Source organism: Eubalaena glacialis, chromosome 16 (genome assembly GCF_028564815.1).
Source record: "Eubalaena glacialis isolate mEubGla1 chromosome 16, mEubGla1.1.hap2.+ XY, whole genome shotgun sequence".
In the NCBI taxonomy this organism is placed as follows: Eukaryota; Metazoa; Chordata; class Mammalia; order Artiodactyla; family Balaenidae; genus Eubalaena; species Eubalaena glacialis.
Genome location: NC_083731.1, coordinates 61,740,504 through 61,812,592, shown reverse-complemented (window position 1 = coordinate 61,812,592; position 72,089 = coordinate 61,740,504).

Genomic DNA, 72,089 nt, shown 5'->3' with positions numbered 1-72,089 from the left:
AAATTTTGCTGATATGCTCAACTGAGGATACAAAATTGAGCTACATTTTTAGTATATTTGTGATTCACTTATCATCAGTATGTCACAAGATGATTTAATCTATTGATTTAGTGTAAAAAGATACTCCATACATTTGGTATGAGAAAACAAGGATTCTCTTTGGAAAAGAAATTTCAGGATGATAAAGAGAATATAGTCAAATAAAGCCCAACACATAAAGAAACAAGTTAGCACAGGATGACCCCCCAATGATATAGATTTTGGGATTAACAAAAATAATTTATTTTTAGAATTTTTTGAGAAAATAACTCTTGATGAAATCTATTTGAAAGCGTGGATGACTTTTTCACACATAAACCTACAACAAATATGTTTGATAAAACACTGAAAGTCATCTCTTTGATACCAGGAACTAGGCAAGGACATTAATAGCTATCATTTCTTTTCAACTTCAATTTGATTTCTGTTACTAATCATCCCAGCCAGTGAGGATAGGCAATACAAAATATATTAATTATAAACTTTTAAAAAATATATATACTTACAAATATTAAAAAAAACAAAATCTATTAAATGATATAATTTTATACTTACCAAAATTTCAAAATTTAACTAGAAAAGTTTACTAGAATGAAGAGTTTGACAAGTAGATGGAGGATACAAAGACATTGTTTAAAAAAAGTCATATTTTTATGTGCAAGCAACAAAAATTAGCAAGTGGAATTTTTTAAATGTCATTAATGAAAACAATCCAAAATATGAAGTCTCCAAATGAGAGATATCTCTTATTTACAGATTAAAATAGTCAATAGTATAAAGATACCACTTCTTCCCCAAATGATTTTACAAGTTAAAAAAATTCTAAAATATCATTAAATTTGAAAAGAAAATCAAACATAACAAGTTGATTTTAAAATACATTTGAAAATGAAAAAGACCAAGAACACACAATATATTATTGGGAAAAAAATGCATTTGAAAAATTTTCTCCACCAAATGTCAAGACCTTCTATAAAGTTGTAGTATTTAAGATTATCAGGTACTGGTACAAGGCTAAAGAGAGTAAAGGAACAAAATGAACTCAAAAACAGACCCATGCATTTCTAGAGACAATATTTGAATGAGGCAGGGAAAGGGCAGACTTTCTAATAAAAAATGCTAGGATATTTGGGGCAGTAAATGCATTTTAAAAGTTGGATTCCTACTTCATACCATATGTGAAATTCAATCCCAAAGAGAATCAATACCTATTTATAAAAGAAAATCTAAAAAATATTTTGAAAGTCAGGAAAGAGTGTTATCTCTGTGATTTCAAGGTAAAAATTATAGTAAAACAAAATACAGAAATTATTAACCACTAAGAAAATAATTAATACTTTGCCTTAGAATTAAAATTTTTATCAAATTAACATTAATGAAGTAACAGAAAATATTTTCCACTCTTAGACTCAACAAAGGACAAGTATCAAGTGTATATTAACCACTTGTATAAATAATAGGGAAGAAAGCAGACAAACCAAGAAAAACATTAGCAAAATACTTTGACACTTCAAAAGAGAAATACAAATGGACACTATGTTAAAAGGTACCCAATATTATTAAACATAAACTAAAAATTAGAACCATAAAGATATTCTTGTAGATTTACTTTGGAATGATAGGAAAATAAAAATTGGATAATACTAAATATTGGTGATCAGGAGGAACATAAATAAATTTCATATACTTTTAGGAGTGTTAATGCTACGAGTAATGTGGAAAATACGTTGGCATTATCTAGAAAAGCTGAAATATCTCCCAGAACTTTGACTACTAAATATATACCCTAGAGAAACTCATGTATATGGACACCAAAATCTATGCACAATAATATTTATACAAACTTTACACGTAAAAGCTCCAAACTGGAACCTAGAAGCTCATCAGCTATCAACTATGAAATAAACTAATAGAGTGAGATACATTCTCTATTGATTTACTCTAGAGCAATGTTAAGGATCCCATAAACACTATAGTTTGATCTTACAAACACAGTGAGTGAAAGAAGCAAACTAAGGAGAATATCTACCCTACTATTCCACTCATAGAAAACACAAAGAAAAGCAATATAAAACTATATTACTTGGGGATATAGACTTATGTAATAGAATGAAAAAGAAAAGAAAAGATGAACTTTTAAAAAAGTCAATGTAGTCTTTGTCTCTAGAGGGAAGTTAGAAGTGTAGACCATTAGCGACATTTGGGAGGCTTCTAGAATACAGGTAAGGCTCTATTTCTAGGTTTGACAGTAAACTGCTTATACTTATCTGATAGTACACATATGGTTTATGCACTTTTGTAGTCTACATATTATTTCACAATAAAGAAGGAACAAAAAACCACAAGCCTCATAAGGTTGTTGTGATAATGAGAATTACATGTGCTGACACTCATGATAATTTCCTTAGTTTAGTGACTGACATATTTTCAGAAACAAATTGAAACCACTACTTTGCCATTTTTATCAGTAACAGTATTGGTGGCCGTAGTTATTTACATTATGAGAAACTGAGTTTTGTGCAAGCATTCAAGCACACAGAAGATAAAATGTGATTCAGAAGTTGTGGATTGTGTTTAATAAGTATATAGTTTTTCTACTGATCTATGCTTTCAACAATTATTATTATCTCCTACGTGCAAGGCATCTTCCTTAGTGAGGTAGGTACTAGCAGATAGCAGTGCCATATTCAGCCAGGATCCCTGTTTTTATAAAGCTTACATTTCACTGGAAGAAATGTGATTTTAAACAAGTAAATCAACATTTAGAAAAGATAATATGATGACTACTATGAGGTAAATAAAACTGAAATATGAGATTGAAAGCAACTGAAGTACTGCTATAAATCAATGTATAAGGAACAACCTAACAGATACATGAAATGATAATATTTAAACTGATTCTGAATATGACAGTTATTTTAACAGACTGACATAGGATTAGCTCCACCACATGTCAAAATATTTTATAAACTATGGTATTTAATACTGGTCCAAGGCTAGATAAAGGAATCAATGAAACACTGTAAAGAACTTAGAAAAAATCACTTAATAAATAAATGAGGTTGTTTGTAGATTGCAGTGGAAAAGACACACTTTCCAATAAACTGTACTATGATATTTGGATAATAACTACATAAAAATAGCATAGGCCTCCCATTTCATAAAATACATAGAATCTAATTCACCTGCTTGAAAATTTGCTCTTCAAAGGCAAGTGTATTTCTTGTTTTTTCCAGAGATAGACTTCAAGTGCTAAAACAGTACCAGACTTAAGGTAGGTACTCAATAAATATTTGTTAAGTAAATGAGAGAAACTAAGAAATATCGCAAAATTTGAAATACGTATCCCTTAATTCGACAATTACATTTCTAAAAGTTTATGTTTCAGAAATGGATTTGCCTCAGAGAGATTCAATATATTTACAAACTATATGTAATGCTAAAATTGTAAACACCATATTTGTTCATCACTGAGTAGAACTTAGATAAATTCTGACAAATAAATATTATAAAATATTTTTCAACTATTAAAAGCCATTTAAGTCTATATGCACTTACCTGAAACATCATTTATGATATTATCTGTTAAGAGAAAAGTGACATTGTATAGCATTATATTTCAGAAAAACCTTTCTTAAAATCAAGCTTTTCTTTCTCTCATTTTCTCTAATAATCACATATTCATGCATATGAAAATATCTGAAAAAATACACTAAAATATTCATGATGATAACATGATTTTCAACATAGACTGGGGTTTCTAAATGTTTAAATTAATTGCTTGGTCAACTAGAATACTTTGAAAAACAAGGTGCTAGTTTCATACTTAGTGCCCTAAAGACATTTTAAAGGTCAGCAGTATATGGATATATTTTTTTAGAAAAAAATAAATTAAATAATAGAATTGAATTTCTTATTTGAGATTTAATATTCTTAAAACAATTTAAAACAAGCACAAAATTCTCATTAGAATATATACTTTAAAAAATCTTGTTTTAATTCCCTTTTCTCTTTGGTCAAATTAAACATAAACAAAACCAAAAGACAGAATAGGAGAAAATATTTGCAAATGAATAGGAGAAAATATTTGCAAATGAAGCGACCAACAAGGGATTAATCTCCAAAATATACAAACAGCTCATGCAGCTCTATGTCAAAAAAACCAAAAGCCCAATCAAAAAATGGACCAAAGATCTATATAGACATTTCTCTAAAGAAGACATACAGATGGCCAAAAAGTATATGAAAAGATGCTCAACATAACTAATTATCAGAGAAATGCAAATCAAAACTACAATGAGCTATCAACTCACACCAGTCAGAATGGCCATCAACAAAAAGTCTACAAACAATAAATGCTGGAGAGAGTGTGGATAAAAGAGAACCCTTCTGCACTGTTGGCACGAATGTAAATTGGTGCAGCCGCTATGGAGAACAGTATGGAAGTTCCTTATAAAACTGAAAATAGAGCTACCATATGATCCAGCAATCCCATTCCTGGGCATATATCTGGAGAAAACCACAAGCTAAAAAGATACATGCACCCCAGTGTTCATTGTAGCACTCTTTACAATAGCCAAGACATGGAAGCAACCTAAATATCCATCGACAGAGGAAAAAAGAAGATGTAGTACATATATACAATGGAATATTAGCCATAAAAAAGAATGAAATAATGCCATTTGCAGCAATATGAATGGACCTAGAGATTATCATACTAAGTGAAGTATGTCAAACAGAGAAAGACAAATATCATATGATATTGCTTATATGTGGAATCTAAAAAAATGGTACAACTGAACTTATTTACAAAACAGCAATAGAGTCACAGATGTAGAAAACAATCTTATGGTTACCGGAGGGAAGGAGCGGGAGGAATAAATTGGGAGATTGGGATTGATATATACACACTATTGTATGTAAAATAGATAACAAATAAGGACCTACTGTATAGCACAGGGAACTCTACTCAATACTCTGTAATGACGTATATGGGAAAGGAATCTAAAAAAGAGTGGATATATGTATATGTACAACTGATTCATTTTGCTGTACAGCAGAAACTAACACAACATTGTAAATCAACTATACCACAATAAAAAATTTTAAAAAGTACAAAATTCTCATTAGTATATATATTTTTAAAAAATCTTGTTTTAATTTTTCTCTTTTTTCAAATTAAACATGATCTTTCAAATTAAGAAATAGCAGGACTTGAAACAAATATATTTATTTATATAAAAATTACTGACAGCTTACTATTAGTTCTTTTATAGAGTTATTTTTGTATAAAATTACATTTCACTGTAGCACTTGGCATAAGATAGAATTTAGACATAGGAATTAATAAATAGGTTCTTAGTATAGATTTGGAGCCTAAGATATCTAATAGAAGTTGTACTGTTCAACAGAAGATTATTCACAATCCTGAACTAATTTTACTTTTAAAATATTTCCTTTGGGTCATTCTACATGACCCCCTTGCATAAGAATAGTTCTGCCTGGTATTATAGGATTCCACGTAGTACTAATTTGTCTTTGTTGGAGATCTTTTGCATCCAAAACAAATTAATTCTTAAATTTACTTCTCATAGCTTTCATACATTTTTCTCAAGTTTGTTGAGTGTCTTTTTTATTATTAACTTGAATTCTGTAGTGGGTAAGTTGCTTATCTCCACTTTGTTTAGTTCTTCTGGTGTTTTATCTTGCTCCTTCTTTTAGAAGCTATTTCTGTCACCTCATTTTGCCTAATTTTCTGTTCTTATTTATATATATTAGTTAGGTTGGTTATGTTTCCTGATCTTGGAGAAGTGACCTTATGTAGAAGACATTCTATGGAGCTCAGGAACATGCTCCCTTTGGTCACCAGAGCCGAATGATCTAGGGGTGCTCCCTGTGTGGGCTGTGTAGGCTCTTTTATTGTGGTGGGTCTGGACCCTGGTCTGCTTGGCTGCCAGTTCTTGCCTCATGTGGAGGCTACTCACCCTCTGGTGAGTGGAGCCAGGTACTGTAGCAGCTGCCTGTGGGGGCTGAGATGTTGTGGGGCTTGAGCCAGCCTGCTGGCTGGTAGTTAGGGTCTCATGGAGCTAGCTTGGCCCAGGAGTTCCAGAGATTGATGTCAAATGGCTGGTGGGTGGGCAAGCCCCAGGTACTAATAGGTTAGAGGGAGGTCTCCAAAATAGTGCTTGCTAGTACCATTGTCCTTATAGTACTATGAGCTCCCCAAAATGCCTGTCACCAGTGTCTATGTTCCTGGGGAGTACCAGTTGCCTTCTGCCTTTCCAGGAGGCTCTTCAATATCAGCAAGTGGGTCTGTCCCAGGCTCCTTTCAAATTTCTGCCTCTGCGCTGGGCCCCAGAGCATATAATATATTGTATGCACACGTTAAGAGAGAAGTCTCTCTTTTATACAGCCCTTTAGGTCTCCCACACACAAGCTCCACTAGCATTCAAAACCAGATATTCTGGGAGCTCAACTTTCCCATGCAGGACCATCAGGCTGAGGAGCCCAATGTGGGGTGCAGATCCCTTGCTTCTTGGGGACAACCTCTGAAATTGTGATTATTCTCCTATTTGTGGGTCACCTACCCAGAGGTTTGAGTCTTGACTATACCACGTCCGCCTTTCCTACCTATCTCGCTGTGGTTCCTTCTATACACCTTCAGTTGTGAAAAATCTTTTCCGTTGTCTTCAGGTCATTTTCATTGATTAAATCTCTGTAAATAGCTGTAATTTTGATGTGCCTATTGGAGAAACTGTGCTCAGGATCTTCCTACTCCACCATCTTGACCTCACCCTATATTGTATATTTTAAACAAGCCAATGAAAAAAATACAAATTATACAGTGATAATATACGATATTGGTAAATGAAATTACAAAATACAGTTACATTTTAAATTGAGCCCTGAGGGTGGGGGTGGGGTGAGGAGGGAATGATTATCTTCTTTTTAATGAGGGTTGTTAGCATTTAATAAAAACTGAGACTCTAAAACATTTTCTTGTTTAATTTCCAATTGAAAATATATTTCAATCATTTCATGTAGCTTTAATTCCTATTTTTAACAGATACATTTTCTAAATCCCTGAGAGCACTATCAGTAATACCTTGGAGTCATCTGTCAGGAGTGCAGATGATATAAAAGAGGTAAGATTAATGCACTGATTCACATAGCTATTGAGGGCTAAGTCTTGCCAAACGGAAGACTTGAACAAAAAGATGGATCCCAGCAGCAGCTATAGCAAGCAGGCAAACTGTTTTTCCATACATTCAAAATATCTCCTTAGAATGGATCCGGCATTTCACTTACATAAAAGAATGCATTTGGCCTCTCCCAGTTTGTGTGATAAAAAAACACAAGCAACAACCAGTTACCAGAGGCAAAAGCATGAGGAAATATTATTTGGATTAAATCTCCTGAACAATGCCCATTTATATTTTTTGTTCTTGAAAAGATATAACCTCACAAATATTATAGTTATTCAATATAAGTAGCCTTATACAGTCGATATGGCAGGGGGGTGAGATATTGATTTAAAAATATAATATACAACTTCCAAAGGATAAAAAAAGAATTTTAAATGAAATAAAATTAAGAAAATAAAATCTTCATAAAGGTAGAAAGAATACATAAAAACATCAGTAAAAATCTTGACAAAGATAAAGAATAAAATAACATGATAAAAATCTAAATATAGCAATGAAATAACAAATGTAAATAAATAAATTAACAAGTAAAATGATAGGAATTGACTGTCAAATTGATTTTGGAGTATGAAAAGAAACAGGAAAAGGCAGATAAGGTTTGAAGAACAGAAACCTTTCCTGATTATGCCTTCAATTCTTGTCTAGTTCTGATTTCTTAGTACTCTCTTGGCTACGCTAAAATTTTCTTAACTACTCTGTGCCCACTCCAGCATCTGAATATGTTTAAATAAACACATGGAATGATGCTGACTTTTATAACTTTAAATTGTTAATCACTAGACCCAGGTGGACACTTTATGTCACTTGGAATTCATGATAAGGTCTTCTAGTCCATTCGCTTACCTGTTTCATAGAGAAGTATCAAAAAAATGAGTTCCTTACAAGGTAGCTTTTTCTTGCTGTCCAAAGTAACAGTGTATCTAAATACCAAAAATATGTTCAAGGTCATGTAAATTGTTAGATTTGCCATCAAGTTTGGTGTAACGACATTCATTTCCAGCTCTCTCTCCTCTCTTGTTCTCTGCACTGTAATCTCTAGCTACATCCCTCCCCTGAATAACAGCTCTACTCCTCACCTCATGGCATCTGCCTGGCTCTGCAGAGGTCCTCAACTCCCTGCACTGCATGCTGGAAACTCAAAGTAGTAAACTGACACAAGCAGGACTCAGCTTCTTTGTTTTCCATATTTCAGGGGTCACTGTCTTTCATTCCCTCATGTCCAGTGTCTTGCAAACTGTTTTTGCATAAGTTTTCACTGCTTTGTGATTGCTTCCAGTGGGAAAGTAAATCTAGCTTCTGTTACTCCATCTTGTCCAAAAATGAAAACGGAAGGTACATAGGTTTCTGAGCACAGAATTTTTCTGCCTATGAGAACAATATTGGTGAAATCACTAATGCATTATTTAGAAATGAAGGAAAACTCATAGTTCCATATGATAGACTATAATTCCTAATGAGGTAAAAACAAACACATAAACAAAATATTAATTCACTGGCCAGTCCTTCAAAGCTTTCAAATTTCTGGGAAGTTCCTAGGGAATAGATCAGTATCAGAGGACAGGACCATTACAAGAACCTTCAGGCAATGTGAAATTTATCTTGTGCTAACTGTGCTCTATATTTAAACAAAGTTTCCCAAGTCATGAAGTTCATAATTCTTCCCTCTTTATATATGTGTCATTATATATGTCACACTTTATTATATTCCATCACTTTGTTGTTATTGTTGTTCATATTTTTATTTACTGCAATTGATTGTAAGATTGCTGTCGAGTTGGAGTCTGCCTTCTGTATCTATTTCCAAAGGTTTGAGGAATATTCAAAATATTCCTTTTACTGAATTACATATAATATGTAATTGAACTGAAGCCCGTAGGTATATGTTTTGAGGATTATAAGACAACGCATGCTGCAAGGTATGTAGGATACCTTTGAAATTTTCTTATCTTGGAGTCAATCCCTTTGAACAATTCTGAAAGTATTCAATATTAATGTTTTTTGTTGATAGTTTGAGAGCAACTATTGTGTTTTTGTTGATGTTAATATAGTCTAATATTAAGTAATATGCATTAAATGTTAAGAAAAAAGGCAAAATAACCAGAATCTTTAAGTAATCAAAAGGGAAAATTATGTAAGTAGCTCTGTGTATGTATGCGTGTGTGTGTGTGCATATACATGAATATATGCAATAAATCCTAAGAAAATCAGTTGTAGATGAATTTTAAATTAAATCCAGTTTCTTGAATGTACTATAAATATGTCAATGCCAAATATATTTTATATATAATATACTTTACAAAGATAAGATTCTTTTTACTTTGTGTAGAATGACAGCTTTGAATTTTACAGTATTCACTACTCTTAGAAATGTGGAAATTATCTTTAACGTATATTGAAAATTAGAACAAAGTGAATATTTTTAAAACAATGGTTAAGGCACAGAAGTGTGTTTTGAATAACATAATTTTTCTAGTATTTAAAGGAGAATTCAAATAAATTGAGCCAACATATATGGGTATAAAATAGGATGCAGGTGATGATGTTACTGAAGTGATAAACAATTTGAAAGTTATTCAGAAAGGTAAGACTATATAAACTGTAATAATGAAGTGGGTCTTATATTTGGTCATGAACACTGAATGAGCAATTTAGCATTTTGTGATTTTGTTTTTCTACCTTCCTTTCTTTTTTCCTTCCTTCCTTCTTCTCTTCTCTTTTTCTTTCTTTTCTTCCCTCCTATACTTCCTTTTCTTTTTTTTCTTTTCTTCCTTCATTCCTCCCTCTCTCCCCCCCTCCCTCCCTTCCTTCCTTCCTTCTTTTTGAAATATTCTTTTAACATGCTGAGATGATATTTAACATAGTACAGAATTTTATCTCTAGTGGAAACTTTAAAAATATTAATTCTCTTTTGCAATGCCTTTACTGTTTCTGGACAATCATCAGTTTATAACCAAAATGTATACTATTTATTTTGAAGTAGGACAGAGTTGATTTCCAACCTGAAAAAAATGAATAAATATGCAGTGTTTTAGAATTTTGCTCTAATGAAACTTTTGCTCCTGGTTTAGCCTTTTTCTTTTTCTTTCTGATGAGCAGCTTTTCATGTGTCAGTGATTCTATATTTTCTCATCATTTACAGCTATTTTCAGTACTGAATTCATTTTTAATGATATTTTACTTTGCTCAGTATATTGAAAGGATTACCATACCTTAAATGATTTTTAGCACTTTAGGTGCAATTTTTTTTTTCTAAAAAGCGTCTTCTGAGGAGTTTTTATTTTTATTTTTTTTAATTTTCTGGTAAGATAAATAATACTTTGCAATCAGCTTAGCATAAAGTGCATTTACTGCTAAAATTATTGATGTATATAAACATTATACATAAAACATTATGAATTCCCCAAAGCAATATTCTGCATTCTAGAGATTAAAAAACAAAACAAAATAATGCATCTTTCTATTAAAGCAATACTCCTGACACAAATATCTTCCTTCTACACTATGTAAATAAAATATATATCAGTATATGTTCTAATGTCTTATCACTGTTATTTTAACATGTGGAAATGTATTTTAACCAAGTAAATACTCAAGCTATTTTAGATATTTTTATTAGAAATAATGGTAGTACTATCATCCTTGTTATTTATATTTAGTCATATTTATGTTCTGGTAAATAAAATATTTTAAAGATATTGGCATTAAGGTATTATGTCAAAAGCTAATTTATACCAAAATGGAGTTGTAATTCATATAATCTCTTTAATATCTTTTATCAGAACACAACATTACTGCCTCTTGCAATTCTCTATGATACTGTAGGTGTTAGAATAAGACTATGTATCTTATTCCTAATATTATTAAACATTTTTAGCATTATATTATTTTTCAAAAATATGTATTCATCAATATGCTCAGTGAAACACTTAATCTAAATGAATTCTATTGTAGTTGGTGTCTTAAAATATTATTACACTTATCTAAGTCATTTTTGACAATTAGATAAAAAATGCATGTTAAGTTAGGTGTAAGTTTTGTGGATGATTAATATTTGAATTAATAGGATTACATATTTTAAAAGATTTCAAATGCATATGAGTGTGCACATGCAATAGTATATGAGCTAATATAATTGAATCAAATATGTTCATAACACTTAGAAAATGAGTAAACTTTAGCAGTTTTCAATTATGGCATATTATACTATTTAGAGATTTTCAGGTACAAGGCAATGTTTCAAGAGATTTGCATGTTATAAATCGTGTAACCCTCACCTCATGAGTCGGCACAGTTTGTTTCTTTTTAAAATAAGATAATTAGGGCATGGAGATTTTGCCCAAGGAAATTGTGTTTTCATTGGGTCTCATGTGTTATTTAATGCCAGTGTTTCTTTATTGATTTTTTGTTTGGATGATTTTTCCATTGACGTAAGTCCCCTATTAAAGTCCCCTACTATTACTGTGTTTTTATCAATTTTTCCTTTTTGTTTGTATTTACTTTATGTATTTAGGTGCTCCTATGTTGGGTGCCTATATACTTACAATTGTTATATGTTCTTATTGGATTGACCCCTTTATCATTAGATAATGTCCTTTTTTTGTCTCTGGTCACCAACTTCTGTCTAAGTTTTGCCACCCTGGCTTTCTTTTAATTTCCATTTACATGGAATACCTTTTCCCATCCCCTCACTTTCAGCCTGTATGTGTCTTTAAACATGAATTTAGTCTGTTGTAGGCAGCATAGATATGGGTCTATGGATGTTTTTGTTTTATCCATTCTGCCATTCTAAGTTTTTTGATTAGAGCACTTATTCCATTTACATTTAACATAGTTATTGATAGGTATGTACTTACTGCCATTTTGTTAATTGTTTTCAGATTGTTTTTGTAGTTCTTTCTTGTTCCTTTCTTCTTCTTTTGCTCTCTTCTCTTGTGATTTTATGACTATCTTTAGGGTTGTATGTGGATTCCTTTCTTTATTCCTGTGTGTATCTATTAAGCATTTTTGGTTTGAAGTTGCCATGTGGTTCATATATGACAACATATTAATATATGATATTTTTACATTGATAATATCTTAAGTTTGAATACATTCTAACATCCCTGCTTTTTTACTACGCCTTTCCATGTTTAATGATTTAACATCATATTTTACATCTTTTTAGTTTGTGTATCCCTTAACTACTTATTGTGGATATATAATTTTACTAGTTTTGTCTTTTAACCTTCCTACTACCTTTATAAGTAGTTGATCTATTATCTTTACTGTGTGTTTGCCTTTATCAATGACAGTTTTTCTTTCATAGATTTCATATTTCTAGTTGTGTGTGTGTGTGTTTCTTTTTTCTGTTTCACTTAGAGAAGTTCCTTTAACATTTTTTGTAAAGTCAGTTTAGTGGTGCTGAACTCTTAGCTTTTGCTTGTCTGTAAAACTCTTTATCTCTCCGTCAAGTCTGAATGCTAATCTTGCTGGGTAATGTATTCTTGGTTGTAGGTTTTTGTTTTTTTTGTTTTTTTCTTTTCATCATTTTGAATATATTATGCCACTCCTTCTGACCTGCAAAGTTTTTGCTGAAAAGTCAGCTATAACCTTATGGGAGTTCCCTTGTGTGTAACTATTTGCTTTTCTGTTGCTGCTTTTATGATTCTCTCTTAATCTTATTTTTCCATTTTAATTTTATGTCTTGGTGTTTGACCTCTATGAGTTTATCCTGTTTGGGACTATGTGTGCTTCCTGAAACTAGATGTCTGTTTCCATTTCTAAGTTAAGGAAATGTTCAGCTGTCTCCTCAAATACATCTTCTCCCTTTTTCTTTCTTCTCCTTCTGGGATGCCTATAATGTGAATGATAGTATGGTGATGTTTCCTGGAGATCTCTTAAAATGTCCTCATTTTTTAAAAGTCATTTTCTTTTCTCTTTTCTGTTGTGGTAATTTCCACAACTCTGTCTTCCAATTCACTCATTCATTCTTTTGTATCATCTAATCTACTGTGGATTCCTTCTAGTCTATTTTTTTTCAGTTATTGTATTCTTCAGCTCTCTTCGTTCTTCTTTATATTTTCTAACTCTTTTGTTAATCTCCTCACATTCTTCATCCAATCTTCTCTCGAGTTTGTTGAGCATCTTTATGATCATTAACTTGAACTATTTTTTAGATAGGTTGCTTCTCTCTCCTTCATTTAGTTCTTCTGACATTAAGTATGTCAGTTGCATTTACCAATTTTGGAGATGTGGCTTTATGTAGGAGATGTCCTATGGGGCCCAGAAGCAGACTCCCCTCTGCACCAAAGCTATATGCTCTAGTGGTGCCTTTCTTTTGTTGTGTGGGCAGGCAGGTAGACATCACTGACCCCAGCCTGCTTACTGCCAGGTCCTTCCTTATGTCATGGCTGCCAGCAAGCTGGTGGGCCAGGCTGGGTATTTGCAAAGCTGGCTCTGTAGCCTGGGAGTCCTAGGGAAGGTGTCAGTCCACTAGTGAGTGGGGCCATGTCCTGGGGCATCTGGCTGAGAGGCCCAGAGGGTCCAGGTCTAGTGCTGCCTGCTAGTGCAAGTGGCCAGGACTTAGGGTCATTGGCTGCAAGGCCTGGGAGTTGTGGGCCTCATTCTGGCTCACTGGTGTGTCAGTTAGCCCTTAGAGCTAATAAGTTAGAGGGAGAATTCCAAAATGGTCCTTGCCAGCATCAGTCTCTTTGTGGTAGAATGAGCTCCCCAAAATGGCTGCTGCCAGTGTCTATGTTCCCCAGAGGAGTCCCATTTGCCTGCTACCTCTCAGGAAGGCTCTCTAAGATCAGCAAGTTGGCTGACTCACTCTTCTTTCAAGTTATTGCTGCTGACTTGGGACTTGGAGCATGTGAGGATTTGTGCACGTACTTTAAGAGGGGAGTCTCTGTTTCCCACAGCCTCTGTCTCTCCCATTTGCTAGTCCCACTGGCCTTCAAAGCCAGGTGTTTCTGGAGCTCACCTTCCTGATGCAGGACCCCTGGGCTGGTGAGCCCAATGTGGCCTCAGACCCCTCACTTCTTAGGAAGAACCTCTGCAATTGTGATTATCCTCCTTTTTTAGGGTTTCCTAGCCAGAGTTTTGGGTCTTGACTGGACCACATCTCCACCTCTCCTACTTATCTCATTGTGGTTAATTATTTATATCTTTAGTTGTGGAAAACCTTTTCTGCTAGTCTTCAGGCTGTTCTATAAATACTTGCTCTGTAAATAGCTATAATTTTGGTGCTCTCATAGGAGGAGGTGAGCTCCGGGTCTTCCTACTCTGCCATCTTGGCCAGCCCCCTCAAGTTATCCAAATTCTTATTCTTTATTAACTCATATATTTTAAGGGTACAATAATGTATGTAGTTTTCAAGATGCTTTGAAGATAAATAAATTTTTAAAAATTTCCCCAGCTTTGAGATAAAATTGACATAGGCATATGTAATTATAAGATGTACAATGTAATGATTTAATACACATATATACTACAAAATGATTAAAATAATGTTAGTTAACATATCCTTCACTTCACACATATAATTTACTGGTGTGTGTTGGTAACAATGTTTCAGACTTACTCTCTTATCTCTTTTCAAGTACATAATACATTATTAATAACCATACTCACTTGCTGTGCATTAGATTCCCAGAATTTATTTATCTTAGAACTGGAAGTTTGTATCCTTTGACCAACATCTCACCCCCTGTCCTTTACCTCCTGGCAACCATCATTCTACTCTCTGTTTTGATTTGGCTTTTTAAAAGATTCTACATACAAGTTAAATCATATAGTATTTGTCTTTCTCTCTGACTTGTTTCATTCAGCACAATACCCTCAAGATCCATCCATGTTGTTGAAAATGGCAGGATGTCCTTCTTTCTGGTGGCTGAATAATATTCCTTTGCACATATACTATATATGTCATATTTTCTTTATCCATTCATCTATCAGGGCATGCTTAGGTTATTTCCATGTCTTGGTCATTGTGAATAATGTTGTAGTGAACACATGTATACAGATATCTCCTTGAGATAGTGATTTCATATCCATCAGAATATACCCAGGAGTGGATCATATGGTAGTTTTATTTTTAATTTTTTGTGAAACCTCCATGTTATTTTCCATATTGGTTGTACCATGTACATTCCCACAAAGAGTGCACAAGTGTTTCTTTTCTCTGCATCCTCACCAATACTTGATATCACTTGTCCTTTTGATACTAGCAGTCAAACAGTTGTGAAGTGATAGCTTGTTGTTATTTTAATTTGCATTTCCGTGATGATTAGTGAAGATGTGCAACTTTTCATATACCTGTTGGCCATTTGTATGTCTTCTTTCAAAAAATATCTATTCAGTTACTCTGACTATTTATTAATTGGATTATTTGATTTTTGCTATTGAGTTGTATGTTTATATTTCAGATATTAGCCTCCTATCAGATACATGGTTGCAAATATTTTCCCCCACTCCAGAGGTTTCTTCTTCATTTTGTTGAGTGTTTCTTTTGCTAGTTCGATGTAATCCCACTTGTTTGTTTTTGCTTTTTTTGCTTGTGCTTTGGTGTTATAGCCAAAAAATCATTGCTGAAACTGATGTCAAGGAGGTTTTCCCCTATGTTTTCTCCTAGGAGTTTTATGGTTTCAGGTGATACATTAAATCTAAAGACAAATGAATTCTTAAACTACTGGACCGAGTAAATGCTTAAGAAATGTTGTTATCATCATCATCATCATCATTTATTTCTTAGTCATTTTTCTTCACATTCATTAATCTTTTGTCCATAGTCAAGATTAGTAGGGATTAAAAGATACCTGTCATCTCTATGTAGAATGTCCATATAGTTTTTTACAAGACAGAAGATTTGCTGTTTGTTTGTCAGTTCTTTTTCTAAGTTCATATATAATTGGTATATTCTAGGAAAGAGAATTCTACTGAATATTTCTTCCTAATTTTTTAAAAATTCATAGTCAATCATATTAAATCTCTATAATCAGAATTCAAGGATAACATTAAATTCATGGAGGCTGTTATCTTTACAATTTTTCTTACATATGTTTCATTTTGCTCATATGCTTTAAAACATATTTGCTTCAATAACTATTGTGTTCATTATATAACAAAAATTGTACTGGTCATTGGGAATCTTAAAGTGTTAATTGCATCCTCACCATGAAAATATTGCATAGTCTTAATTTTGTCTGGAGATTGAGAAACCTGACTGCAATAGCCTGGAAAGACTGTGAAATTTCTTTTTGAGTGCAAACATCCTTAAATGCATTAATTGGAACAGTTTCTAAAAGTCAGTATCAAAAAGCTCCTAGTGGATTCAACAAGAAATTTCTTAGTCCACCTCAATAAATGTTGCAGAGTTGAAAATTTGACTGTTTTTCTCTATCTGGTATTGCTTTCATCACTTCTGGAAGGAGGAATGTTTGTACTTTTACTAGAATGATAATGGCAATAAAAATCATTTGTGTCACAAAGAGAAAAAATTACAAAGAAATCCTACCAATGAGTAAAGAATCAACCTGGCACAAATTTAAGCCAAGAGAGTAATTGGGAGTGGCAGGGGGCTTTCAGCATATAATCACATTATGTTTTGCTTACAAACAGCAGGCACAGAAAAGACTCTCTCTTTTGCAGCAGGCACCGTTAGTTGCCTTGTCAGCATCTCTTCTAACTTGATCCTTGTAACATAACCTCAGATTGCGCAACAGACAATCTGCAGAGATGCCTGGGGTGAATCTGAATGTTTATAACTAATTGTCATAATGATATCTCCCTTCACAAGTTACTCAGTTGTTCACCTAAGTATGAGCCTGTGAGTCTTGATCCAATGTTCTACGAAGTCTGCTGTGGGGGAGGGGAAGTGAGGTAAGAATTTTTTTTCTTAAAGAAAGACACGCAATGAGGATATTCTCTGAGGACAAATCACTAACTTCTGTCACATGTGACTTCTCAGAAGCAACCTGTGACCTTGAGGACAGGAGCTAATTATACAGTAAGGTGCCAGAGTGGAAGGGTTGGTTAGTGAGGCCTGGGCCTTTTGAGAATATTATTATGGATAATCAAACCCTGAAGGTTCTTACCTTTGGATTTATCATTAAATAACAATAGATTTCCTTCCAGTTTAACTGCTGGCTTCTCCAACTGAGGTATTTGTATCCCTAGGGCAGGGAAGGGGGTTTGTTGGAAGACAGTCCAAACTACTCCAGCATAAATATTGCTAGGGAATCAGTTTCCAAATGTACTCTATTTTTTAAAAAAATGATGTCTAAATATTTACTTCATTTGGCATTATTCTAGCTCTAGATCTCATTTTACAACAATTCTTCTTCCACTCTAAAATAGAAAAATAACAACAGCATCCAGGGGGCATACAATCTGTAAAGAATACAATGACAATTCACTTGTGGCAATGGTTGACTAAGTTATTTCATACCAGTTGAATAATCTGGAATGTGTGTGTGTGTGTGTGTGTGTGTGTGTGTGTGCTGTTTGAATTTTGTTTCAATGGAATATAGAAAGTCACATGACAATAATAAGTACAAACTAGATAACTTACAATATGGTAATTTTTTAACCCATTGTAGAATTGAGGACTCAAAGAAACACTTGTACTCAAAGCCAGAAGAGCCTGCCAACTTTCTCATCCTTGCTGGAGCAGTAGGAGAAGGAGAAGCTGCAAGAATCACAGGGTAAGAAGAGAATAGCTGAATTTCTAATGAATTTTTAAAGTTTGAGCATATGCCAGCGTGATGGTTTAGAGTCACTAGGAGCCCCAGATGTAAGGAGAGTCTGTACTCACTCGCCAAGTTTTCTATGCAGACATTTACCGAATACTCATAAGAAAGATTAAGGGCAGGGTAAGAGCTGACAGCTATCCCTCACTTGGAGCCTAAGAAGTCTTAGCATTGGTCATGAGTGCCTCCAGGAACTCCAAGTCTTCTACTGTCTCTGATTGTGGGAGGCGCAGGTTATTTGAGGAAGAAATGCCCCAAAGCACAGGCACAAGCAGGAGGGCCCTGGAAGCTGAGCATACCACCCAGGCACTGGAGGTGTTACATGGAGTATGAGGCAAATGCTTCCTGCAGATGAATGAGGTGGAGAAATGCAGAGAAGGGCCTGCATCCCAGGGTGCCAGTGCCAGAGTGCTAAGGGTGAGGGCACTACTGAAGAACTGAGGCAAATGTGTTAGATTCTCAGATCAACGATGAATTGTTAGCCCCAAATTCTATATGAAGCAAAATCTTCATCCAAAAATCAATGCTACATCAAGACTTTTTCAGACAGATTCAATGCTGAAAGATTCATTGTTGCTTAACGAGTACTGTCTTCAAGAAATTTTTAAAGATGATTTTTGAAATGAAAGGAAATTATACTGAGAGAAAGCTATAAGGATGAGGAACACCAGAAAGTGTAATATGTCAGTAAATATAAAGCACTTTTTAATATCCAGATGTTAAATACCTGTAAAAGATTATCCATTTTGCAGAGTAAAAATAATAACAATGCAGTATGGTTTCATAGCATATGTGAATGTAAAATAGTTGACAACAAAAGCACAATGTATGTCAGGAACAATTGGAAACATATTTTTGTAAAATTCTCACATTATGTGAGAGGTAGTAGAATATTTTAGAAGATAACTATACTAAGCTTAAATGTATATTGTGATATTGAGAAAGCACTAAAAACAACACAATTAGGCATAACTAAATCAACAGAGGAAAAAGTGGAACAAATGCTTGACTCATCAAAATGAAGGAAGGAGATGAGAAAAAAAAAAGCAGATGGGAAATATAGAAAACAAACACCAAATTCACGTATTTCAACAGATATATTAAATTAAATTACAGTCAGCTCTCTGTATTTTTGAGTTTCACATCCACTGATTCAATGAACCATGGATAGAATTTCAATCCATTGTTGGTTTAATCCGTGGATGCAAAACCCAAGGATACAGAGGGCTGACTTTATTCTTTTCACTACACCATTTTATATAAGGGACTTGAGCATCCTCAGGTTTGTTATCCACTGGTGTTCCTGGAACCAATCTCCCATAGATAACCTAGGAATTGTAACTGAGCAGGACCTGGGAAGCCTTACCAGAATAGCACTCCCCTGCATGTCCTCCACCTGCCTTTTGTCTGTAGAAAAACTTTAGTCAAGGAATAAATGTAATCAGAGAAGTGAGAAAATGCAGAAAGAAAGGAAAACAGTCAAGCAAGACAAAATAATAATAGTATAGCCATTTGGCAAAGTCAGGACTTTTAGTTGCTTCTCGAGGACTACAGATAATATTCTGAGCCAAGTCCTTTGAGCCATTTTGCAGATACCAAACCCTCACCAGGGGGAAGAAGTTAACTGTATCATGCCCACAAGCAAGTAGACCCTAGACTGGTTGGAACCAGAAGGTTGATGATGTTGACTCCCAATTACCTCGCCACCAACCAATCAGAAGAATGTCCACAAGGTGATCACATACCCCACAACCCCCCTCCCTCACCCTGTCTTTAAAAATCTTTCCCTGAAAGCCTTCAGGGAGTTTGGGTCTTTTAAGCACTAGCTGCCCTGGACTCCTTGCTTAGCGCCCTGCAATAAATGCTTCACTTTCCTTCACCACAATCAGGTGTCAATAGATTGGCTTGGGTCTGTGTGATGGCAAGCAGACCCAAGTTTGTTCAGTAACAGAAAGACTGTATTCTAAATACCTAATGGAAAGACAGAGATTGTTAAAACTCAATGGTCTTCAGAAGAAGCAATCTTTACACCTAAAGACAAAAATATGTTGAAAGTAAAAAGATATGGCTATCAATGCCATTTTGGCATTTTCCTAAAATGGAAAGTTTTAAACAAACTTAAAAAATAACACCTATTCTCAAAGGTTAATGAAATCTACATCTTTAAACCTCTACAGGTAGTTTATATAAAAATCACCTTCCCTTCCTGCTTCTTTTTTATTTTTTTTTCATAAATTTTAAGTTCTAACCACAAAGAAGATATGTTGTTACAGAATTTTTTCTTATTCATCATCTGTACCTTAATTTGAAATCCTCACTTTAATGTTTCTCACACTTTAGTGTGTATTGCAATCTGAGAAACTTGTTAATAAATACTCTGAGAACCACCCTCCTAAATTTCAGATTAATTATGGTTGTGATGGAATCCAGAAGTAGTGTTTTTTATAAAGTTTCCCCTTTTGATTTTGATGCAAGTGAACCAAGAGCTAATATTCAAAGAAATACTGTTTTAGTCTTTTCCATTCTGTTGTTTGCCAGACTGAGTGTCCTTGAGAATTTGAGCTCTACTTCTTTAATTATTACTCCACTAGATAGTAGCTCTGGATATCTGAATAATAATTGCCATTCTTTTTCACTGGTGGAAGGGGCCACTCTATACCCCAAGTGTGAACCACATGGAAGTTATCAGAAGAGAACTCTATACAATTCTGGTAAGGAAAGATAGGATGTAATGATTATATACATACATGTTAATATAGGTCATATAAAGATGTAATTGTTACAGTTGGGCATGATGGAGAATATTTGAATGTGATGTTAGAAAAAAGCATGAGCTGTTAAATTATGTGTAAGTGGTATATGAGAGAAATATACAAAAAGGATGAGGAGAAGAAGCCAGATACTGTTACTTTATAGAAGAGTCTTCTAAAGGAAATTTGGACTTGGAGATAGCAAGATAAATAGTTTTCTTGGTAAATTTGTAAGAAGGTTTGTTTTCTTGGTAATATTTTTGATTGTCTTCCTTTGATAAAGACTGAGGTTGCTTGTTGTGATGATTGATTATCTGATTCATTTTAGATCAGGGTCAAACCTATCTGAATGAGTAAAAAGAGTTAGAACAGGAATCCAATAGACTGGCCTATTAGATTTTTGAAACACCTTGGTAATGCACCTTCACCACGTTCTCTGGACTGGCTTCAGAGCACTGAAATCTTCAAATTGTGTACCTTCCCTGAAACAAAATACTAAGTACTCATTTTATCTAGATATTTTATTAACAAGGTAAAGCTGATTTTATTTCTTTTTAAGCATATTATTACCTTAAATATACAACAGTAGTTTCAATAATTACTTTACTCTTCTTTTTCCACACATAGGTGGGAACACTGTAAGCAAATGATTTGTCCAAGCCAGGAAAGTGGAATGATATCATTCATAATTCACCCAGAACTTTACTAGAAGCCACACTCCTTCCTATTTTGAGGTGTTTGGAAGCAGTTTTGCTAATGGTGGAGATAGGAGATGCACTCCAGGAAATTATCCAGGCTTGAGGCAGATATAGTCTTTCTAATCCAAGGAGGACCTGCTTTATGTCTAACCTATCATCTATGAAAACTGCATTTCTTCTGATTAACTAATCTCCTAATTCCATGTCCCTCATACTTGTTTATATTTACAGTGTATGGTTCTTTTACTGTTCACATCTTTACTAACCTATCGAGAGATATCCTAACACTTATCTATAGTTTGATATCCCTCATGCATTTTTGAAGTAGTTCTATGAAGTCATTTCAGAAAATAGATATAGATAAAAAGAGAAATGCTATTTTTAATTGACAAAATAATTGTTGAAGGGCATTCGCCTTGGAATGGAACTCTTAAAGACGTATTAGAGTGATCAAGAAACAAATGAGTAGTAGAGAAACAGTAGAGAAAATAAATGTCCATATGAAATAGTAACAAAATATCATTCAGAAAGTGCATTTTTTAATGAACCATTGGTTATCAGAGAAAGCAAAAAGAACACTGATATTAAAATGAAAATTAGCAGCATAAAATATTGATATTTCTCCAAATATTCCTCAAGGTGATTTTTGCCCATTCTAAGAGTTACAAATATTTGATGAAACTTTAAAAATTACTTATTGAAAGTAATTTTAATATTTAAAAGTAATTTTGCCAGTAAGGCAAATATTAAAAATATAAAATACAGTGATGATAATCCAGTTTATTATTTTGTCATTTGCGAATAAGACTATATTTACCTATTATATACTATTTGCAGGGAAATGCTAATAAATACAAGTCTGAATTACTTTCACTTATTGTGAGTTTTACTATAAAACATAGAAATTATAAAATAATACAGTGGATTTGCTAAAAATATAGTGTTCAGGTATCAGAAAAAGTAGGTGCTGAATGCAGTTTATTTTTGTCTGATGCTACAGTTTTCATATAAATGGTCACTCCCAAATGTAATATGTTATATTGTATCTGCAAATCATATATATTCTCACATAATTAAATTAGTCAGTGTGAATCAGTTGTTAAATGAGTTCAAATCAAAATAGAACTTCATGTGTGATTAAAATAATTGAGTAGAATGTTTAAATTAATTTATAATGGCAGTTAATAATATGCTGCTGGGCTTCCCTGGTGGCGCAGTGGTTGAGAGTCTGCCTGCCGATGCGGGGGACACGGGTTCGAGCCCAGGTCTGGGAAGATCCCACATGCCGCAGAGCAGCTAGGCCCGTGAGCCACGACTACTGAGCCTGCGCGTCTGGAGCCTGTGCTCCGCAACAAGAGAGGCCGCGACAGTGAGAGGCCCGCGCACCACGATGAAGAGTGGCCCCCGCTCGCCGCAACTAGAGAAAGACCTCGCACAGAAACGAAAACCCAACACAACCAAAAATAAATGAATAAATAAATAAATTAAAAAAAAAAAAATAATAATATGCTGCTAATTTTTTTTTCTTTATTAGGTTTTTTTAATGATATCCCCCAAATGATTAAATTTCCCCACATGGTTATACACATTACTGTCAAAAGTATTCATAGGTCAAAAATGGTTTGGAAAAGTTAATCTGGATATGACAATTGTATCATTGTAACAAAGTATTACCTGGATATTATCAATGTAAAGTATAATGCTTTCATTTCCACTGTTGAGGATTACTATTAATTCACACAATATGTTTCCACTGTGAGGAAGTCAGACATTGCAACAAATGGAAAAATTGCCATTTGCTAGAATTTTCACTGATTTGATCTAAATAGGTCATTTCTTGGAAGTACAGATTCAGAAGAGGATGATGAAACTGTTACATGGAAGTTGTAATAAAAATCAATTAATTTGTGCTAGTTCTTAGTTTAATAATTCTATTTAACACATAAGAATATATTCTATTTCAGTATTTTGCCTCTGTAACATTCTCACTATATACAGCTTTAAAAATACAGCTTTAAACAAATATTATATTCTTGCTTTTTCATATTTTATATTAAAACTGTACGTTATTCTGCTGTTTCGACCCTTCCAAGATTTCTCATAGATAACTGAGAGGATTGAGAGCCAGCTAGATTCTCAATAAAAATGGTTCAATGAATGTTGCAGAAGGGTAATTTGTATGGAAATGACATTTTCTGGAAGCCTGAGAAATGTAACAAAAAGAGAAAAGGAAACAACCTATCTTTGTACTGATGACAATGTTTATAATGAGTCTGGAAATAGTAAAAATTTAACCAGCTCCTGCAATATTATAACCTGCTTTTGATTTCTGTGAAGGCTTTTCAAGTAGATGTGGGTGTGACTAAAAAAATTATATTTGAAACTTTTCAATTAAACTTAGGATTGATAGAAAAAAGTTAATTTAAGTTAACTGTGTATTTGACCATCATTAACAATGCAAATATGCTGACACCTTCATATTTCATTCTCAAATTGAGACCAGCAAATTTAACATTAGTTCTGATGATTTTCTCACATACTCTCACTCTACATGTTTATGTACATGTACATGTATATGTATATGTGTGTTTTTTCACCAATGTGCATGTAGGTAGATATAATGATTTGCTTTAAAGGGAGACAGTGGTGTTGACAGACTGGAGAAGCAAGTTCATAAAAACTACTTCCTGGAGGAAACATATGGAATATTACAAAATTTTTTCAGACCTTAAAATCTTCTATTGGTATGCATTCCAGCATATTATTAATAAGTATTAGTTAGGATAAAGAAACCTGTGATGTGCTGAATTTTTAAATAAATGTTTTTGCTCAACTAAAGATTTTCCAAAATTTCAAACCTATGTTTCTGTCTCATTGATTTATTTTTCAGCCACATGTAATATAATGGATAAACTGAATATATTAATTTGTGCTGTAAATTAAAAGGTCTCAGTTGATATAACTGCATTCTTTGAATCACCTTTGGTTACTACATTATTTATAGACAGAGTCATAGAGATACATCCTTATATTTATAAATTATATGTATACATACCTGTTCTTATAGGTATTCAAAGAAGGAAATATATCTTAAACCAAAGAAAAGACATAAAAACTGAAAACAGAAAGGAATTCTTGTCATAAAAGTTTGTATCTCAGTGTTTAATGTACTCATCTGTTGTGCTAAACGCCTGTTATTAACTTTAACTTATTGAAAGGCTTCATAAGGTTTGAAAGGCTAAAGAAGAAAGACCAGTCAATGTGACATTTTGCCTTGTAATAAGCAGAGGGACTCTTGGCAGCATTAGTCCTTCAGTATGCTGATGTCACTCAGCCCAACTCTGCCTTTGATCTGACCCAGATGGTGTTTTGCCAGCTTTTTGTTGTGTCTTGCTGTTAGGGATGCAGATTAAAACAAACTGACCAAGTTGCAGTCCCAACAAGAAAGAACACTGAAAGGCAGGAGGAATCATCTGGAGCATGCAAAAGAGTAGTCCCTCAGTTATTTTTCTGTCTTAGCTACTGAAGCTTGTAGTCTAAGGCTTCTTTGATCCACAATACCAGTGGTTAAAATCCAGTTGTATATGATTTATAATTTTCATGTCTATTTGAAAGAAAATCCAGAGGAGGAACTCTATAGGTGCTTACTCTTCCAATAGGAAAAAAAAATGCCTAATAACAAAATTAATAGCCTAAATATTTAATATGCAAGGGAACCATGTGGATATCATGCTGTGCTTTGCTATGAGAGTAAATTGAAAGCAATAAAAATAATGAGTCTTTTGACATAGCATGCCATTTGATAATAAAGAGCAGATTATGTTATGAACTTTGTACTGGAATATTCCTAAATATCATGTTTACTAGTATCTAATTATCTCTTTCTCCACCCCTATTTGAATCACATGGTGTAAGACATTATTTATTTTCTCCATTTCCTCTCTTATTTCTAAAATATAAACATGATGATAGCTAACCGCAAATTCGAGCTGATCTATTTTGGTTCTATTCCCTGCTAAGTTAACTACAGGAGATTTAAGTTCTGATTCTAGCTCAGCTATTACTTTAATTGTGACATTGAGTAGATTATTTAAGTTTAAAAAAGTAGTTTAGTCATAGGCAGAACGATAAGTTAATTAAGAAGATGCCCAAGAATTCTTCACCTAACACTATAAGACATTTTATTCATTTCTGTTCGATTTCATACAGTGTTCCTCTGGGGATGATTTTTACAAGGAAACTTCTAAGACTTCTAAAGTCCTCTACACCCATCACCCATACTCTGGAGAAAATTCAGACTATTCCAGATTGTGTGTTTCCCACTGACCAAAATGTCCTTAATGTTCCACTAAGCGTGGTTAAACTTTACACAGGTTTCTTCCTGACTATAGGCACTTGATCTTATTTTTTTCTTAGAGCACTTACTTAGAAAGCTTGCAATTGTAAATTCTTTCTCTGCCTTTTTGAAATGTATGCAAATCTTCTCCCAGTCCCTTACCAATTTTACAAGTTGCTCAAGCACTTGGAAACCATCTCTTTGATGTGTAAACTTCTAAGGAAGTAGGACCACTATCTCTCAATTCCTGTGGGAGGGTAGGAGCAACTTTGATGGGCACCAATTATCAGACACAGAGCCCAAATCACAGAGAAAAAAACATTCGCAAACTCACTGTTCTTTACATATCCCATTGACTAACCTTCCCCCTAAAGTCCTCCAATATTTTTTCCATTATTTCACCCTAATGTTTAAGCACATTTATTTCAGTTGAGTTGAGTTGAACCTTTCTTCCCTATTGCAATAGTTTGAATAGTCTTCCTTGTCTGTCTGTTTAAGTTTGTCTGGTACAAAATTTGCTTTGACCCTCCTCACTTTTGTGTGAATATTTTTGCTAGAACTAGGGGGAAAATCCCATTCTTATTTTCCCAGTTACTGCCACAACTTTCTGTACTCAAGTTTCTAGCTAATTCTTTTTTGCACATCCTATACTCATATTCCCCAATTCTGCTCACATTTTCCCCTGATGCTGCCATTTTCCATGCTAATTAAGTGAAATTCTGTTACTTTTTCAAAGACTTGGCAAATGATGCCTACACCATGAAACATTACCTCACTTATTTCTTTATTTAAAAGTGATTTTTCCTTGTCTGAATTCCTACTGTACATTTTATACTTCTCTCTCAACTCAGTGTTACACATAATGTATTATTGTATGTGTATATATAAATACACATATATATGTATAACAACACTGATATTACATAATGTGTCATATATGTGTATTTTAGATACATAATAAATACATATATATGACACATTATATATGTAATGTCAGTGTCATTTAGTCTTTTTTTTAATAGATGAATTTGTCTTATTTTTTTGCAAGAACCTAAGTGAGCATAAATTATCCTTCAAACCAGTGGTTCAAAGAATTCAACTTTTAATTAATTTAAGTTTAATTAATTCAGTTTAAACAACATGAAACTATTGGTTACCATATTAGATAGTATAATTCTAGATTCTTTTAGATAATATAAATATTAATTTAACTTACTAGAATGGGTCTATATTCATATGTTTAATTTTAATAATTATCTAATTAAAAAACATGCTTGATTTCCAAAATTCTGCATTCTTACTAGATGATGTTTTACAGATTAAAAATATTATTATCACAAAATAAAGATTGATAGGGACTTAGGCTAGTTTAAATTAATTTCATCAGCTAATTCAACTTTATATTACTTCCAGCTAGATAGAGGAGAAGAAGCAAAACAAGAGGAAGAAGATGCTTGAATTCTATGTTATTTTAAGTAATGACCTTGCTTTGTTCCTATAACTAGCTAATATAGTTGCTCAAATGCAATAAAATGGGAATAAGTTTGATGTTGATGGTTTAGTAAGTTGTTATATTTACATGTCCACATAAGAAAGAAAAGTATTTCCTTTAAGAGATAAAGGAAACAAATTTGGATTTACTCTGATACTGGTTTGGCTATTAGAAAATTAAAATAATCTGATATCACCATTAACTTCTACCAGACAAATTAATTTTCTAAGAACATTTGGTGGGGGACAAATATTATAAGTTTATTTTTTTAGCCAACACAACTCATCAAACTATAAAGATTGCTCATATTGATTTCCTCTATTTTATTTTTTGCACACATTTTTATTTAGTTAGACCAGTGATTTGAGCTTGTGTTTCAGAATTGGATGGACAAAATACAAGGGGGTAAGTACAGACACATAGATTGAATTAGGAGAGTTATTTACAGAGATACAGATAGATGTTAGAGCATCTTTTCATCAGTATGTGAAGAAAAGTGAATGAGAGAGTTTGACTTTCAAGAAATTATGTTATATGGTATAACATATTATTAAAAATGAAAGTTAAACAATCTTTACTATGCCAACTACAAATTGGCACTTGCCTTCTACCTCTATCTACAAGGATTAAATCATGAGCTACTGAAACTGCTGACCTTCAACAGCCCCTGAATGGAGTTCAGGGTGGAGATCAGGAATGAGGCACTCTGTGCTCTGGGAAAAATTGGCAGAACAGGTCTTCAGATAGATATTTTCAGGAGAAGATTTTATGAGCCCAATTCTTGCATCTCCTCGTATCTAGAAAAGCACTCAAATTTTTTATGGTGACGTCTGCTCCTTGTGACTAGCAATAATATTCACAAGACTAGCAGCAAACTTCTGCAAAAATGTGTGCTTGATTGCATGTAACTCCCTTCACCAAAATCACATATATACAGACCATTCCCCCGGCCTCTTCCGCGTGGTTTCTCAGAGCTATCTGAAACATTGCCCCCGGGCTATAGTCCTCATTTTGCCCCAAATAAAACGTAACTCACAACTTTCATGTTGTGCATTTTTTTTTCAGTCGACAACTACTACAAGTTTAATTGGCGCTTGTTCGGTTATATATAAATTTATTTATAAAATATGCAAGGAACTATGATAGTATACAGACATTGATTTCACAAGGTATTTGATACAATGCAACAGGTAAAACCATTTTAGTGTAATATGTATGGGCTAGAGAAATGGTTTGAACACTTAATTTAGCAGGGCAGCTTTTCTTTTCCAAATAAAATTAATACATATGTATACATATATATGTAAATATACATTATGTGTCATATATAAATACATGTAAATACATTTTACATGCATATATAAATAAATGATAATAAATAATCATTTAAATGATAATAAATGATAATGATTGGAAACTCCCATAACAATAGTTTCCCATATATATATATATATATCTGAATTCCAGTTTAAGAGTGTGATATATATTTTCAAATTGTCATTGAATTTAAGAGAAAACCTTCCACCTCTCCTATTTATCATGTTGTTTTCACTTTAACAGAAAATACATATGCTTTTCGGGTTACCGGAAACTGGGAGAAATACTTAATCCATTAGCAACAGCATCACTAAATAAAATGATTTTTTAGCCTGTAATGACAGTTGGAAATGGGATTTTTTATAAATAAAGGTTAATTGTAAGACAATCACGTTCATTCATTTATGTTCTGCCTATGGCTGCTTTCTTACTACAAGGATAGAATTGAGTTCAACAGAATGGTTTAAACTTACAAAGTGTAAAATATTCACCATCTGGTTCTATACAGCTTTTAAAAAAAGTTAACAGATACCTTTTCTTATCTAAAAAAGATGAGGAGTAAAGTAAATAAAAAATGTTAGTTGTCCACATTTTGATAGATATGTAGATTTATGATGAGTTAATGTGGAAAAGATACTGAGATTTTAGTGTCCATAAACTCACTATAATTCAAGGTTTTTGGTGTTCTCACTCAACATGTGAATACAATTTAAAGATTACATTACTTTGATGAACTTTTTTTAATCAGAAAAGCTTCCTTTGGTGGATTAGATCAGATGCTGGCAAACTATTGCCTGAATGTCAAATGCAACTTGCAGCTTGTTTTTGTATAGCCTTGGAGTCATAAAAAATATTTTTAATTGATTATTTAAAAATATAATACAAAAACAAAGAATATATTACAGAAGCCATATGTGACCAAACCTAATATATTTATTATACATATTACACAACTTTTTACAGAAAAAAAGTTTGCTCATCTCAGGATAATGTGTTTGTGTTCTGTATTAAACAAATCATGTTTTGAAAAACAAACATATAAATAAACAGTACAAAAAATAGGTTTAATTTCTCCTAAAAAATGAAAACTTTAATGCAACAGAAGCTGCTTATTTTGTAGAAGAGACTATTTAGGAAAATATGCTTTAAGACTTCTTTTATTTAAAGATCTCTCTTGTAGACAAGAATCCCTATTAATTTGTTGTTTACAGAGCAGAATTAGAAGGTGGAGGCAAATGTATGGAAATCATAAATATGCAGACTTCCAAGATAGAGTGTTTTCTATAATAAGATGACAAATAGAATAAAATAGCATAACAGTATAAAATAGTCTATTTAGAGTGAAATGGAATTAAGGACTCTAATGCACTTTTATCCCATTTTTAATTTTCAAGAACATGTTACATTTCCTGAGCATTATTATTTTATCATTAAATTTTATTATTGTTTTATACAGAATTATCTTCACTAAGTGTGAATATAACTATATTTTTATAAACTTCTCTTTCCAAATTTTTTATTCTTTCATTTTCATCTGTGAGATTTGATTTCTGGTTTTCATATTAGAAGTTTTATCTGAAATGCCTATTGATTCTTGACTTTTTCTCATATTTGATAACTGACCACTGAAAAGCTAATTGGGAGCCTTATGCATATAGGTGGACCTTGTCTTCTCTGGAGTTTGTTCTGGTTGTGATGCTATCTTTGAAATCAAGAAAGTTGTGTTTTTAGGCCTTTTCCCTTATGTTCTTCAGATAGTTCTTCCTATACTTAGCATATAAAGGATGTCTATAGGTCTATCTTACAGAAATCTCTTAGATGAAGATTAGAGTTTTCAATGTTTGGTATTGAATTAAATATTTAACAGCTGGCCTGGCCTTCTCTAGGTTCAGGAATGCCCGAGGATTTGACTCTTACTTAAACTCTCCTTCCACATTAACGCAAGGATGGTATAAGTACACTAAGTACAAAGTAAATCAGGGTTCTGCTCAGTTATTATCTACCAATCTAAACACCTGTGCCTGGTTACAGATAGTGTTTATTAAGGAACATGTAATTGATAAATAATCTATAATTGATGAGCAATATATAATTAATGAGATGCAGCTCCATCTGTGAATGGGAGCTTGTTATGTACTTCTGAGGGAGGGTATGACCAGCAGGGTATAAAAACAGAAGGAATTCTAATGCTAATGGCTTCGCTCCAAAGGTATGCAGTCTGCATTTTCTTCCATGTGGGGCCCAGTGCAGTGTGATCGGAACATTCAGGTAACATGTATGGGAGGCCTAAGAATTTTGCCATGCTGTTACAGTGCATGCTGTGTTGCTGCATATTCTGTACCCTTTCTCATCACTAAATGTTTTGATGATGCCATGTTGCCTTATAAGTTTGACTGTCAATTCAAATCCAGGAACCCTGCTTCTGAAGCAGAGTGACCATTGCTGGCTGTAGACTTTTCTTCTATTCCTCTCAGTTACAGTATGATAATGACTTATGCCTGACTTAAATTTAGCCCTTTATTACACTGCTACTGTGTCCCTTTCTTTTGCTTTCTTTTCTGAATATAAATCATCAGGCCATGTTTGCTATGCACAGTCACAGTTCCACAGAGTGGCGGAAGAGGTAAGGAGGTCCAACCTCGACTTAAACAGATTGCTTAACCAACTTTATTTAACCCCACATTCACTTCACTTTTCAGGAGCAGCTAACATTGCCAATTCCTGAACCCTTGGATGAGTTTGTTATATCAATTGGTTCATTCTTCACTTTACATTCTGTTGATTTAGTGTTCAGCTCAATTGCCTCTTCTAAGTTACCACTTCCATCAGATTATGGCTTCCAATATTGTGTTTTTGATTTTTTTTCTCCCATTTGTGTTGATTTTGAACTTATGTTTTAAAAATATGTCTACTATCGTTTTGGAGTAGGGGTTACCCATACATTTGCTCTATACATCTCTTTGGCAGGCTAGTAAAGCCTATGGAGTTATCCAAATAATGATTTAAATTCATGAAATAAAATATATAAGAATAAAACAGAAAACAACTGCACTGAAAAGTGGTCATACAAATATTTTAAACAGCATTTTAAATATAAGAATAAATGTATCTCCAGTCATGCATTAAATAAAAATATTGAGTTTCAGGTCTAAAAAGTATCATAATTTGGTAGTAATCAGTATAATCTAAATTTCTACATCTTCAATAGGTAAAATGTGTTATGAAGCTACTTGTGATTTTTAATGATAATAAAGCCATAAATATTGCTAATACTACTGGAGTTTTTTGCCTGTACATGTAATTGAAGGAAACAGACAAATGAAAATAAATATGTACATCAACGTTTAAATTCATTCAAACTCAGGGAGCCTAGTTATGAATTCCTGATTAAGAGGGTCTCTAAGAATGGAGAAATTAAATCTGTGTTTCAATGTTCCACCTTAAACTGGAAGTATCATAACTTAAATCCGTGAAAATAAAAGCAATTGTCCACAATAATAATTGTTGAAAACACATTAAAAATGTTGGAAATAATTCATGGTTGCTGTATGTGATGTTTCACCACTCTTGTTCAGAAAAAAATGCATAATATAAATATATTTAATGGGCAATATGTATTATTTTGAATGTGTTCATGCAGGCAGAAGGCTACCAGAATAAAGATGCAGTGCTGATATTTAAACTGAATTGAAATATATTCTTGTTATTAAAAAAGGTCATGCTTCAGTTGTTGAGGTAAGTGGGATGAGAAAAGAAAACATGTTTTGAGGTTGTCATTATTCACATTGTGGAACTTCTAATGTAATACATCAGGGGGCATGGAGTATGATTTGCTGGCACATGAGTGTTTCCATATATGTGGGAGAGAGAGAGCTTCTCTGAACATTTGCTCATATCTTTGTGGTTTTTGGAACAGAATCTTTCTGAGCTCAAATACTATAGTACTATATCTTTTCTTTGTCTACTCGACAATTTGTATAGTTAATATATATATATATATATGTATGTACACATATATATAAAGCATATATAAATTTTATATGTGTATATTGTCTGAAATGCTTTATTAAAATCTACAATTTTAGGAAGGATAAAAATATATATGGACTTCTGGTTCAGCCAAAATGTAATAGACTAATTTTTCCCTGCTCCTTTATGCCAAGTAGAACTAAAACCCTGGATATAACACACCAGGCAATCTAAGGACAACTGTGAGGTGGTGTGAGGATGAACTGGTTTGATCCCCCATAACTGAAGGAAAAACACAACTACAAAGTGTCGTATGTCTTCCCATGCAACAGAAGGTAGGAGACCTTGGCTCAGAGTGTTTACAGTTGCTAATCTGGCAGCAAAAGGCAGATAAAATCATTTAATCTCTGGATCAAATAGAAGTTCCTCTGACAACAGATGAGCCTGACAAAACTAGCCCTGCTAAAAATAAGTGACCAGGTGAAATATTCTCCTTGTCTGCTGGCTCTCAGACTTCCCTACCCGACTAAGAGATAATGGGATAAATGGGTGGCACTGGCAAGAGGGATTCTACCATAACAAGTATTCCTTAGTTCCCATGCCATGGAGATATCCATACTCCATCCAGAGACACCAGGGTGGCCAAGAAGCACTGGCAGGGAGGATCACACCACAAGAACCTACCAAATAAGTACTTTTCATGCCTGACATCATGGGGCTGGGTAGGGAGACAGGGACCATGCCACCACAGTTGTGGACAAAGAATGTCACCTGCCATATCAGTAAACAAGGGATGTTGTGGCCATCAAGCCACCAGCTACTGCAGCCACCACACTCTCTCAACAGTGCACCCTGAGGGGATACAGGATGGAGAAAAACATGATACTGGCCTTAGATAGTTAAGATGCATATTAAAGAAATAATTTCAGTAAGCCCAGACTGTTGTATCTTCCCATACTTAGAAAAGTGCTAAATTCATTAACTTGAGATGTCTGTTTTTTCTTTAATTAGCAGCAATCTTTTGATGTTCTGGCTACCTGTTTTTGTTTGTTTGTTTGTTTTGTTTTGTTTTCTGCAAAAACTCCTATATACCCTGGCTCCTCCTTTGCCTCTTCAAAACAGCCCCTCAGAACTATCTGAGAGTCCATATTCTGCGTTTAAGTTCTGAGTAAATCTGCCAAATAAAACATAATTCTCAACTTTTAGGTTGTGCATTTTTTTTTTTTCAGTCGACCCAGCAAAGGTCTAACCATAAAATCCTCTTTGCCCCTGAAGTTCTGAGATATTTGTCTCCCACTGTTTTAGGTTCTTATTTCTGCTGAAACAGTACCACAAATTTAGTGTCTTAAAACCATGCAAATTAATTTTCTTACATTTCTGGAAGTCAGAAATCCTAAAGTAAAGGTGTTGTCAGTGCTGTATTCCATCTGGAGTCTCTAGGAAACAATCCTTCTCTTGCTTTCCAGCTTCTAGACTCAGTCTGAATTTCTTGGCTCATGGCCCCTTCCTTCAGCTACAAACTGTATGACTCCAACCTCTGTCTCTGTTACCACATATCATTCTCTGATGCTCTGTCCCCCTTTCTATCTTATAAAGACTCTTGTAATTATATTGCATTCACCCAAATAATCCAGGATAATCTTTTCACCTCAAAATTCTTAGTTTAGTCACACCAAAAAGTCCCTTTTGCCAGGTAATGTAACATATTCACAGTTCCAGAGATTAAGATGTAGATGTCTTGGGAGGATATTGTGCCTACTATAGTCTCCCTTGGGTCCCCTGATATTCATGTGTTCTCCATGTGTAAACTATATTCACCCCATCCCAACATTTCCGTAAGTCTAAACCCACTATAGCATCATTTCAAAATCCAAAATCTCATCTAAACTTTATCAGCCTCAAAGTCCCAAATATCATCATCAAAATTACATATAAGGGAAGGTCTGACTATAACACTTCCTAAGACAAAATTCCTCTCCATCTGTAAGTCCAAGGAGCTCAAGAAACAATTTAACTGCTCTTAAGATAAAATTGTGGGTCAGGCATAACATTTAAAAACACAACCATTTTAAAAGAGAGAAAATGGAAGGGAAAAAAAATTCTTAGAAATTTTGAAAGTCAGCCTGACAAACCCCATCAGGTTTTAAGCCCTGGGAAGAGCCATTTCTGGTTCTGAAGTCAATTCTTCCCTGACTTCATGCTTCTTGGTTCAGCCCTCAGAGTCATCCTTCTTTTACAAGAAAGATATTGTAGCATGTGTTTTCATCTGAGTAGTTTTATCAGCCATTAACTTGCCTGTAGAACTTTGGGAGTTTGCCAGCTTTAGTTTATTTTGTCCTGTCTCTGTCCCTTTCCATCCAAGACGGCAGTGTTTCTGCTGTTATAACATTCACAAGAGCATTGTGCGTCACACATATATGTCTCAAGGAATCATTTAATTAGACACAAGGTTGGTACACAGATCTTCCCTAGATAATCTCATCTTTATTTCTGGCTTTTATTTGAGAGGAATCTGTGAATGACATACCTAATCTCTTCAAAAAGCCTTCAGTGCAACAGGACTTTTTGTTACTTTTGAAGCACTCTCAGAAGATTGTACAATCCAAATATCTCTGCCTGGTTACAGATAGTGCTTATTGAGTAACATGTAATTGATAAATAACCTATAATTGATGAGTATTTATAATTGATGAGATGCAGCTCCACCTGGAAACAGAAGCTTGTTATGTACCTGTGAAGAAACACATGACCAGCAGCATGGTGTCTCCAGAGCATGCTTTCCTTACAATTGATCTTCAAATTTTAGCATCTCTTGAAATCTGGATAAGTGAAGTTCCCTGGACATCAAATCCTGCTTCTTTTTTTCTTAACAGTTCTTCCTCAATTCATTTCATTTATTTCACATTATAGTAACAACAGTAAATTAAAACAGCAAGAGGAAACCAGGCTTCATCTTAAACACTGCTTAGAAATTATCTTTGGCTAAATGCCTTTGTTTGTCACTTAAAAATTCTACTTTCTGTATAACTCTAAGATACAATTCAGCTAAGCTTTCTACAGTTATAGAACAAAGAGATACTTTCCTACTTTTCAATAACGTATTCCTCATTTCCTTCTGAATCCTCACCAGCAGCATTTTTAATACCCATATTTAATGGCTAACAAGAGTCTCTATACAACAGTTTATGTTTTCTCTAATAAGATATGTTTTCTCTTCCATGCTCCTCACTTCTGAGCTCTTACCAGCAAAGTCCTTAATATCCATATTTGTTCTGATAGTCTGTTTTTGATTATTTAAATATCCTCTAAGAAAATATACCTTTTATCTGTCATGTTCTACACTTCCTACTGACTACTTACTAGCAAAGTGGTTAATATCCATATTTCTACTAACAATCTCTTCAAGGAAATCAAGGTTTTTTTCTATCATGCTCCTTAAAATTCTTTCAGCCTCTACCCATTACCCAATTGCAAAGCCACTTCCACATTTTTAGTTTTTGTAATAGCAGCATCCCACTTCATTATTCATTGCTGCTATAAAATTTACCAAACTATTGTGTCTTAAAACAACTCAAATTTATTATCTTACTGCTTTGGGGTCAGAAATCTTAAAATCAAGGTAAGGGCATGGTTACATTTCTTTTGGAGGCTCTAGGGAAGAATTATTTCCTTGCCTTTTTCAAGTTCTAAAGAACATCTGAAATTCTCAGCTTGTGGCTCCTTCTTCTATTTCAAAGTTTACCACTCCGATTCTCTGTCTGTTGTGTCTCCTCTGACTCTCTCTCTCAATTGTTTAAAGATCCTTGCGATTACACTGGGCTGACCCAGATCATTCAGAATATTCTTCTCATCTCAAGACCCATAACTTAGCCACATGTTCAAACTCCTTTTGCCATGTAATATAACATATTCACAGGTTCCAGGGGTTAGGATGTTAACATCTTTGAGGGGCCATTGTTTTGTCTATCATACCCACCTAGAGACACTGGGCAACTCACCTGGGGAAAACCCCTCACTACCCTCATAAAACAGCAGGGTGGATTTCCCAGAGATAGCATATAACTGAAGAAATCCAAAATTACCTGGCAAAGTCTCTGAAAATGAAAATGTCTTTGGAACAACAGCACAAAAGAGTAAGGCAAGACATGTTTGTTAAACCTAAACAGTGAATTACTGCTAAAATAAATATTTAAATAAGATCCAAGTCAAATGATATAATAGACAAAATGTCCAGGCTATCATAAAAAAAATCACTCATCTTACTAAGAAACTGGAAAAAAAAATCACAACAGATGTTAACACCAAGATGAATCAGATGTTGGGAGTATCTGACAAGTGTTTTAAAGCAGATATCTTCAAAATGTTTCAACAATAAATTAAAGATTCTCCTGAAATAAATAAAAAATAAAACTCTCTGCAAATTAATATGTTAGAAAAAACCAAATGTAAATTACAGAACAAAAAATACAAAACAAAATTTCACTCAGTTGGTTCAGTAGTAGACTGGAAATGACATAGATAGAATCAGTAAACTTGTGGAAAGAAGAATATAGTTCACATAATCTGAACAAGTATGGACTAAAAAAATGAACAAAGCCTTAGGAACAATGTGTTAATAGCAAAGGGTACACCATTTGTATCATCAGAGTCATAGAGAAGAGAAGAAGGGGAATATACCTGAAAGGGGGTCTGAAGAAGTAATGGCTTAAACCATCCTACATTTGGAAAAATAAATAACCCACAGATTCAAAACACTTAGCAAACCCTAAAATGATAAAACTAAAAGAATTCCTCCCCAGACATACAACAATTCAATTCTGAAAACTAAAGACAAAAAAAATCTGGAAAACAGCCAGAAAGAAATGACACATTACTTATAGGGGAACATTAATTTGAATAAGTGTAGATTTCCTATTTGAAAGGAGAGGCAGAAGGAAGTAGCACAATCTTTTTTCATTGTTGAATGAAAAGTACTGTCAACCACGAATTTTTTATTCTTTGAAACTATCTTTCAGAAATGACAGAGAAATAAAGACATTTTCAAATGAAGGTAAACTTTTAAAAAAAAATGTGTCTATAACAAACCTATTCTTAAAGATTGACTAATTCAAAGACTTGGAAATAAGAATCACATTGTTCACAGTAGGATCTGGGATGAGACCCTCTACTCTCATCCTTTTCTCTTTGGATTCTGTAGTTCTGTCTACTCCTCCCACAGCCTACATATAAAATGCTCCACAGTCCATCTGTGTAATACTCACCTTCACAAACATAACTTGTTTTAGTTGAATAATTTTCAGATTCAATTCTACTGAAAGACAAGCCTAAATAGATAAAAATAATAATCACTCAAGTCTTGCTATAGTTTTTTCAGTAATTGTGCCACTCAGTATAAACTAACATTTCTTTAAACACAAAAGATCCTTGAAACCAAGGATAATGGAATGGTATTTTAGGTAGTCTTTATAATGCTTTTTATTAAGAATTAATGTGCTCAAGACTTTGAGGTTGTTTTCACTTATGATATTTGATATTTGAGTATATTTTACTTTATACATCAGAATTTGTGAAGAAATGATCAGATTACATCTAGCATATTGTTTTAATCTCCACTTAACATGTTTTATAATTGTTTACAAACTGAAGAGACTCAAAAGGAGCTGCTGGTTGATTGACTAATTTCCCTATGTGCATAATTGATATAGTACATGCCACATAAATTTATATTACTACTACAAATAACTATTATAACAAGTAATTATGTAGTGCTTACTATGCACCAAAATCTAATCTATGTGGTCCACATAGATGAATTCATTTAATTATTCAATATGCTTATTTAATAAATAGTGAATCTGTGTTATCACAAGGGTAAATAATTTGTAAAAGGTTATACTTTAATCAGTATTGGTTAACTGCTATAACAAACAAGTCCCAATTCTAAGTGAAATAATAAAATAAAAGTTTGGTTTTATTTAGGTCAAATCCAATGGAAATATTTCTGGTCAGTTGGCTTCCCTACGAAGCCCTCCTTGAAGTGGAAGTGAAGGTCACCAGCTGATGCCATGTTGTACCTCTGCCATCTTGTGGCTTCTAGTTGACCCTGACACCACTGAGTCTGCAGTCAAGGAGAAGAGAGCATGAGGAAATCATGCAACACACTTAACTGGGACCTGGAATTGACACATGTTACATTAGACAAACCTAAGTCCATGTCCTCCTCTATGAGATATGAGAAATTAGAAGATATGATAAAATATATTTATTAGTATGGCAGCCAGTTTCCAGCAAAAGATTCTTACTATGGAAGGGAAATGAATCTCTAGTTGTTACCCAGTCATCTATGATGCAGTGAGTAAACTGAAATATAACCTCAGGAATTTGGCTCTCAAGACTATGCTACACTATTCTGTCATAAACAAAAAATAGGATAAATAATACATATTTCATATTTTATAGTACAGTATATATAATAGTATAGTATATAGTACAGGGATACCTTGGAGATAACTACAGGTTTGATTCCAGACCACCACAATAAAGCAAATATCACAATAAAGCAAGTCATGTGATTTTTTGTGTTCCCAGTTCATATAAAAGTTATGTTTACGCTATACTGTAGTCTATTATGTGTGCAATAGCATTATGTCTAAAAGAACAATGTACATACCTTAATTAAAAAATACTTTATTGCTAAAAAATTCTAACCATCATCTGAGCCTTTATCAAGTCATAATCTTTTTGTAAGAACATTATCAAAGATCACTGACCACAGATCACCATAACAAACATAATAATAATGAAAAACTTTGAACTATTGTGAGAATTACCAAAATGTGAGATAGGGACACAAAGTGAGCTGTTGGAAAATGGCACCTGTAGATTTGCTTAATGCATGTTAATCACAAACCTTTCATTTTTAAAAAACAGTATCTGTGAAGTGCAAAAAAAAAAAAAACAAAGAAAGAAAGCACAGTACTCCTGTATATGTGAATATATAAAATAGTGTAGTATAATGATGTTTGGTATATACTAGTCATTCAATAAAAGTTGGCTATTATTCTATTATTAAAGAATTAGTAAGATAAACCATTTCAACAAGTTTAATAATAAAAGGATGATTTATTAGAAGGTTACAAGGATATCATATTGAATACAAAGGTAGGGATGAAATATGCTTATGATGAAAGAAAATATAGAAAAACTTAGCAGAGAAGTAGAAACTATGAAAAAAGAAACAAATAGAAATTCTGACTGAATAAAAATACCTGAATTAAAAAAATAATAATTCACTGGATAAGTTTAACAGCATAATATATGGCAGAGAACAAAATTAACTTTTAAAATAGATGTATAGAATGCTAGATTTCATAAATGTTAACTTAGAGTATTAATGGGGTTATTTAAAGAAAGTCATAGTCATGATGCAATCAATAGCTTACATTTAGTTAGAAAAATGTCCAATAAAATCAGCCTATAATCAATTTTTTTAAATAATATGTATAAATATGTACACATATGTATGCTTTTAATTTAACTTGTCATTATAAAGGCATATTTCAATCTTTCCTCCATATTCTTGGATGATGGCTTTCTTTTTGATATATTTTCATAAAAATGTAGAAAATGAAATTTTGTATTTAGTTCCAAATTTGAATTGATTAAAAAAAATAAAAACCAAAAGGTCAATTTTCAGATAGAAAATCCAAAAGTATTTTGTAAGAAAGAAACACTAGATATAATACACAAAATATTTTGAGAGATGCCCAGGGAACAACTTTTTTCAGTTGGAATTTTCATTGCAGTATATCTTACAAATACAGTATAATGCTGAAGGTCATAGCAAGCAAGAATGGTAACATGACTTAAAATGGTTTGCCCTTTACAGAACTCTGACTATATGTATTTGTGATCATGTATTTAGTTTGTGGCAGGCTTCAAGAAGGAAACATACACACATACATAAACAGAGACACAAAAACTAAGTATACAAGACACAAGAAAGTGACATACATACTTGTATTTTATTTTTATATAAAACCAAACAGATACAATTACTGAAAAATTCAACTGAAAAATCTTGATATTTATATGAAACATGCCAAATCAGGATTTTGAATTAAAATTTCTAATTTCATCCAGATAGCAAGGATGAATTTGGTATAACCTAACTATGGATTAAAACTTAATAAGTTTACAAATATATATATACCTCAAATTTGGAGTTAAAAAGTTGAAGAAAACTGAGCATGGTATTGATGTGATGAGAAAATTAAGAAATGTGTAATACTCAACAATTTATAATGAAATTAGAATATTTGAACTTGATTCTTATGCAATATTAGAGAAATCCTTTGGGCATGTAAACAGAATTTTCTATATAAAATATTACTGTGTCTCTAATCAAAACCAAGATGATAATCTAAATGTTTAAGACTGATGGCAAATTAAGGCATCTTCTTAGGAAACAATGGAGGAAACTCATATTTTTAAGAACAAAAGTATACATTTGAGATTCAGTTGGAAGATGCAAATAAATATTTTTAAACCCCTTTATTGAGGTATGATTGACATGGGAAAAGCTTTACATATTTAACGGATAGAACTTGATGAGTTTGAAGATAATATATGCCTGTGAAAACTTCATCAGAATCTATGCCATAAACATATCCATCACCTCCAAAAGTTTTCTCCCATCTTCTTTATCATTATTTTAATTTTTATGAAAAGAGCACAGCATAAGATCTACCTTCTTAGTAAGTTTTTAAGTATACAATACAATATTGTTAACTTTAGGCACTATGCTCTTTCATACCCTTTGACTAATGCTTCTCTGTTTCTCCCCACCTCTAGTCCCTGGCAACCACCATCCTATCGATAACTCTCTGCTTCTATGAATTTCACTATTTTAGATACCTCATATATGTGGTATCATGTAATATTTGTTCTTTTGTTTCTGGCTTTTTTACTTAGCATAGTGTCCTCCAGGTTTATCCATGTTGTCACAAATGGCAGAATTTACTTTTTCTTTAAGGCTGAGTAATATTCCATTGTATGCACATACTACATTTTCTTTATTCATTTATCCATCAGTGGACATTTAGGTTGTTTCCATGTCTTGGATATTGTGAATAATGCTGAAATAAACATGGGAGTAGAGCTATCTCTTAGAGCTCTTGCTTTCGGTTCCTTTGAATATATACCCAGAAGTGAGGCTGTTGGATCATATAGTAATTCTATTTTTAATTTTTTGAGGAAACTCTATACTGTTTTCTGTAGTGGCTGCACCAATTTACATTTCCCTCAACAGTGTACAAAGTTTCTCTTTACTCCACATCTTCACCTACACTTATTATTATTATTATTATTATTTTTGATAATGGACATCCTAAGAGATGTAAGGTGATGTCTCATTGTAGTTTTGATCTGTATTTTCCTGACTTTTCCTGATGATAGGTAATGTAGAGCACGTTTTATATATCTGTTAGTCATTTGTTGTTGGCCATTTGTGTGTCTTCTTTGGAGAAATGTCTATTCAGGTCTTTTGCCCATTTTATAATGAAGTTATTTTTTTGCTATTGAGTTGTATGAGTTCCTTACATATGTTGCATTTTAACCCTTTTATAAGATATATGGTTTGCAAATATTTTTGTCCCACTTTGCTTTTTCATGTTTTGCTTGTTTCCTCTATTGTTCAGAAACATTTTAGTTCCCACTTGCTTATTTTTGCTTTTGTTGCCTGTGTTTTTGGTTTCAGATGTCAAATTTTTAAATTATTTTAAATAGACGTACCTAAAAATAGATGCCAGATTAAAGGGAATGAGAAAATAAAAGAAATGATATAAAATACAAAGATAGAAATAAGAAAAAAGAAGAGAAAAATGATAATTATAAGATAGAGGTAATATAACAGTAGTAACCATTCTCATTTGAGAAGAAAAAACACGACCCTCTGGAAAGTGCTGCATGCATTGAAGATTTTGTGACCATTTGGTGGTAGGTAGGAGAGAGTGGGCGGCTCTATAGGTTCCTCTGCTACAAAGTTACAAAGGTGGGATATTTTTGGAATCTGTGAGAAAATTCCCTTCTTAGCTGTACTGTTCATGCTGTTAATCTTCTAAAGAAATCCAACTGTTATTTCTCCTACTGCCAGCATACTTAATTATTGTTGCACAGAGCAAAGCAATGATAAGATCTGAACAAAACAGATGGCTCAGCATTGCCAGAAAACTTATGTTATTGACATGATTTTTATAAGACACAGAAGAAAGTACAATTTTGTTGAAAATGTCCCAGACAAATCAGCATATTTTTACAACACATATAGACATTGTAGCGATTAACGTACTATACCATTATTTCATATTTCTTCAATGATGTTTTTCTAAGTGCTTTATAAAAGCATAAAAGATGTGTAAATCATTTCTAAAGGATGAGATAATTAAGAATACTTGTTTGTTCGTGAGTATAGCCAACTTGACAGGGTAATGCTCCTTTGCATCGTTGCATGCCATCTTTGAAAATCAAGTGGAAATCTGGAGTTTTAATTCAATTAATTTGGACTTTAAGCTTGTAGAGTTCTTTGGATTTATTGAATGCATTTGCCATGTTAATTTCTAATATATTGATTTACTTATTGAATGTAAATTAATTATTGTGCCCATGTTCATTTCTAGGCAATATGTTATGACTAGTAATATACATATTGATAGGAAAAGGCCTTGCTCTTTGGTGAATTATTACTAAAAGGGGGAGGTTGACATATAAATCTACAGTGTAAATTTTATTGTTATTAAGTAAGTATGAAGTTAGAGGCAAGACTTGAGGAACATAAAATTTGGGACATTAAAGTCAAAATCACAAGGCTAGGAAACTTTCTAGTATATATGATGACATTTATATTTTGCAGAGAATTGGAAGTGTTGTAAAGGCAAAGATAAATGGAAAATGAATTCAAGTCTGTAAGAAAAGCATAAGAAAAAGTACCAATACATTATAATGTGTGATGTAGGTAGCCAGACACAAACATGTAATACTTAAGAAAAGAATGTTGAAAGATAAACCTGAAGGGATAAGTAGTATTGAGTTTTGTTGGGGCCTTGTTTGATATGTGAAATATTAAATTTTATTCTATTAGTGAAAGAGAGTAATATACATGCATAGAGGGATAAAATGAACCCCTTGGCTATAATATGAAAGAAGAATTTAAGGGAGATAGCACTGAAATCAGAACAGAGTAAATGTATGTCAATAGTGAGATATGCATGCTTGCATGATTAGTAAGTTAATAAATAAATGAATGAAAACATGTATATATGTGCTAAAACACTGTTGACTAAATGGAATCATACATTTTAGCTTTATTTTCTAATTTTTTTAATTTTTAAAATTATTATTTTTTAAAAAAGATAAAAAATAAACTAATATGTTCGGGCTTCAGGTGAGGAGTCTGAAACTCAGAAAACTTAGGTGATTGACTTTTCTATGGACATACAGGAAGTAGTTTCACATATTTCACTTCCAAAACAATTTGTTTTACACTCTACTAATATCTCCATCAAAATATAAAAATAACTTAAAATTCAACTTTACAGGAAATGTGTTTGCCTGTAAATATTTAGTAGTTATTATAGGTCACTTTTTGTAGGTAGAGTGGGGTTTTAAATCATTTCACCATTTAAACAGATCATTAAATTGATTAGATTGGTAAGATTGATTGATAGTGTTACATTTAATAAAATAAACCATCTGTAGAATTTCTTTTAATAATTTGTAAAAGCATATGATATCCTTTATTCTAAAATTAACTTTGATAGTTTTAACAACTGAATCACTTATTCTTAAGCAAATACTATTTTCAGATTTTTTCTATAATTATTTGAAAACCTTACAATCAAAGTAATATGCATATTAATTAAAACGTGTGGGTCTAATCCTAAAAAATATGGAAGACTGGTAGATAAATTTTAATTTACTTTCTCATATTTTTGTTGATTTTATTTAGCTTTATTTATGTTCAAACAATAAAGAGTGCTATTGGTAGAAATACATGAATTATTAATGATTTTAAGTCTTAGTATAAAGTTTCCACACAAATTTTTAATGAAACCACTATGTCCTAATATAATTTTTAGTGTTGAGCTCATTGTATACCTCTTTCAAAGCACTTTTTTTCATCTGTGGAAGGCAACACACATATTTTTATTTTATTTTATTGCCTCTCTTCTTGTCACCTCTCCGATTAGAGAAATTTCCCATATATGCTTACTCTATTGGCTCATATGACGTTGTCATTATCCTTGAAATTATGAGTAGTGTGGTTTGTATATTTCTGTCTTTTAATTTGTATTATTGTTATTGTGATAGAAATTGCATTCAATTTGATACTTATTGTATTCCACAGTTTTCAAGATCTACCCATATTGCTAATAGTCTAACTCAGGACTTGTGCTTATATCACACTCTACTGTCAAAGGCATGCAACATATTGCATATTTCTCATATTTATTTCCTTGATGATAGAATACGAGATGCTACTATCTCACTGCTACCACAAATAAAGCTTCCATGAAGACCCAAGTATACATCTGTTTGGGGATCTGTGTAAGAGCTTTGCTGTAGTACACAACAAGTAGAAGAATTGCTCATGCTCCCTCACAGGGAATGACCATTTTTAAATTGATTAAATACTGCTAATTTGGTTTCCAGTTTGGATGAATGAGTTCAAGGAAAGCATGAAGTTCTCCATATCCCCAGACCTTGATATAAACTTGCTTTCACATTTAGTCAATCAAATATATATTAACTGTAACTTATAGTGTTCTTTTTTTTTTTTTTTTCTTTTCTTTTGTCTTAGGGTAGCTTTTTTTTTTTTTAACATCTTTATTAGAGTATAACTGCTTTACAATGATGTTAGTTTCTACATTATAACAAAGTGAACCAGCTACACATATACATTTATCCCCATATCTCTTCCCTCCTACATCTCCCTCCCTCCCACCCTCCCTATCCCACCCTGCTAGGTGGTCACAAAGTACTGAGCTGATCTCCCTGTGCTATGCGGCTGCTTCCCACTAGCTATCGGTTTTACATTTGGTAGTGTATATATGTCCATGCCACTCTCTCACTTTGTCCCAGCTTACCCTTCCCCCTCCCCATGTCCTCCACTTCATTCTCTAGTAGGTCTGCATCCTTATTCCCGTCCTGCCCCTAGGTTGTTCATGACCATTTTTTCTTTTCTTTTTTTTAGATTCCATATATATGTGGTAGCATACAGTGTTTCTTTTCCTCTTTCTGACTTACTTCACTCGTATGACAGACTCTAGGTTCATCCACCTCGATACAAATAACTCAATTTCGTTTCTTTTTATGGCTGAGTAATATTCCATTGTATATATGTGCCACATATTCTTTATCCATTCATCCGATGATGGACACTTAGGTTGCTTCCATGTCCTGGCTATTGTAAATAGAGCTGCAATGAACATTGTGGTACATGACTCTTTTTGAATTATGGTTTTCTCAGGGTATATGCCCTGTAGTGGGATTGCTGGGTAGTATGGTAGTTATATTTTTAGTTTTTGAGGAACCTCCCTACTGTTCCCCATAGAGGCTGTATCAATTTACATTTCCACCAACAGTGCAAGAGGGTTCCCTTTTCTCCACACCCTCTCCAGCATTTATTATTTGTAGATTTTGATGATGGCCCTTCCGACCGGTGTAAAATGATACCTCATTGTACTGTTGATTTGCATTTCTCTAATGATTAATGATGTTGAGCATTCTTTCATGTGTTTGTTGGCAATCTGTATATCTTCTTTGGAGAAATGTCTATTGAGGACTTCTGCCCATTTTTGGATTGGGTTTTTTGTTTTTTTGATATTGACCTACATGAGCTGCTTGTAAATTTTGGAGATTGATCCTTTGCCAGTTGCTTCATTTGAAAATATATTCTCCTACTCTGAGGATTGTCTTTTTGTCTTATTTATGGTTTCCTTTGCTGTGCAAAAGCTTTTAAGTTTCATTAGGTCGCATTTGTTTATTTTGGTTTTTATTTCCATTTCTCTAGGAGGTGGGTAAAAAAAGGATCTTGCTGTAATTTATGTCATAGAGTGTTCTGCCTATTTTTTCCTCTAAAGATTTATAGTGTGTAGCCTTACATTTAGGTCTTTAATTCATTTTGAGTTTATTTTTGTGTATAGTGTTAAGGAGGGTTCAATTTCATTCTTTTACATGTAGCTGTCCAGTTTTCCCAGCACCACTTATTGAAAAGGCTGTCTTTTCTCCATTGTATATCCTTGACGCCTTTATCAAAAATAAGGTGACCATATGTGTGTGAGTTTATCTCTGGGCTTTCTATCCTGTTCCATTGATCTATATTTCTGTTTTTGTTCCAGTACAATAGTGTCTTGATTTCTGTAGCTTTGCAGTATAGTCTGAAGTCCGGGAGCCTGATTCCACCAGCTCTGGTTTTCTTTCTCAAGATTGCTTCAGCTATTCGGGGTCTTTTTTGTTTCCATACAAATTGTGAAATTTTTTGTTCTAGTCTGTGAAAAATGCCACTGGTAGTTTGATAGAAATTGCATTGAATCTGTTGATTGCTTTGGGTAGTAGAGTCATTTTCACAATATTGATTCTTCCAATCCAAGAACATGGTATATCTCTCCATCTGTTGGTATCATCTTTAATTTCTTTCATCAGTGTCTTATAGTTTTCTGCATACAGGTCTTTTGTCTCCTTAAGTAGGTTTATTCCTAGGTATTTTACTCTTTTTGTTGCAATGGTAAATGGGAGTGTTTCCTTAATTTCACTTTCAGATTTTTCATCATTAGTGTATAGGAATGTAAGAGATTTCTGTGAATTAATTTTTTTCCTGCTACTTTACCAAATTCACTGATTAGCTCTAGTAGTTTTCTGGTACATCTTTAGGATTCTGTATGTACAGTATCATGTCATCTGCAAACAGTGACTGCTTTACTTCTTCTTTTCCAAGATGGATTCCTTTTATTTCTTTTTCTTCTCTGATTGCTGTGGCTAAAACTTCCAAAACAATGTTGAATAATAGTGGTGAGAGTGGGAAACCTTGTCTTGTTCTTGATCTTAGTGGAAATGATTTCAGTTTTTCACCATTGAGGACAATGTTGGTGGGTTTGTCATATATGGCCTTTATTATGTTGAGGAAAGTTCCCTCTATGCCTACTTTCTCCAGGGTTTTTATCATTAATCGGTGTTGAATTTTGTCAAAAGCTTTTTCTGAATCTATTGAGATGATCATATGGGTTTTCTCCTTCAATTTGTTAATATGGTTTATCACATTGATTGATTTGTGTATATTGAAGAATCCTTGCATTCCTGAGACAAGCCTCACTTGATCATGGTGTATGATCCTTTTAATGTGCTGTTGGAATCTGTTTGCTAATATTTTGTTGATGATTTTTAGATCTATGTTCATCAGTGTTACTGGCCTGTAGTTTTCTTTCTTTGTGACATCTTTGTCTGTTTTTGGTATCAGAGTGATGGTGTCCTCGTAGAATGAGTTTGGGTGTGTTCCTCCCTCGGCTATATTTTGGAAGAGTTTGAGAAGGATAGGTATTACCTCTTCTCTAAATGCTTGATAGAATTTGCCTGTGAAGCCATCTGGTCCTGGGTTTTTGTTTGTTGGAAGATTTTTAATCACAGTTTCAATTTCAGTGCTGGTGATTTGTCTGTTTATATTTCTATTTCTTCCTGGTTCAGTCTTGGAAGGTAGTGCTTTTCTAAGAACTTGTCCATTTCATACAGTTTGCCCTTTTTTTTTAGCATAGAGTTTCTTGTAGTAATCTCTCATGATCCTTTGAATTTCTGCAGTGTTTGTTGTTACTTCTCCTTTTTCATTTCTAATTCTGTTGATTTGAGTCTTCTCCCATTTTCTCTTGATAAGTCTGGATAATGGTTTATCATTTGTGTTTATCTTCTCAAAGAACAAGCTTTTAGTTTTATTGATCTTTGCTATAATTTCCTTCATTTCTTTTTCATTTATTTCTGATCTGATCTTTATGATTTCCTTCCTTCTGCTAACTTTGGGGTTTCTTTTTTCTTCTTTCTCTAATTGCTTTAGGTGTAAGATTAGGTTGTTTATTTGAGATGTTTCTTGTTTCTTGAGGTAGGATTCTATTGCTATAAACTTCCCTCTTAGAACTGCTTTTGCTGCATCCCATAGGTTTTGGGTCATCGTGTTTTCATTGTCATTTGTTTTTAGGTATTTTCTGATTTCCTCTTTGATTTCTTCAGTGAACTCTTGGTTATTTAGTAGTGCACTGTTTAGCCTCCATGTATTTGTATTTTTTACAGATTTCTTCCTGTAATTGATATCTCGTCTCATAACGTTGTAGTCAGTAAAGATACTTGATATGATTTCAATTTTCTTAAATTTACCAAGGCTTGATTTGTGACCCAAGATATGACCTATCCTGGAGAATGTTGCATGCACACTTGAGAAGAAATTGTATTCTGTTGTTTTTGGATGGAATATCTTATAAATATCAATGAAGTCCATCTTGTTTAATGTATAATTTAAAGCTTGTGTCTCCTTGTTTATTTTCATTTTGGAAGATCTGTCCATTGGCGAAAGTGGGTGTTAAAGTCCCATTCTATTATTGTGTTACTGTCGATTTCCCCTTTTATGGCTGTTAGTATTTGCTTTATGTATTGAGGTGCTCCTATGTTGGGTGCATAAATATTTACAATGGTTATATCTTCTTCTTGGATTGATCCCTTGATCATTATGTAGTGTCCTTCTTTGCCCCTTGTAATAGTCTTTGTTTTAAAGTGTATTTTGCCTGATATGAAAATTGCTACTCCAGCTTTCTTTTAGTTTCCATTTGCATGGAAAATCTTTTTCCATCCCCTCACTTTCAGTGTGTATGTGTCCCTCGGTCTGAAGTGGGTCTCTTGTAGACACCATATATATGGGTCTTGTTTTTGTATCCATTCAGCCAATCTATGTCTTTTAATTGGAACATTTAATCCATTTACATTTAAGGTAATTATCAATATGTATGTTCCTATTACCATTTTCTTAATTGTTTTGGGTTTGTTATTGTAGGTCTTTTCCTTCTCTTGTGTTTCTTCCCTAGAGAAGTTCCTTTAACATTTGTTGTAAAGCTGGTATGGTGGTGCTGAATTCTCTTAGTTTTTTTTTTTTGTCAGTAAAGGTTTTAATTTCTCCATTGAATCTGAGTGAGATCCTTGCTAGGTAGAGTAATCTTGGTTGTAGGTTTTTCCCTTTCATCACTTTAAGTATGTCCTGCCACTCCCTTCTGGCTTGCAGTGTTTCTGCTGAAAGATCAGCTGTTAACCTTATGGGGATTCCCTTGTACGTTCTTTGTTGTTTTTCCCTTGCTGCTCTTAATAATTTTTCTTTGTATTTAGTTTTAGATAGTTTGATTAATATGTGTCTTGGCATGTTTCTCCTTGGATTTATTCTGTATGGGTCTCTCTGCACTTCCTGGACTTGATTAACTCTTTCCTTTCCAATAGTAGGGAAGTTTTCAACTATAATCTCTTCAAATATTTTCTCAGTCCCTTTCGTTTTCTCTTCTTCCTTTGGAACCCCTATAATTTGAATGTTGGTGCGTTTAATGTTGTCCCAGATGTCTTTGAGACTGTCCTCAATTCTTTTCATTCTTTTATCTTTATTCTGCTCTGCAGTAGTTATTTCCACTATTTTATCTTCCAGGTCACTTATCCGTTCTTCTGCCTCAGTCATTCTACTATTGATTCTTTCTAGATAATTTTTAATTTCATTTATTGTGTTGTTCATCATTGTTTCTTTGCTCTTTAGTTCTTCTAGGTCTTTATTAAACGTTTCTTTTATTTTCTCCATTCTATTTCCAAGATTTTTAATCATCTTTACTATAATTACTCTGAATTCTTTTTTAGGTAGACTGCCTATTTCCTCTTCATTTTTTTGATCTGGTGGGTTTGTACCTTGCTCCTTCATCTGCTTTGTGTTTCTCTGTCTTCTCATTTTGTTTAAGTAACTGTGTTCGGGGTCTCCTTTTCGCAGCCTGCACGTTCATAGTTCCTGTTGTTTTGGTGTATGCCCCCAGTGGCTAAGGTTGGTTCAGTGGGTTGTGTAGGCTTCCTGGTGGAGGGGATGAGTGTCTGTGTTCTGTTAGGTAAGGATGGATCTTGTCTTTCTGTTGGGCAGGTCCGCATCTGGTGGTGTGTTTTCAGGTGTTTGTGACCTTATGATTTTAGGCAACCTCTCTGCTTATGCATTTATTTGTGTTTCTGTCTTGCTAGCTGTTTAGCATAGGGTGTCCAACACTGTATCTTGCTGGTCATTGAATGGAACTGGGTCTTGGTGTTGAGATGGAGATCTCTGGGAGATTTTCGCCATTTGATATTACGTGGGGCTGGGAGGTCTCTGGTGGACCTATGTTTTGAACTCGGCTCTCCCACCACAGAGGCACAAGCCTGATGCCCAGCCGGAGCGCCAAGACCCTGTCATACACACAGCTCAGAATAAAAGGGAGAAATAAATAAATAAATAAATAAATAAATAAAGTTATTAAAATAAAAAATAATTATAAATTTTTTAAAAAATATTAAAAAGTAATAAAAGAAAGAAAGAAAGAAGAGAGCAAGTAAACCAAAAAACAATTCCACCAATGATAACAAGCGCTTAAAACTATACTAAAAAAAAAAAGAAAAAAAATAAACGGATAGAAAGATCCCTAGGACAAATGGTAAATGCAAAGCTATACAGACAATGTCACACAGACGCATACACATACACACTCACAAAAAGAGAAAAAGGATATATATATCATTGCTCCCAAAGTCCACTGCCTCAACTTGCGATCATTTGTTTTCTATTCAGTTATTCCACAGATGCAGCAGGGTACATCAAGTTGATTGTGGAGATTTAATTCGCTGCTCTTGAGGCTTTTGGTAGAAATTTCCCTTTCTCTTGTTTGTTCACACAGCTCCTGGGGTTCAGCCTTGGTTTTCGCCCTGCCTTTGCATGTAGGTCTCCTGAGGGCATCTGTTCTCCACTCAGACAGGAAGGGGTTAAAGTAGGAGCTGATTAGGGGGCTCTGGCTCACTCAGGCAGAGGAGAGGGAGGGACATGGAATGCAGGGCGCACCTGCGGTGGCAGAAGCTGGTGTGGCATTGCACCAGCCTGAGGGGTGCCATGTGTTCTCCCAGGGAAGTTGTCCCTGGATCACGGGACCCTGGTAGTGGTGGTCTACACAGGCTCTCAGGAGGGGAGGTGTGGATAGTGACTTGTGCTTACACACAGGCTTCTTGGTGCCTGCAGCAGCAGGCTTAGCATCTCATGCCCATCTCTGGTGTCGTGCTGATAGCCGCAGCTCACACCCATCTCTGGAGCTTGTTTAGTTGTTGCTCTGTATCCCCTCTCCTCGTGCACCATGAAAGAAAGAGGCAAGGAATAGTCTCTTGCTTCTTCGGCAGCTCCAGACCTTCTCATGGACACACTCCTGGCTAGCTGTGGCACACTAGCCCCCTTCAGGCTGTGTTCACGCAGCCAACCCCAGTCCTCTCCCTGGGATCTGACTTCCAAAGCGGGAGCTTCAGCTCCCAGCCCCCACCCGCCCCGGCGGGTGAACAGACAATCCTCTCGGGCTGGTGAGTGCTGGTCGGCACCCATCTTCCATGCGGGAATCTCTCTACTTTTCCCTCTTCACCCCTGTTGCTGTGCTTTCCTCCATGGCTCTGAAGCTTCTTTCCCCCTCCACCACCCGCAGTCTCTGCCCTCAAAGGGGCTTCCTAGTGTGTGGAAACCTTTCCTCCTTCCCAGCTCCCTCCCACTGGTGCAGGTCCATCCCTATTTTGTCTGTGTTTTTTCTTTCGCCCTACCCAGGTGCGTGGGGAGTTTCTTGCCTTTTGGGAGGTTTGAGTTCTTCTGCCAGCATTCAGTAGGTGTTCTGTAGGGGTTGTTCCACATGTAGATGTATTTCTGATGTATTTGTAGGGAGGAAGGTGATCTCCAAGTCTTACTCTTCCGCCATCTTGAAGCTCCTCCCTCATAGTGGTTTAAAAATACGTTTTTCTAAATGCTAGTGAAGTTGAGGAGCTAAAATAATCTGTGTGTGTGTATGTGTGTGTTTCATATGTTTGCATGTAGTTTTACATAGATAAGTACATTAAAAAATCTAAAGACAAAATCAAAGCCAAGGATCAATATTTTTGGTGGATTTCTCTACTTCTTTTGTTAATGTGTATAAGTACCTATATTGCCTTGCTGGTTTAAGATTTTACATATATATCTTCTCCAAAATGTGACCTGTCTGTTAACTCCATCTATAGTATTCCATATGGAGCAGATATAATTATTTTTAATGATTTCAAAGCCAAAAAAATTTATCTTATGAGTTGTGCTTTTGGGTTTCCTTTAGAACTATTTCCCTTAATGTAACAAATATATTTTCCTATATTTTCTTCCATTACATTTTAAAATTGTCTTTCCCACTTAGGTCATTTTTTCCAACTGGAGGACACATTTGTGTATAGTATAAAAACTCCTTTATTTTAGTCCATATATTGGAACAGTTTTAAAACAGCAATGTCTGCACATTTGTAATACTTCTTTGATTACATATTGTGTTTTCATATGTCTCTTGCTGGACACTCAATTGTCTTTTGAAATCTAGTTTCTTATTTATTTCCCAGTAACATCTGTTTGCCTGTATTTGTTCATTAATTAATTAATTCACTTGTTTATTTATTTGTTTATTTTTACTACCATGAGTAGGTAACATATTTTAACATCTGTAGAACAAATCTTCCTACATCATTTATTTAATTCCAACATTTCCATAGGTACTGTGAACTGTTTCCCTAAGACTGTTTGTAAAATATATTAAATTAAAAATCCATTAGATGCTTAATTAAAATGGAATTGGATTTCTAGATTGCTTTGAGAAGACCTGGCATCTTTATCATGTTAACTTGCACCATAAAATGAAGACTATGTATGTATTTATTTATATTGCCCTTTAAAAATTTTAACCGCATTTACAAAATATCTTCATACAAATATTCTTCATCTTTAAATAATATATCCAGAAAATTGCATTTACAAATGAAGATGACAATACATATCAATATGATATGTTCCCTCTCTACCTATCAATCATAAATAAGTTCAAGTTTTTAATTATTCAAATGCTCTGTATCATAGCATATTTTGTGTATTCTGTAACACTTCTTTTCTTTCGATCATATGTGCCTAAAATATACTTTTTTTCATTCTTTTATTTTACACTTTTGAAGAAATGCTTACATTTAAATATGTTTCTTTGGGATAGTTGACTTTTCTTTTTTCTTAACAGTTGTTTATTTCCCCATTTCTCTCACTCTCTACTTTGCTCTCTCTCTCCCTCTTTCTCTCTTTTTATTTTTTTTGGCCAGCTCTTGATCTTATGTACTGTGACAAGATTTCAGAAAAAATCTGAGAGTCTTTGTTCTGATCTGTAGTTTACTCAATTACACTTCAGAAAATACTTGTTACCTCAGAGCTCATTTTTACCATCTTTTTTATTTTCCATTGATCAATTTTTACATATTGTTTTCTTCTTTTCCCACCTTCCACTTTATAGATCAAATTTCTATGTTGATTTGCATGTTATCCATTATATTTTATTCTTCTGGTTGTTACCTCTATCATATTGTTACTTATACTTGTGTTTATTCCCTCCTTTCTCGTAAATATCTCTATCTCACCTTTGTATTGTCATCAGAAAGACAAATTAAAATGCTTTTATTGCCCTTTGGTCTTTTCCTCTCCTTTCTCTTATATTTTGGTATTATTGCACAATATTAATTCTCAGGATGTAAAGATATAATTGTGTTATTGCTTTTTAAACAGCAAATAGTTATTATTCCTCTTTGCTTTCCATACATCTGCTGAAGCATTGTTTCAGTCAGTGTCCAATCAGAAAAGCAGAAATCTATTATTGTGCTTTAAACAAATGAATTTAAAGACTGGCAATTAGGTACAACTGTGACTGACGTGCTGGAGGGGAATAATGAAACAGGCATCTGAAAAACTAAAAGAAAAAGGTTAAAAACTAAAATTTAAAAAGTAGCAAGGAAGCAAACAAGAAAACAAACAAAAGACCAAACCAAACACTTTACTAATAACCTGGTCAATGCTCAGTGCTGTGAATGGATTAGTGAACCTTTTATTATTTTTATAGATCTAAGCTCTAAGCTTCCTAAACACTGGATTAATTCAAATTTATTTTGAAATAAAATTCAAACTGAATGATCTGTGGAGCTCTGCCATAAAAGTCTTTTTAAGCAAATCAAAAGCATTTTCTCTTAAAGCAAAATCAGGCTTCATTTATATGGCTGGAAGTTTTACTATCATTAATTTTAAATTGTTAAAGATTATTTTTATCTTTTTTTAAACTGTTTTGTTCCTTCAGGAACTTTTTATTAAAAACAAACCAACTGGTGTTGCATATAGGGAACACATGCAAACACTTTGGCTTGTTAATGGTATGTGTGAGTAGATAAAGGAATACCTGCTGTGATAAATATTCTCAAATAATAATAAAAAATGAAAAGCAAAAGAAAATGTGGACAAGAAAAACTGACCCCTTTCTCCATTCCTAGAGGGAGATCACACATAAATAAAGTTCCTTTTCCTTCCAGTTGGTGGGGTTCCTCAGTGTGATTGATGTCTCCAATTCCAAGTGATATTATAGCAAGGAGTGCAGCACCGCTCTGCTCAGCGGTGAAGGCGATGCAGTGTATTTTCAACTGGCACTACAGGGGAGTGGAGATTTTTCTTTTTATGTATCATTTATAAATTGATATGGTAACCTCACCAAGCAGTAGCTTTTAAAACTTAATGAGGATGAAAAATTGTGTGTATGTTCAAGCGTATACCTGTGTGTGTAAGTGTATGTGTAACATTTGATGTTTCTAAGAAGTTGACAGAAGCAAAAATCCAAGCACTTGAATATATTTTGATGTTTTCCCTTATTTCTTTGTAAAAACAACTCTATCTTTAATTTGTATATTGTTAATAAAAACTCAGGACAAGTGATTTTTTAAAGTGTCCTTGTTTGAGATTATAACACACCATCGCACTGTAACTGTATGATATTCTAACTACCCTAGCTATTGACTATAGTTGATAGATTTTGTAGGTAAAAATATGAGATTACCAGTTAAATTTAAATTTCAAATAAACAATGAATAAGTTTTAGTATAAGTATGTCCCAAATATTGTGTGGGGAAAGTTATACTAAGAAAATATTCATTGTTTATCCGAAATTCAAATTTAACTGAGAATCCTGTGTTTTATTTGGCAACCCTAATATTATCTTCCCCAGATTTCATTCTCAGAAAGAATCATTTTGAGGAAAATATAAATTATTTCAATGTGTATATATGGTTACAGAACAAATACTTAGATGGATTAAATAGAACTTTGAGAATGGGAAAGCTGATATTTTTCCTGCCTCTTTATTTCAGTAAAGTCAAGCAGTGAACAATGTTCCATAAAGGTCAATTGGCAACTGTACCATCTGCTCTGGGTCCCTAGAATAAATTTCCTGCTGGGGTCCTGCTACACATGAGCACATGTTATTTTCACAAAGACCAAAATCTTATATTGTATTCTTGCTTGATCCCTGCAGTGGTTGCTGGCTTAGCAGCGTCAGTAATGGTGTTTGTGGCCAAATTCTGGACCTTCATTATGCTGACTGCTGCCAGTCCCAGGAAGAATGAGTCTAGCAAGTTAAAACAACATGAAATGAAATGCTAGAATATATGTGTTCTGGACGAACAGGTAATACCCTCAGATTAATTTTACCAGACCTGTTTACTCATGCCCCGGGTTGTGTGAGTATTGACTTTTAAAGACTCACAGCCACACCCTTTCCCAGAGAATTGCCCTGGGAAGATTGAAATACCTCAGAGAACATGTCTTCTATTGCCCCCACCTATCCAGTCAATGAATGATGGATAATAGGCTGCAAAATATCTCAAGGTAGGACAACTTGTGATGCAATTAATACTCTTGATCTCCCTATGAAATCAGGCTGAGTCTAAACTTCAGGTAAAACCATAAATTTGCTTGGCTTTTTCTCCTGCTCTGTTCTCACAGATTTCACCAGAGAGCACTACCTCAATAAACAACTTATGCCTAAATCACCATCTCAAATTCTGCTTCTGGGCATCTCAAACCAGGACAATATCCTATTGTCATAAAGGAAATTGTTTATTTAGAGAAAATCAAATGGGAGGGTCAAAGAATTATCTGTTGAATGTAAAACCATATGGGAAAAACTATACATACTCAATACTAGCTATACTCCTTAGCTTCTCTGTATCATCTAATCTACTGTCCATCCCTTGTAGTGTATTTTGTCAGTTACTGTATTCTTCATCTCTGTTTGGTTCTTCTTTGTATTCTCTAACTCTTTGTTAGATACTTCTAACTTCTCACTCTGTTCATCCAATCTTCTCTCAAGTTCTTTGAACATCTTTATGATTATTATCTTGAACTTTTTATCAGGTAGATTACTTATCTCTATTTTACTTGGTTTTTCTTCTGGGGATTATCTTATTCCTTTCTTTGGAACATATTCCTCTGTCTCCTCATTTTGCCTTATTTGCTGTGTTTATTTCTATGTATCTGGTATGTTGGTTATATTTCCCAACCTTGGAGAATTGGCTTTTTTAGGAGATGTCCTATGTGTCCCAGCCACACATTCCCCTCTGGTCACCAGAGCTATATGCTTTAGCGGTGTCCCTATGTGGACTGAGTGGGTCCTTCTGTTTTGACAGGCTGACTACTCTGCCTGGTCTGGTAGGCATTGCTGGCCCCTGATCTGGTTGGTTGTCTGGTCCTGTCTTGTGCAGAGGCTGCCTGCTGTTGGTGAGCAGGGCTGGTCACAAGTCAGCTAACTGCAGAACCCTGGGGTTCCCAGCTCTAGTATTTGCTTGTTGGTGGGTGCTACTGGCTCCTGACATGGCTGGCTGTGGGTTCTGGGGTTTCCAAAAGCTGGTGTCACCACTGGTGAGTGGAGCTGGATCCTCAGGAAGTTGGCTGAGGTGTACAAGGTGTCTCAAAGTTGACCTGCTGGTGGGCAGGGTTGGGGCCCAGGGATGCCCAGGCTAATGACAGCCTGCTGGTGTTGGATCCAGGTCCTGGGGTCTTTGGCTGCCAGGTTCTGGGGATCCCAGAGCTAGTGTAGGCCTGCTGGTGGGTGAGGCATTTCCTGGTACAGCTGACTTTGAGGTCTGAGGTATCCTGAAGCTGGTGTCTGCCTACTGGTGGATGGGGTTATATCCCAGGATGGCTGGCTGAGGGGCCCAAGTTGTCCCAGAGCTGGTGTTGGTTTGCTGGTGAGCAGAGCTTGGGCCGATGGAGGCCTGGGGTTACTGTGGCCCACTGGTTGGTGGTGCTGTGTCCTGGGGTCTCTGGCTGCAGGGTCCCAGGGGTTCCAGAGTTGATGTTGGCCGGCTGGTGGTTGAAGATGAGTTTTGACATCTGGTTTGGGGATTCTGGGGTGTCCTGGGGCTAGTGCTGGTGCACTGATATATGGGGCCAGGTCCTGAGCCCTCTGGTAGACAGGCTGGTCCTGGGAGGGCTGTGGGCTCAGCATGTCTTAAGGCAACTGACCTTCTGATTGGCGGGGCTTTGTCCTCACCCAGTTGGCTGCTTGTCTTGAGGCATCCCAGAACTGCTGCTGACAATACTCATGAGCAGGGCCAGTTCCTGGCTCTAATAAGCTAAAAGGAAGATTCCTAAAATGGTGTTTGTCAGCACCAACGTACTCTTGGGAGAATGAGCTCCCATAAATGTCTGCTGCCAGTGTCTCTGTCCCCAGGGTGAGTTCCAGTTCCCTCCTGTCTCTCCAGAAAGCTCTCCAAGATCAACAGGTGTGTCTGACCCAGGATCCTTTCAAATTACTACTTCTGCCCTGGGTCTCAGAGCATGTGAGATTTTGTGTGCACCCTTTAACAGTGGAGTCTCTATTTCCCACATCCTTCTGGCTCTCCCTAAAGTAAGCCCTGCTGGAATTCAAAGCAAATGTTCTTAGGGCTCATTTTCTGGGTGTAGGAACCCTGGACTGGGTAGCCTGATATGAGTCTTGGACCCTTCATTCCTTGAGGAGATCCTCTGCAATTGTAATTATTCTCCCATTTGTGGGTCACCCACCTAAGGGTATGGGTCTTGACTATACTGCATTGCCACCCACCTATCCATATCATCGAGGTTTCTTATTTATATTTTTAGTTGTAGAAGATATTTTCTGCTAGTCTTCTGGTTTTCTCGTTAATAGTTGTTCTGTAAATAGTTGTAATTTTGGTGTACCCATGTGGGGAGGTTAGATCAAAGTCTTCCTACTTCACTGTCTTGGTCACATTCTCTCACTTAGATCCTAATAACAAAGTAAGCACTGGGCCCCATGATGAAATAAATTTGTGGAAACAACATTGAGATAATATAACAATGTCCACATATGGAGGCAAGGGTGAGAAATGCTGAGTGCCTTCACATAAAAATTTAGAAACATCAGAGGTAAAATTATCCAATTATGTTTAAACACTCTTTCATGTTCAAGATGTTGATAAGTATATTTGTATAAGAGATTTTATAAGGGCTCAAATATATAATTGCTTTCTTTTGATAAAAATGAATTGCCTCCTTAAAATCCTTTTATGGAAATACATAGATGACAGTGCATTTTACTGACATTTTATATTAAGTTACATTTTTAAAAAATTCTCAAATCTTATCTGCATTCATATAAGTAAACAGTGTGTTTTACTGCTCACTTCCTAATAATTTAACCTGGCACCATCTGACAAAAAGATTGTAACTATTACAAACCACTTTAACATATTCGAAGTATCTCTTCTTGCAGAAAAATAATATGTTCACTTATTAAGATATGCAAGATACGGATATAAAGTTCATTTTGAAGATATATATTTTGCCTATGATTTCCCCATAGTGAAATAACATGTTAAAAAGAAAGGGTTTTTTTGTCCGCTTGTTTTATTTTATTTTGTTTTTACAATTAGCTAAACTCAAAGCACTCAGAACACAATCTTTCTCCAGATTTTTGTGTTCTTACAAAGATATACAAGTTTTCAAATATAAAATTACTGACTTCTTAATTGCATAAATATGAGGTATGAATGAGACTGTAACTCACTTCCAAAAACTTTTTTTTAAATCAATATTTTCTAACAGGAAAGCTTAGAACTAAATTAAATCATAAAAATAAAATGACATTTTTTCCCATCCATATATGTTAAAGGCACCAAATCTACCTAAGAGAATACTGCCATATATATAAAGAAAATAAAAGCCAGACAAAAGTCACAGAACTTTGAGGGAAATAGCTATAAAAAACCAAAAATCACCCCAATACTAAACACATGTGACCTCCATAATAGACAATTTAATTCTGAATCATGTCTCTGAGCTCATTGTATTGTGCTGCATAGGCATCTTATTTGTCTGCTGTTTCTTAAATTTTATTCTTAGGCAGAAAATCTGCTGAACCTCTGGAAGCTGGCAACTCAGCCAGGCAATTTACTTGTGCCCTTATAACTGAACACAGCATAGTGCCAACATTTACCTCTGCCAATTCCTGATGGCAAACCCACTTTGGCTAGACCGTCACAAACCTGGACTAATGAGAAACATATAGCCTCAGAAGGATCAAAGATTCAGTCTTTTCACATTAACAACAGAGGTTGGGATACCATATGTAATTGTTTCAATCTGCCTAGACAACTGTTCACCATCAATATTCCTCTACCCCCACAAACACAATCCTGGCCTCATCCATTGCACAGAAAAATTGTAGATAGGTTTGGGGTTGGGATTCTGTGTGATCTGCTGAGTGTGCATGTCTTATATGTTATGTGAGACAGAATATCCCATGGTTTCTTCCATAGCCAACTCTTCCTAAGAGATGCCTGTGGTCATTTAACAACAACTAAAATTGTCTGAATTTATCCCAGCAGCCCTTGGTCAAAATACAGTGCTCTTCAGACAAGCCCCAAGTGTCTGGTCTATTCTAACAGAACAATTTCTTAGTGTCTAGTGGTATAAACATTTGCTTTGAGCTTTCAGTTGGGTGAGGCAAATAAAATATTTTAAATAATGATTTCTAACTACTTCCTCAAAGATAGGGGAAGTCCTGATTTTTTTTTTTTTTTTTTTTTTCCTGAAGCTGAACTTGTTCTTTGGGGAAAAATATTGCATGTATTCATCCACATTTGTGGCAACAACACCTACAATACAAAAATAAATTGCGTAACTATACAATACTCCAGCCCAAAGGAGCACAAATTCCAAATCTACTTGGTTCAGACTGCAGCTTCACTCTCCAAATAAGATTTATGACTCCACTTGGAACTTGCATTATTGGGCAGCGAGGGAACTTTCCTAAGGAAGGGGAACATGTATTTAAGTCATGACAGAGTTCTGACAGATTTTCTCCTAGAAAGGTTGGGAAGATTGAGAGTTACCTTAAATCCCCTTAAGACTCTTTTGATGGGAAGCAGTGAAGCAAGTTTAAGGTAGTGTCGTTTTCTACTGCTTTATCAGTACTATCTAAGATAAATTTCACCATCTAAGCTGCAATTTATCAACGTTTTTACTGATAGTGCAACAAATAGTCCCAGAAAGAAACTTGTTCAACTTGCTTTCCCAAAACTGATTGTTTTTCTGGTATTGTGAAATTTAGATAAGTTGTAATTTTCTCGGTATGTTTAAATAATTTTATAACAGGAAACAACTTTAAGGGGACCCAGGTTGCCTGATTTTTAACACATTCTGTAGCCGAAAGGCGAAGCTGTTTAAATATTAATTCTTCAATGCCATTCATGACTAGATTCGGAAAAATATACTTCGGGTGCTACTACTGAATCCTCCCTGAATATGTTTCATGGTAATTACTTGCTTTAATAAAGGTTAGGAGTGGATGTCTTAGAAATAAAACCCAACAGTAAAAACAATCCTTTTATCCTTTCTGCACTTATTTTCTTTTATCATTTATCCTTATACTTCAATTCCTTTGTGCTTTTTTAACTGGCTATGACAATGGTGCAGAATGTTAAAAAGGTATATCTTGGTTCAATATCAGGTAATAATAACCTTCTCTGGTAATGACCAACATAGAAGCTAAATATTAACCATTTTCAAATTTTGCATTTTGACTTTGCTGGTGGTAATCTAATAAGATGTCAATGTAAAAGTCTCTTTTAATATTCATGCCCACAATTATATGAATATGCAAGACTCCTCATGCTCCTAATACAGAACAACAACAAATATAAAGCGAGTCATGGGGAGACCTTCAAGATGGCAGACGGGTAAGACGTGGACATCACCTTCCTCCCCAAAAATACATCAGAAACACATCTACATGTGGAACTGCTCCTACAGAACACCTACTGAACGCTGGCAGAAGACCTCAGAATTCCCAAAAGGCAAGAAACTCCCCACGTACCTGGGTAGGGCAAAAGAAAAAAGAAAAAACAGAGACAAAAGAATAGGGACAGGACCTGCACTTCTGGGAGGGAGCTGTGAAGGAGGAAAAGTTTCCACACACAAAGAAGCCCCTTCACTGGCAGAGATGGGGGCTGGGCAGGGGTTGGGAAGCTTCAGAGCCACGGAGGAGAGCGCAGCAACAGGGGTGCAGAGGGCAAAGTGGAGAGATTCCTGCACAGACTATCAGTGCTGACCAGCACTCACCAGCCCGAGAGGATTGTCTGCTCACCAGCCGGGATGGGTGGGAGCTGGGAGCCTGAAGGGGGCGAGTGCACCACAGCTAGCCGGGAAGGAGTCTGGGAAAAAGTCTGGGCCTGCTTCAGAGTGCGCGAGGAGAGGGGATTCAGCGCAACGCCTAAACTAGCTCCAGAGACGGGTGCGAGCCGCGGGTATCAGCGCAGACCCCAGAGACGGGCATGAGACACTAAGGCTGCTGCTGCAGCCACCAAGAAGCCTGTGTGCAAGCACAGGTCACTATCCACACCTCCCCTCCCGGGAGCCTGTGCAGCCCGCCACTGCCAGGGTCATGTGATCCAGGGACAACTTCCCTGGGAGAACACATGGCATACCTCAGGCTGTTGCAATGTCATGCTGGCATCTGCTGCCACAGGCTTGCCCCACATTCCATACCCCTCCTTCCCCCCAGCCTGAGTGAGCCAGAGCCCCCTAATCAGCTGCTACTTTAACCCTGTTCTGTCTGAAGGGGGAACAGAAGCCCTCAGACAACCTTCACGCAGAGGCGGGGCCAAATCCAAAGCTGAACCCAGGAGCTGTGCGAACAAAGAAGAGAAAGGGAAATTTCGCCCAGCAGCCTCAGGAGCAGCAGATTATATCTCCACAATCAACTTGATGTACCCTGCATCTGTGGAATAACTGAATAGATAACGAATTATCCTAAAATTGAGGTGGTGGACTTTGGGAGCAACTGTAGACTTGGGGTTTGCTTTCTGCATCTAATTTGTCCTGGCTTTATGTTTATATTAGTTTAGTATTTGGAGTTTATTACCATTGGTAGATTTGTTTATTAATTTGATTTCTCTCTTCTTCCTTTTTTTTTTTTAGAGATTTTTTTTTTCCTTTTTCTCTTTATGTGAGTGTGTATGTGTATGCTTCTTTGTGTGATTTTGCCTATATAGCTTTGCTTTTACAATTTGTCCTAGAGTTCTGACTGTCCTTTTTTTCTTGTTGTTGTTGGTATAGTTTCTAGGGCTTGTTATCACTGGTAGATTTGTTTTTTGATTTGGTTGCTCTCTTCTTTCTTTCTTTCTATTTTTTAATTACTTTTTACTTTTTACTTTTTAATAATTACTTTTTATTTTAATGACTTTTATTTTTTTCTTTCTTTCTTTCTTTCTTTCTTTCTTTCTTTCTTTCTTTCTTTCTTTCTTTCTTTCTTTCTTTTCTTTCTTTTCATTTTTTCTCCCATTTCTTCTGAGCCGTGTGGCTGACAGGGTCTTGGTGCTCTGGCCGGTTGTCAGGCCTGAGCCTCTGAGGTGGCAGAGCCGAGTTAAGGACATTGGTCCACCAGAGACCTCCCAGCTCCATGTAATATCAAAGAGCAAAAGCTCTCCCAGAGATCTCCATCTCAATGCTAAGACCCAGCTCCACTCAACGAGCAGCAAGCTACAGTGCTGGAGACCCTATGCCAAACAACTAGCAAGACAGAAACACAACCTCATCCATTAGCAGAGAGGCTGACTAAAATAATAATAAGGTCACAGACACCCCAAAACACAACACCAGATGTGGTCCTGACCACCAGAAAGACCAGATACAACCTCATCCACCAGAACACAGACACCAGTCCCCTCCACCAGGAAACCTACACAACCCACTGAATCAACCTTATCCACTGGAGGCAGACACCAAAAACAATGGGAACTACAAACCTGCAGCCTGCGAAAAGAAGACTCCAAACACAGTAAGTTAAGCAAAATGAGAAGACAGAGAAATATGCAGCAGATGAAGGGGCAAGGTAAAAACTCACCAGACCAAACAAATGGAGAGGAAATAGGCAGTTTACCTAAAAAAGAATTCAGAGTAATGATAGTAAAGATGATCCAAAATCTTGGAAACAGAATGGAGAAAATACAAGAAACGTTTAACAAGAACCTAGAAGAAATAAAGAGAAAACAAACAATGATGAACAACACAATAAATGAAATTAAAAATTCTCCAAGAGGAATCAATGCCAGAATAACTGAGGCAGAAGAATGGATAAGTGACCTGGGAGATAAAATAGTGGAAATAACTACTGCAGAGCAGAATAAAGAAAAAAGAATGAAAAGAATTGAAGACAGTTTTAGAGACGTCTGGGACAACATTAAATGCACCAACATTCGATTCATAGGGGTCCCTGAAGAAGAAGAGAAAAAGAAAGGGATTGAGAAAACATTTCAAGAGATTATAGTTGAAAACGTTCCTAATATGGGAAAGGAAACAGTCAGTCAAGTCCAGGAAGTGCAGAGAGTCCCATACAGGAAAAATGCAAGGAGAAACACGCCAAGACACATATTACTCAAACTGTCAAAAATTAAATACAAAGAAAAAAATTAACAGCAGCAAGGGAAAAACAACAAAGAATATACAAGGGAATCCTCATAAGGTTAACAGCTGATCTTTCAGCAGAAACTCTGCAAGCCAGAAGGGAGTGGCCGGACATATTTAAAGTGATGAAAGGGAAACACCTACAACCAAGATAACTCTAACAAGCAAGGATCTCATTCAGATTCGACAGATAAATTAAAAATTTTACAGACAAGCAAAAGCTAAGAGAATTCACCACCACCAAACCACCAAACCAACATTACAACAAATGCTAAAGGAACTTCTCTAGTCAGGGAACCCAAGAGAAAGAAAATACCTACAAAAACAAACCCAAAACAACTAAAAAATGGCAACAGGAACATACATATCAATAACTACCTTAAATGTAAATGGATTAAATGTTCCAACCAAAAGTCATAGACTGGCTGAATGGATACAAAAACAAGAACCATATATATGCTATCTACAAGGGACATACTTCAGACCTAGAGACACATACAGACTGAAAGTGAGGGGGTGGAAAAAGATATTCCATGCAAATGGAAATCAAAAGAAAGCTGGAGTAGCAATTCTCATATCAGACAAAATAGACTTTAAAATAAAGACTATTACAAGAGACAAAGAAGGACACTATATAATGATCAAGGGATCGATCCAAGAAGAAGATATAACAATTGTAAATATTTATGCACCCAACATAGGAACACCTCAATATGTAAGGCAAATGTTAACAGCCATAAAAGGGGAAACCAACAGCAACACAGTCATAGTAGGGGACTTTAACATCCTACTATCACCAATAGACAGATCATCCACAATGTAAATGAATAAGGAAACACTAGCTTTAAATGATATATTAAACAAGATGGACTTAATTGATATTTATAGGACATTCCATCCAAAAACAACAGAATACATTTTCTTCTCAAGTGCTCATGGAACTTTCTCCAGGATAGATTGTATCTTGGGTCACAAATCAAGCCTTGGTAAATTTAAGAAAATTGAAATTGTATCAAGTATCTTTTCTGACCACAATGCTATAAGACTAGATATCAATTACAGGAAAAGATCTGTAAAAAATACAAACACATGGAGGCTAAACAATATACTAATTAATAACCAAGAGACCACTGAAGAAATCAAAGAGGAAATCAAAAATACCTAGAAACAATGACAATGAAAACACAATGACCCAAAACCTATGGGATGCAACAAAAGCAGTTCTAAGAGGGAAGTTTATAACAATAGAATCCTACCTCAAGAAACAAGAAACATCTCAAATAAAGAATGTAAACTTACACCTAAAGCAATTAGAGAAAGAAGAACAAAAAAACCCAAAGTTAGCAGAAGGAAAGAAATTATAAAGATCAGATCAGAAATAAATGAAAAAGAAATGAAGGAAACAATAGCAAAAATCAATAAAACTAAAAGCTAGTTCTTTGAGAAGATAAACAAAATTGATAAACCATTAGCCAGACTCATCAAGAAAAAAAGGGAGAAGACTCAAATAAACAGAATTATAAATGAAAAAAGAGAAGTAACAACTGACACTGCAGAAATAAGAGGGCTCATGGGAGATTACTACAAGCAACCATATGCCAATAAAATGGACAACCTAGAAGAAATGGACAAATTCCTAGGATAGCACAACCTTCTGAAATTGAACCAGGAAGACATAGAAAATATAAACAGAGAAATCACAAGCACTGAAATTGAGACCATGCTTAAAAATCTTCCAACAAACAAAAGTCCAGGGCAAGATGGCTGCACAGGCGAATTCTAAAAAACAGTTAGAGAAGAGCTAACACCTGTCCTTCTCAAACTCTTCCAAAATATAGCAGAGGGAGGAACACACCTGAACACATTCTACGAGGCCACCATCACCCTGATACCAAAACCAGACAAAGATATCACAAAGAAAGAAAACTACAGGCCAATATCTCTCATGAACATAGATGCAAAAATTCTCAACAAAATACAAGCAAACAGAATCCAACAGCACATTAAAAGGATCATACACCATGATCAAGTGATGTTTAATCACAGGAATGCAAGGATTCTTCAATATATGCAAATCAATCAATGCGATACACCATATTAACAAATAGAAGGAGAAAAACCATATGATCATCTCAATAGATGCAGAGAAAGCTTTGACAAAATTCAACACCCATTTATGATAAAAACCCTCCAGAAAGCAGGCATAGAGGGAACTTACTTCAGTATAATAAAGGCCATATATGAGAAACCCACAGCCAACATCGTCCTCAATGGTGAAAAACTGAAACCATTTCCACTAAGATCAGGAACAAGACAAGGTTGCCCACTCTCACCACTATTATTCAACATTGTTTTGGGAATTTTAGCCACAGCATTCAGAGAAGAAAAAGAAATAATAGAAATCTAAATCAGAAAAGAAGTAAAGCTGTCACCGTTTGCAGATGACATGATACTATACATAGAGAATCCTAAAGATGCTATCAGAAAACTACTAGAGCTAAACAATGAATTTGGTAAAGTAGCAGGATACAGAATTCATGCAGAGAAATCTCTTGCATTCCTATACATTAATGATGAAAACCCTGAAAGAGAAATTAAGGAAACACTCTCATTTATCTTTGCAACAAAAAAGAGAAAATACCTAGGAATAAACCTACCTAAGGAGACAAAAGACCTGTATGCAGAAAACTATAAGACACTGATGAAAGAAATTAAAGATGATACCAACAGATGGAGAAATATACCATATTCTTGGATTGGAAGAATCAATATTGTGAAAATTACTATACTACCAAAAGCAATCAACAGATTCAATGCAATTTCTATCAAACTACCAGTGTCATTTTTCAAAGAACTAGAACAAAAAATTTCACAATTTGTATGGAAACACAAAAGACCCTGAACAGCTGAAGCAATCTTGAGAAAGAAAACCAGAGCTGGTGGAATCAGGCTCCCGGACTTCAGACTATACTGCAAAGCTACAGTAATCAAGACAGTATGGTACTGGCACAAAATCAGAAATATAGATCAATGTAACAGGATGGAAAGCCCAGAGATAAACCCACACACATATGGCCACCTTATTTTTGATAAAGGTGTCAAGAATATACAATGGAGAAAAGACAGCTTTTTCAATAAGTGGTGCTGGGAAAACTGGACAGCTACATGTAAAAGAATGAAATTAGAACCCTCCTTAACACTATACAGAAAAATAAACTCAAAATGGATTAAAGACCTAAATGTAAGGCCACACACTATAAAACTCTTAGAGGAAAAAATAGGCAGAACACTCTATGATATAAATTTCGGCAAGGTCCTTTTTTACCTACCTCCTAGATAAATGGAAATAAAAACCAAAATAAACAAATTGACCTAATGAAACTTAAAAGCTTTTGCACAGCAAAGGAAACCATAAACAAGACGAAAAGACAATCCTCAGAATAGGAGAAAATATTTGAAAATGAAGCAGCTGACAAAGGATTAACCTCCAAAATTTACAAGCAGCTCATGCAACTCAATATCAAAAAAACAAACAACCCAATCCAAAAATGGGCAGAAGACCTGATAGACATTTCTCCAAAGAAGATATACAGATTGCCAACAAACACATGAAAGAATGCTCAACATCACTAATCATTAGAGAAATGCAAATCAAAACTACAATGAGGTATCATTTTACACCGGTCAGAATGTCCATCATCAAAATCTACAAACAAAAATGCTGGAGAGGGTGTGGAGAAAAGGGAACCCTCTTGCACTTTTGGTGGAAATGTAAATTGATACAGCCACTATGGGGAACAGTATGAAGGTTCCTCAAAAAAGTAAAAATATAACTACCATACTACCCAGCTATCCCACTACTGGGCATATACCCTGAGAAAACCATAATTCAAAAAGAGTCATGTACCACAATGTTCATTGCGGCTCTATTTACATAGCCCGGACATGGAAGCAACCTAAGTGTGCATCGGCAGATGAATGGATAAAGACGTGGCACATATATACAATGGAATATTACTCAGCCATAAAAAGAAATGAAATTGAGTTTTCTGTATTGAGGTGGATGGACCTAGAGTCTGTCATACAGAGTGAAGTAAGTCAGAAAGAGAAAAACAAATACCATATACTAACACATATATATGGAACCAAAAAACTGAAAGTAAATGGTTTTGAAGAACCTAGGGGCAGGACAGGAATAAGGACGTAGATGTAGAGAATGGACTTGGGGACATGGGTAGGGGGAAGGGTAAGCTGGGATGAAGTGAAAGAGTGGCATGGACTTATAAATACTACTTAATATGAAATAGATAGCTAGTGGGAAGCAGCTGCAAAGCACAGGGAGATCAGCTCGGTGCTTTGTGACCTCCTAGAGTGGTTAGATAGGGAGGGTGGGAGGGAGATGCAAGAGGGAAGAGATATGGGGATATATGTATATGTATAGCTGGTTCACTTTGTTATAAAGCAGAAACTAACACACCATTTTAAAGCAATTATACTCCAATAAAGATGTTTAAAAAAAGATAAAGAGAGTCTTATCTTGGATTTTACCCTTATATATTCTGAAGTGTGTGAGTCTTTCAAAGTAAAATATTCTCTTGTTTATTATACATCTAGCTCAATTTCAAAATCTTGGACAATAGCTAAATGTAGTTGCATAAGTGATATATAGTTCATTAACCTTCACAGTAAATGTTCTTGTTTTTTGAGTTTAGTCATAATGGGGTTTTTCAAACATTGACTATCTCTGCTGAATAACTGTTTTCCTTCAGAGTCATTTAAACATATGTTTTTGTTTCCACTTTTGTTTAAATAAAAGAATGGTCACCATGAAATATATTAACCCCTCCTCCCACTCTATTTTTGTTTAGTCTTTTGGATCTTTTTTAGCAATAATATAACCAGTCTTAAAGTTCTTCTCAAAATGGGTCAAGTAGTTCAATTTATATTAACAATTATTTTTTTCAAGGTAAAAACTTTCTCACCGCACCGCACTCCCAGATCTGATCTTACCACTCTGTTGAATGACTTTACTAAAACTTCAGTGTCAGATTCAGAGCATTGGCTTATATTATACTCAGTAAGGAAAAATTTTATTTAAAACGTACATTAAATAATTCTCTTCTCCACACATATCTTAAAATATTCTTGGTATTGATGATCCATCTCCCTTTTATGAATTTTTGTCATTAGTCTCCCCAGACAAATTAATATTAGACTTTGTCTTTTGAAACTTCCTGTCCCACAAATTTTCAGTAAAATTTTCAGTGATTGCTTTATTAATATGTATTCTGCTGGTATCAAAGACCAAAGTTCAACTCCATGTAGGTAAAACAAAAGGGAACTTAATTAGCTCAGATAACTTGGAAATCCAGGAAATATACCTGCGCTGAGGCACAGTTAGACCCTTCTGTTCAAAGAATGTTGTGATATTTCACCTTAGGTTCTGCGTTTTGGCTTCACTGCTCTGGTTATTTCTTCCAATGGAGAGGATTACTTGTTGCGTCAACAAATATCTCTGACCAGACCAGCAAGAGACCAAAGCCTATCTTCATCTATGAACTTTAATAGATAAATATACTATAATAATAAGTTAGGTTCCTCTGACAACAGTTTTATATTAAATATTGAATTAAATTTTGTTTAAAAAATCCTACATTTAGTTTGTTTACATAGACCTTGAAGAAAAATCAGTTTAATAGATTTTTCAGAGGAGATTTCCTTGGTCAGAAGAAAAGCGTCCTCGTGTTTTCTTCTTTTTCTCAGTATTTTTCAATAGTCATTAATTTGAAAAATGAGCAGTTAACAATTTTACAACTCTATAGAGTGATTATGGTCACTAAAATACTCCCTCATATGCAGGTAAGTGTGTATAAATGGCCTGTTTTGTACTAGCAGAAAACAGAAAATATGCAACACAGCTAAATTCTCTCTATTTCTTACATTCACCATTTTTCCCTGAAGCCTTATTGAGGTTGTGTAGAACTAGTGATATGCTGTTATTTCATTTTCTCTTCCTTCCTTTCTTTCTGATTCCCATTTTGAAGAAAAGCAGGAGAATATGGATCACCATTTCTGAACCCATATAGCCTTACGTAATTCCAACATAAGATATATCAGTAATAATAATACAAATAGCTTAAAGAAGTCATGGATAGAGGACTGTTTCAGAGTTTATGAAATGAGACCACTTTATTTGAAATAAAAATTTTATTTTGTAATTGATGTCAAAATGGAGCAACAATTAGAAACTACCAAGATATAAAATCAAAGCCAGAGATAGAACACCAGACTCTCTCTATACCATCACATAACTTCATAGTAGCATTAAAATAGGTATTTTCTAGTTTCAAATCCATTTATAGAATGAGAAACTTTATTTTAGAAAATATTTAAGGATTATTCATTATGTGCCATGTACTGTTTACAATGTTAAATAATGATGAAAAAGTTGAAATATACCCTTCACAATCACTCAGAATGAACAAGCAAACGGAAAAAATGTATAATATTTATAAATTAAAAATCATATATCAGACAAGATTCCAGACTCAATTCTAGATGACTTTACAAGAGAGATCATATGATATTTGGGCAACTTGAAGGATAAATATGGATTTTCCATGATATAAGAGCAAAATTATTATTCCTAAACCTTTGGTAATAAAACTAATAAAAAAATAAAACTTCCAAAAGTTTAGCAATCAAAAATGTATCACTTTTGTATGTCATTTTGTGATGAGGTGACTTTGACCATGCTGAGATGTGATGACAGTTTATTCTCTGGCATGGCATTCCTGGGGTACAATCTCTTCTTCATCCTACAAAAAGAAAAGATGCTTAGCATGGACATACAACTGCCTTTTGTGTATGTGTGTTTAACACTAAAAATGTATTTATTTTCCAGACTTCTACGATGGTAATATAGCCTTAGCATGATAGTATCACTCACAAATGAAAGGTAGGGAGTCTTCTTTTCAATCCCATATAAGCTTACATTTTATATGTTTCGTACGATTTTTGGCACTATATGTGTGCAATTTAAATAAAAATGATAAAAGAGACCCATGTACTAGCCACCTAAGATAAAAAATAGAATTTGCCAAAACCTTAGAAACCTCATTGCTCACACCTCTTTCCCTCTGTCCCTTGCTTATAGAAAACCTCTTCTATTACATTTGTGATAATTATTCCCTTTACTTCATACATTTATCTCTCGTGTGTGCACTTAGAGATAACATGGTTTAGTTATGCTTATATATTTTTGTGACTTTTATCCTCTACTTAAAGTCATGTTTTTTGAGATACATTGATGTGAATGCAAGTATTTGTATTAACATTTATGCCTGTGTAATTAATACTGTATGTTTTGGTGACAACACATTTATATTTTCTATTCTGTTATTGATGGTCATTGGGTCATATCCAGCTTGGGGTTATTATGAAAAATGCTATGAATAATCTGCT